Below are 70,995 nucleotides of genomic sequence, written 5' to 3'. Positions count from 1 at the left end.
TTAACTCCCTTGTGGATATGTCTTTCAAGCCCACCTACCTGATTACTTAGGAAGTGGGTAGATTAGAAAGTGCATGTCATGGATGGGCTTTGGTAGAAAGCCAAGTCAAAACACCTTTATTCTGGCCTGAGTTCTCTGTGTGACTTAGATCAAGTCCACTATTCCAGTTTTCTCACCTCTAAAATGAAGAGGTTGGGTTACATGATGTCCAGGGACCCTTCCTACATCTTATCCCACATCCTGTGGGCCTCTGGGGGGGTTCTCCCTGAGCCCTCTTGAAGCACACTCATGAGGGTTGATGGGAGAGAGAGAAAGGCTGGTTAATCAGGGATTCCCGTTCCCTTTGCAGGATTCTTTGGCACTACCCTGTCCTCCCAGCTGGAGCCCTTGGAGGATAACCTCACAAGTAGCACTGTGGGCCCAGGCTCCCCCCCAAGCAATGATTCAGTGGGGAGTGAACCTCCAGGTAAGAGCTTGCTGTCCTCTCTTCTCCTCCTCATCAAATCAAGCTGTCCAGTCAACAGGAATTTTTTAAGTACATACTATATTCCAGGCACTGTGCTAAACTGGGGGACACAAAGAAAGGTCAAAACTATCTCTGTCCTCAAGGAGCTTACATTCTAATGGAGGAGGATTTATTACTCCTTACATAGCTGCTGTGTTGGGTGCTGTAGGAAGTTACATGGACACAGTTCCTGCCTGCCAGGAGTTTATAGTTTTCAGACTGGTTGTTATTCGGTAATTTGTTACTGACTCTTTGTGACCCCAGCTTTCTTAGCAAAGACAATGGGGTGGTTTGTTATTTCCTTTTCCAACTCAATTTACAGATGAGGAAACTGACAAACAGGGTTAAGTGACTCACCCAGGGTCACACAGCTAGGAAGTGTCTGAGGCCAGATTTGAACTCAGAAACATGGGTCTTCCTGACTCCAAGCCCGGTGCTCTCTGCACTGCCACAGCCCATCTACTCTAGTTTAAGACTGATACCATGAGACACATAAATATACAAAAAGACAAGTTGGGCTGCCAACTAAGATTTCTTACATTAGTTATTTCTACAGCTGCTGCACCCCTCCCTCTTCTTGCTTTCTACTAACACAGGCTGATTCAACAAATTCAATGAACATATATTAAGAAGCTACTATTCTTAAGGCCTATGAATCAGCGAGCTGGACTTGGACACTGAAAGACCTGGGTTCAAGTCGTCTAGCTGTGAGATCCTGGGATCACAAATTTAAAACAGGAAGGAATCTGAGACTGAGATCATTACCACGGTCACATTGGTACCAAGTACCAGAGGCAAGGTTTGAAATCTGATCTTTCTGGCTCCAACTCCAATACTCTACTCACTGTGGCATCCTTGGGTATTATATTGGGCAAGTCACTTAACCTCTCTATGATTTAGACACCTTTCTTAGACTTATCTACTAAATTGTAGCAGTTTGAGGCCTGCAGTGGTTGGAAGGGGTTTCTATGCCAACAAAATCATAGCTCTTTGATGTATTGTCAGGCATCCAAGGCACAATGCTTGGTAGGTTCTAAAGCTGTGAGAGTTCCTAGAGAGCCCTCTTCCCTCAGATAAAGACCCTGAGATCCCCCTTCCCTCTTCCCTCTTCCCTCCGCACTCTGACTGGCCTGCCATCGTCTCTCCTCTCTGTCCTGCTGTCTTCTTTTGTAGGGGGATCTGACATGACACGTTGTCAGGAGCTGACAGAGCTTGGTCCCTCAGGGGAAAGGCGTGAGAATGTAGGCTTGGAGCAAAAACAAATACAAGTGTGTACCATAGCACAGGGGGAAAACTTCAGAAGATTCAGCAAGGCCAGGCTCCCTTTTCCCTTCTCACTCCGAGGGAGGTTCACAATTAAACTAGACCTAGTCGTGGGCTTCAAGGGTAGGAATGTCCCATGCCCGGGCTTAGGCCTGTGTACACTCACTGTTTGAGGATTTGTTGATGAATTGTAGCTGGGGCCTGTTCTGCACGTCCTGGTCAGTAAGTCAGTCAGTCAATTCATTAAGTGTCTCCTAAAGGCCAGGCTTTGTGCTAAGCACTGGGGATGCACAGAGAGACAAAAGACAGTCCCTGCTCTTATGAGACAACTTTCATAAGACCAAGTCAAATAGACACGTACAAGATTAATTGGAGATAACCGGGGCGTTAAGGGGAGTAGGGAAAAAGCTTCTTATATATAGAAGGTAACATTTTAGCTGGGACTTGAACCCTCCAAGTTACTGCTATGCAGAAGTATAAACTGTGAAGGGCATGTAGTGAGGTGGCCTTGGGGCCCTGATCAAAACAAGGATGAGAGATTGCTCCTTTTCTTGGATGCACTGGGCAGGAAGACAACCAGCTCCAAATAGATCAACACTTGATTCCTTTGAAGGGCTGACTATGGGTATGGAATATATATATTTTTTCCTTTTGGAAGCAATCAGGGTTAAGTGACTTACCCAGGGTCACACAGCTAGTAAGTTTCTGAGAACACATTTGAACTCAGGTCCTCCTGATTCCAGGGCCAGTGGTCTATTCACTGCATCACCTAACTGCCCCTTGAGAGTACTTCTTAAAACTGTCTTGGGTACAGTGCTGAGGAGGGTGACAATCACTCCATGGCCCCCCAAGAATGAATTGGAGTTGGAGTTTGGTGGGCTCTGAACTAATCCTGGTATTTATGTTTCCTGCTTTGGTCAGAGTCAGAACGAGGTGCCAGCCAGGACTGGTCTCCTGCTGATACCTTCCTGCTCTGTCTGTGTGTGAGGGAGGAGCCCCTCCTGAAGGTGTCCAGGAGGATCTGTGGCCCTTAGGGTGGAGATGGCTTGAGAGGATGCTGGTTGGCAGCCTGTCAGCCCAGGTGACAGCTTTGACCAAGACAGGCCTAATGACTCTGGACAGTGAGAGGCAGCTTGGTTCAGTTTAGCTGGAGAACTCCTCTCCTTCTCCTCCCTCCCCCCTCCCTTTTCCTCCTCCTCCTCCTCTCTCCTTCCCCTCCCTCTTCCTCCTCCTCTCTCTTTTCCCTCCCTCTTCCTCCTCCTCTCTCTTTCCCCTCCCTCTTCCTATTCCTCTCTCCTTCCCCTCCTCCTCCCTGTGACTTCCCTCCTTGCTTGTGGCACAGGGGAGCTAGTTTCTTCTCTTCCCATTTCCCTGGGACAGGTTCTGGATGGTTGGCATCTTTTGGAGAGGTCAGTAAGTCTTGACTAGGTCAACTGGTTTGGCTCAGTGGCCATTGTGTGTGTGTGTGTGTGTGTTTTGAGGCAATCAGTGTTAAGTGACTTGTCCAGAGTAAATTAGTAAATGTCTGAGGTCAGATTTGAACTCAGGTCTTCTTGAGGGCTGGTGCTCTAACCACTGTACTACCTAGCTGCCTTCCTTCCCTTCTCCACCCCCTCCCCTGTTTCCCTTTACCAGGAAGGATGGGGAAGAAGGCCAGAATCTTCGAGGAATCCTAGGAAGGGTAAATGAATCCTGCCAAGGAGAAGTTTTAGAGACTGACATTAAAGTTACATCTATTCTGTGAGAGCAGAAACCGAGTTTTGTCTCTCTTTTGTAACACCCCCACTGTTCAGGCACGAGAACATATACATCAATAACACCTAGCACAATGCCACGCACAGAGTGGGTGTTGAGTGATGTTGATGACTTGAATTCGGAGCCCTGGAACAGTTGTGGAGGTTGAGCTTGAAAAGGAGAATCTTTTATGCAATAATTTAGGCAATTTTATGCAATAATTTCTCCCTCCTTCCTCTCTGGTGAGCTATGTCCCTGTCCCAGTGCTTCTGAATCTGCAGGGTTCCCTGTCTATGAATGTGTATTGGGGAAGGAATGTCAAGGAGTTGGGGTGTGATGTTGGCTCCTTGTACCTGCCGCCATTTGTATGGTACTTAAGATTCATAAAGAGTGTCATGCACTTTATCTCATTTGAGGCAGTACTCTAGTGGGGATAGAGTTGTGCTGGCCTTGGACTTGGGTTCAAATGCCACTACTGTTATGGACTTACTGTGTGAGCTTGGGCAAATCACCTAACCTCTCTGAGCCTCAGTTTCCTCATCTGTAAAATAAGGATAATACTACCTGTAGCACATGCCTTACAGGATTATTGGGAGGATTAAATGAGATAACTCATTTAACATTTACACTCCATGTAAATATAAGTTATTATTTTTTTATCATTGGAACTTCCTAACAACCCTCTGAGTTGGTTCTATACCAATTTTTAATGTAATAGTATTACATAATTTAAGGTTTGTCAGGTTTGCTTTCCTTGTAATAAATAGAAAGTGCCAGTGTTTTTATCCCCATTGTACAGATTCAGATGAGTCAAATGATTTATTCAAGATCAAAAAACTGGTAAGAGGCAGAGCCAGGGCTCAGGGTTGGGTCTTCTTCCAAATATGGTGTTTTCTCCATTATAAAGAAGGCTGCTGTTGGTGGTAATGGCTGGTGGGTTGGTTTGAAAGGATGCATTTGACTATGATAATGAAAGGAGAGAAGAGGGGGGGAGTAATATTAGGGGGTACAGGGCAGGACCCAGAGCTTTTAGTTAGCTAATGGCCTGGTTTCCTACATTCTGGAGATGTTGATGATGAGAGGGAAGAATGGGTTCATTCTATTTCTTCTGGGGTCTTTCCAACCTGGGTGGGCTTTTTGGATTGCTCGATGTTCCATTCCAGGGAAAGGGTTAGTTCCTGTCTAGCTGCATGACCATGCCCTCAGGATCAGGAAAACAAGATTACCCAACAGATGGAAGCAGGGGAAAGAAAGGAAAGGAAAAAGAAGGAAAAGAGCAGGGTTTTAGGGTTTCCTTCCTGTTCCTCTCTACAGTTTCCTTATGACTTACTTTTCAGTGTTGTTGGGGTGGGGGGAAGTGCTTTGTAAATTTTAAAATCTAATAAAAATGTGAGTAATTATCAGGTGTTTGAGCTATTACTAAGGATGCTACAAGGTAGACTGGAAATGGTGTCCAAGAGAAAGCTTTATAGAAGGACTGGATTGGACAGAAAGGCGAGAAGAAACTGAAGAATGGGGAGGGGGGCTGGAAGAAAGAGAAACAGAGACAGAGAGACAGAGATATACAGAGAGACAGAGAATATTTGCTCTAGCTAATATCTAATAACCAATTAATATACCTTACTGATCAATAAACTAGGATCGTAAGATGATCGATCCCAAACTGTAAGGAATTTCAGAGGCCATTTTTATAATTCTAAGATTTCTTCTAGCCCTAAATCTATGGTCCCTTCATTTTACAGAAGAGGAAACCATAATAGGCTGTGTCTCAGTTGTCCTTCACCTTGCCCTCAGTTCTCAGGCAATCAATCAAAAAGTTTCCTACTATGTGCCATGTATTCAACCTAATGACTCATTTATTCACTAGATAGCTGAGATCTCCATTAAGGACTGTTAGCATATCCAAATTGTTGGACTCAGTAAAGTGAAGCTTTGTGTTCATGTTTATTCATTATGCTAATTAGGATAATAGCTTTAGAGCAAGATGAGACCTTGAAGGTTACCTAGTCCAATCTTTTTTTTTCAGTTTAAGAAACTAAGTTCTTTGTCTGTTGTCCTTTAGGTACTTCAGGTAATGGTTTATTCAATCACCAGGCACCTGTGCCTTCATTAGAGACTAAGTACATCCAAATGGTATTTGTTGAATTCAGTAAAGTCATGTACAGTGTTCACACTTATTCTTGATGTTAATTAGAATAATGAGATCGTAGCTTTAGAACTTGGAGGAAGCTTGGAGGCCATTTTTTTTTCTTTTTGGAGGGCAATTGGGGTTAAGTGACTTGCCCAAGGTCACACGGCTATTTTTTTGTGTTAGGTGTCTGAGGCTGGGATCCGAACCCAGGTCCTCCTGATTCCAGGGCTAGTGCTCTATTCACAGCGCCACCTAGCCACCTGAGGCCATTTTTTTATGCCTATCAATTTTATTATTGTTTTTTGCAGTGTTGCATACAATAGAAGGCAAAACACAGTTCTTTATAAGAAGAAGCAGATAAATCCTTAAAGAACTAGACAAAGATACAAAATAAATTTCAGTGTTTAAGTGACATATTTGAAATTTTGAGAACTTATGAGCAAACAACAGTATGGGGCAGAGAATTTTTGTCATGTCATTGTAACTACAATCATGTAAATTTAAAAAATTGAATATCTTGAGTTTATAGTTACTAATTTTCTGTCAAGTATTAAATTTTTTTTTTAAAGCAATCGGGGTTAAGTAACTTGCTCAAGGTTACACAGCCAGTTATTTCTGGGTGTGGTGCTGAGTATCTGAGCCCAGATTTGATCCAGGTCATCCCCACACTGGAGCCGGTGCTCTTACTCGATGAGCCACCTGGTCGCCCCTAAGCAATTGGGGTTAAGTAACTTGCGCAAGGTTACACGGCCAGGTGTTTCTGGGTGGGTGCTAAGTGTCTGAGCCCGGGATTTGATCTCCAGGTCTTCTCAACACTGGAGCTGGTGCTCTTACTCGCTGTGCTACCTGGCCGCCCCCAAGTATTAAATTAAGATGAAAAAGCTTAGTTCCATGCCTCCCTCCTTCCCTTTCCCTGAGGTTTGCTTTTTTTTTTTTTTGCAAGTAAATAAGAATTTGTACCCATACAGTAGTTCAGCAACTGAGGAAGAAAGAGGTAGACTTTGAGAATCTCTCTTCTCAAATGTGGGAGTTCCTAAATAAATACTCCAGGGGGCCCCCTCTCCCCTGATGAGGGACCAGCCCTCTCATTTTATAAATGAGGAGACTGAGGTTTAGTGACTTTCCCAAAGTCTTATAGGGAGTAAATGACAGACCCTCTTGACTCCCAGTTCAGTGTTCATTCTTCTGCCTCCTGCACCTTTCTGAGGTGCTGAAAACCTTTTTTTAAAAAGCAGCCTTCATAAAACACAAGAAGGATCAGTAAAGACACAAGCTACTGATTTTGCTGATGGGTGACGAATATTAGACATTTTATAGATTTAAGCCATGACATATACATGGCAGAGGGTGGGAGTCAGTTAGAAAGGGGGAGTGATTTAGGAAATGGGATTAAAGTGATCCCAGAGGACTCAGCTTCCATCGTGCAGCTGGGATTGAGTTATGTGTATTTGCTCTTCTGATCTTTCCAGCTCTCACCTCTCCTGACCCCTCAATTCCTCTCTCCTCCCCACCTGTTCAGCTCTCTCATTTGCCACCTACCCTAACATCTTCCTCCTGACTTTTCTAGCTCTTACCCCTTCCCACCTCTCCAATTTTTCCCCCTTCTTCATTCTCCAGGTTCTTTCTCAGATTCCTGATTTTTTCCTTTCCTTTTCCTGAGCACCCCTGAGACTGGATGTATCCCAAGAGCTCCTCCTAGAGCTGCCTTGGGTGTATTCTTGGGGCTTTTCTTGGGTTGTCCAATGGCCAGGCCCTTGGCGTCATGAGTCTGGTGGCCATGGTACCCCTCCCCTTTCCTATTCACAGTTGTTTCCTGTCTATCCCACACCATCCCCCCTCCCTTCTCAGAGTGTCCCCGTCTCATCTTTTTTGACCATGGTACTGCTGGGGTGACGGGTGGTCAAAGGTTCCAGTGCCCCCTGCTGACCCCTCACCAGTTGTTGAATTGCAAGAATCTATTTCTAGAGCTCCTCAACCACAAAGCATCTCTACTTCCTCCTGAACCTGGGATTTCATTGGTATAGGTATCTTCTCTAAGATAACTGCCCCAAGCACATAGTCACACAACCAGTGTGGGTCAGAGGCTGGCCTCCAACCTAGGTATTCCTGGTTCTATATAAATATAAATTCCATATAAATGCTCATTCCCTTCCTTATCCTCACCTCCCAAGAATTTGGGACCTGGAATTCTGGGAACACAAGCTGGGTGCTGAGGGAGAAAGTTTGTCAAGTTAGAAGAGATTAGGAACTCAGACTCTTATTCCTTCCCATTACCCCCTCCCCAGTTATCCCCCTTGGAAAACTCAGGGTCTATCCTCCTCAGTAAAGTGGTTCTGGTTCCATTAGCCTGCCCTGAAGAGGACAGCGGGGCAGACTTTCCAAGACCTTCATAGTGGTTGCCAGGAAGACCTGGTAAGACCCTTAGATGGTTGGCAGTTCAGCGGGCAATGAATGAGGATGAGGAGGTTGTGCTGTTGTTATCAGAACATCCTGGGTAAGGGGAACATCTATCAATCCCAGGCTTAAGGGGAATGGCAAGCAAGGGGGAGGGGTGGGGAGATGAGGAAGCTTCCCAGAGGAGATAAGGACATTAGAGGGAAGGGTGGGGAAGAGTTCAAATCCAGTCTTAAACACTTACTAGCTATGTGACCCTGGGTATGAGATATAAAAATTTCCTCAAAAAAAGAAAAAAAAAACCATTATGAAAGAATATTCTTCTAGGCTGGGAGAGCCTAGGAGACTTGGGTTCTAATCCCAGCTCTGCCTCTAACTAGTTGTTTAAGCTTGGACAAGTCTGGTCTGGGCCCCAGAACTCAGTTTAGTTCCTTTTTTTAAATTTATTTTTAGTTTCCAACATTCATTTCCACAAGATTTTGAGTTACAAATTTTCTCCCTGTCTTTCCCCTACCCCTACCCCAAATAGTGAGCCTACTGAATACCCCTCCCCCCAATCTGTTCTCTCTTATATCCTCCCCCACCCCCCAAACTTTCTAGTAGTCAGTTTAGTTTCTTGAGCTGTAAAATTGGGAGGAGGTGGGAAGGATTGGATTAAGAACCACTCTAAAGTTAGAGGATATGGATTCAAATCCTGCTTCTGACCATTACAATCTTGGAAACCTTGGGGGAGTGATTTACCCATGATGCTCCTGAGTTCAGGCCTAACCAGATTAAAAAATAATTAAAAATTTTAATGTAATGTAAATGTCATGTCCATGTAAATGAAATATTTAATAAAATAAATAAAAATGCAATAGAACATTGAAAATTTTAATATAAGGTATATGGTTCACAGAGATTTTTATGTATAGTTTAATGGCTCCTGTTTCTGTTTGAATTTGACACCACTAATTTAACTTCCTTGGGTATCCTCATTCCATATCTATGAAGTGAGTACCTTTCTGCTTTAGAGCTACGATCCTTCTATGATCCTCAAAAGTCTCATCTGTCTGAAACATCTTGGGTTTCATGGAGGTCACAATGGGCAGGAACAAGACTGAAAATCTGGGGTGATGAGTTTGAATGTGATCTCAGGGACAAAGGGTTGGGAACAAGGGAGAAAAGAGGTTTGAGGAGTAGACAGTGGGCCACAGGGAAAGATAGAACATGGGGAAGCAAGGCTTCATTTTTGGTTTTGTTATTTCTATGGCTTTGCAAAGTGCCTGGTACATGGTAGTTAATCAATGTTTGCTTGCTTGTTTGACTGGGGAGTAGTCCTGAGGGTCTGATTTCAAGTCAAGGAAAGGAAAGGTCCTGGATTGGCTGACAGATTCCATCTGTTGTAGTGATGGTGAAGGGCAGGGATGGGGAACCTGGGGCCTTGAGGCTGCATGTAGCCTGCTAGGTCCTCAAGTATGGCTCTTACTTGTGACCTCAAGGCCTAGGTTCCTCATCCCTGGATTAGGGTGCTTAATGGGCTGAGGCTGGTGGCATGGTGGTTTTACTAATTATACCTCTCCTGTGTCTGTAGATATCACTCCCACCCCAAATGACCCTTCTCCAATCAGCCTGAGGAGCTCATCAGCACAGCCAGAATGTGGGTCAGAAGCTTGTGGCACTGTGGACCTGCCTGAACCTGAGGGCCCTCCTCCAGTGGCTCCCCTGCCCCCGATTTTTCTGAACCTAGAGGCTGACTGGGCCTCTGCCCGAGCCAGGTGGGGGCTGGCATGGGAGGCCCATGTCTATGGGGTGGGTGCGCTCTTTGGTCTGGTGGCCTTGTTGGCCCTTCTGAGTCTGGCACTCCTGCCTTGGCGTTGCCCACCAGGAGCCCCTTGCTTAGCTCTACTCAATCTACTTCTGCTCTCCGCTGGAGCTGCTCGGGCCTTCCCGCTCTTCTACGATGCCTATGGGCACAGAGAGAGGTTGCCTGCACTGGTCCGTCTGCTCCTGCATGACTTGTCTCTACCCTGCCTGTCTGCCTGTCTGGCGCTGGCCTGCCTGCTGCTGGCCCGCCCCCACCCACCCCGCTGTCCGGGGGGCCTAGCCACCCTGCTCCTCCTGGTGCTGGGCCTCTCTGCAGGGGCCACTATGGCTGGAGCTGTCTCAAGACCACTTCTTCCCCTTCTGCTAGCGTCCCGCGGCCTTGCTGCTCTCCTGGCATCCCTTTTCTCAGGACTCTTGCTAGCTCTCTCCTGCCGGAGGAGCCGACGGAGGCCAGGGGTCCCTCTGGGGGGTGCTGGTCTCAAGGGTCCCACCCCAACCCCACTGACTCGGGGCCCCTTTGCCCTGCCCCAGTCATGGCAGAGGGCAGCTCGTACAGCCCCAGTAGCAGGGGCCTTTGGCCTGCTCAGTGGGGGACTCCAGGGCTACATGGTATTGTACACTCTGGGCTATGGAGGCCAGCTGGGCCTGGCAGGGCCCTGGCCCTGGTGGGCCTTCCAGCTAGGTGTGCGCCTAGGTGAGGTTGGTGTGGCACTGCCATTAGCCCTATTGGGTCTCTACCCGGTACTCTGCAGCCCCCGTCTTTCCCAGAGATGCTGGGCCAAGCTGTTCCGTTTTTCCCCAGGTCATGGGGCCCCACTGCTGCCATCAAGTTGGGAACCAGGGCCCCAAAACAAGGTACCCCCAGGAAATGCCATTGAACAGGGTGAGGCTGAGCTGTTGCCTCTGTGTGCCCTGACTGGGCCAGGTCCTGACCTTCTCCTCCCAGGCAGTGGCCACCTGGGCATTGAGGGGGGTGCTGCCAACACGGCTCCCTCAGCAGCTTCTTCCCCAGGCACTGGCAGTGACTGCACTGTGGACTTCTGTCCCCCGTCCCCCATTGACTTGCACCGGAGCATTGCAGAGGCCCTCTGCAGTGAGGTCCTAGTCACTCCCAGCTTTTTCCAGGGTCCTGCCTTTAGGGAGACCTTGCCAGGGCCTAGCCTCTCTGGAACTACCTCTAGTGAGGAGAGTTCTGGGACTGGGACAAATGGAGTCAATGGACAAGAAGCACGCTCCCCAGCCCCTGTGCTTCCCTCCCCTGGGGCCTGGCTGGTGGGTAGCAGCGCCTCCTCAGGCTCTCTGTACGGACTCTCCAGGGACAGCTCATCCATGTTGCTCTGCTCCAGCCCAGAGAAGCCCCCTCGATCTTCTTTGGCAGGAATCTGCAGCACCCCAAGACCTTCAGGGAGTAGCTGCAGTCCCCCTGCCCCTGGGTGCTACAGGGCTCTATCCCTGCCCTCCTGCAATTCTCCAGAAAGATCTGAGCTGGCCAGGGAAGAAGCCCTTCTCCAGGAGCAGTTTCTGGATGCTTGCCGACAGATTGATGAGCTCAGCGTCAGCAGTGAAACCATAGATCTGTGAGGGGCGGGACAGTTCCTTTGCTGTCCTCTTTCTGCTCTGTTCCTTCGGGCATCTGCACTGCCCATGACCTGTACACTGTAACCTTTCCCCAATCCTGCCTGGCTCAAACACCCCTTCCCCCCTGGTCTCTTCCCTCCCCTGGGGATGAGTGTGTTGGGGCTCAATACCATGAATGGGGCCTACCAGAGGAAGGCGCCAGAATGGGCTCTCCTCTGCAGCCCTGGGCGCTGATGCCTAATGCCTACCCTATGGACAACCGCAGCCTGGCAGAGTCTGACTCTCCTTGGATTCACCAGCAATAAAGTTCCAAGGTGCTCCATTCCTTCTGACAACCCTGGGTTCCACTCAGGTTTGTAAGTGTGGTGGTGGGCTGTTCTCTGAGAACCCTTATGTCAATTCTTACCCCCACTTCACATCCACGATAGGGATCCCATAGCTTTTGTGTGTGTGACATGGGTCCCACCTCTTTCCTGCCCTTTCTTCCTCCACGTATGGCACTACTGACCCATCCAGTGGCTGGGAAGAAAGTGGCTACTTTTAGAGTTAATTTATCAATAAAATATTTTCTGAGGAGATGCATCTGATTAATTGGGAGAGGTTTGAGAGCAGGGGTGGTGGTGGTAGCACCAAGTGCTGAGAGAAGAAATGCAGTTATTGGCTTTATCCTATATCCTGGCCCTGACCCTCTTGACTCCTGAGTTTGGAGCTTCTGGTGGCCCCAGCTGTTCCTGGAAACACCTTCCTGAGGACCTCCTGACTAAACTATATGGGGATGACAGGTTGGGGTTCATCTACTTTAATTGCCCCATAGGGTCTGAATCTGGGAGCTTAATTTCTTGTAGGAGACAAAGATCTGATCCCAGTCAGTCTGAGAGATGGGGCAGAAACTAGCAGTTCTAGAAGGCGACGCCCATCCTTCCTGGGACATGCATCATTTCTCAATATAGGGCTGCACCCAACAGGAATTCTGTAAATACCAGGAGGTTCTGACAGTCTACCCTCAAAAGCACTCTGAGAATAGGAAATAGTTAGATCCCCAGGCATCACCAGAGGCTTGATGGGTTTGGACTGGGACCCCCTGCTACCAGGAATCCTCTACTCTGTGAACTCATGGATTTGGCAGTTCCTCTTCTCCCCGCCCCCCATGAGACAGATAAAAACTTATTCACGACTCTCCTTCCTTTGTGAAGCCCCCATGAAGCTCTCCACTCGGGATCCAGGAAACCTTCTTTGATTTCTCCTGATATGTTGAAGGCACCAATTTGTCCTGCTACACCTCACCCTTGTCACGACTGTTCTCTTCTCCCTAATGCCGGCTGGCATTTCCCCGGGACTTTAAGGTCTGCAAATCATTTTGTATGTGTTTTTCTCATTTGATCTTCACAATGATCTTGTGAGGGATGGTTATTCTCATTTTACATATAAGGAAACTGAGGCCCAGCAAGGCTGAATAAATTCTCCACAGTCACACATGGGGCTTCAAACTAACCCTCCTAACTTTCTATTAGGCCACGTGGCAACCAGAGTACATATGTGTTAAAATGAAAATAAGTGACTTACATCTGTCACTCTACCCTTTACATGCCAACAGTAGCACAAGCACCAATGTGGGGACTCCCTTCCTTCCTACCTCCACATATATTAGGGGATCGTGGGGGCATTTCTCTTCCTGTCTCTCAGGGACAGCATTACTCTCTCTCAGCTTCCTTTCCCACTCACCCATGGGACAGAAGTCATAAGGCTGAGAGACGCAGAGGCATACCAATCTACAGCTGCCAGGCATACTGTAATTTCTATATTGCTAGGAGGGTCGATGTTTTGGAGCATTTTCCTGAAATACAGTAACAAGGACAGTTTGGCTTGTTTTTTTCAGAGCATTGTAAATATGGTTGGTCTGATGACATTAGAATTATGAATCAGGCATGTACGATTTCAAAGTCTAGCAAAATGATCCTGAATAAGTGCTTCATGCTCAGGTCCAGCAGAAACACATAGACACGCTGCGCACACATTTACATGTTTAGATAGGGCCAAGGAATGATTTACAGCGTACATACATAGGGGTTTGAAATTGGAAAAAAATAATTCAAATTGTTTTCCTTTCTATAGGCTTTGAGAAACGGAAGGAAAGAAGAAGGGGAGGGGAGAAAGAAGAGAGAGAAGAGAATTTCTCTAAAGTGGAGGAATGAGATTAAAGAGCCAGAACTCTGATCTTCCTTGAATGAGGGGTGTGTAGAGCTCTGGCCTGTTTCCCTCAGGGGGAGGTGTCAGCAAAGGGGTGAACTCTGAGCTGCAGGGCTTGGGGGCAGGGATGATAGGGACAGATAGGGATGCAGGAGGTGGGGGAGTGAGGACTGTGGCCGCTCCATCACTGGGGGCTCGGCTGAGACAATCTGCTGTATCTTTACTTTGGCCTAGGACCCAGAAAGCTGCCAACCTCTGAATGACAGGCATTTCTCACCCAGATAGTAGCAGAGGAAGAGCAGGGCTGCTGGCTTGTTTTCAGCTGCTTTTGATTAAGAAAATGGATTTTGAATTAAGAGAAAGCTTCTCTGACTCGCCCTCTTCTCTTCCAGCTCCTAAGTCCTCCGCTCTGGCCTCTTCCTACTTCTTATCTTGGTCAGTGTCTTTCACAGATAAGTGCATTCTCCCCCAGAGCTTAGGTATTCGGGCATTCATTCACTTCTTTTCTTTTTTTTTTTAAACAGGAAGTATTTCACTCCTGGTATTCTCTCCCTCTGGCCCTTTTCTCACTTACACTCAAATTCACTGACCAGTATTTGTCAAGAACCTATTAAGTATCAAGCATCCTCTAGAGGTGCTGGATGAGTACAAAGATGAGTAAAACATCCCTTTCCTTCAGGGAGTTTATAATTTCGCTGTAAATTTGATTACATATATCCCTGCCTTAGTCATACAAAGAGACAGGAGCTCTTAACTTGCATAAAAAAAAATACATTTTATAAACTACTTCAAGGGGCGGTTAGGTGACACAGTGAATAGAACACTGGCCCTGGAGTCAGGACGGCCTGAGTTCAAATCTGGCCTCAGACATTTAACACAAAACTAGCCATGTGACCTTGGGCAAGTCATTTAACCCCAATCACCCTACCTTCTCCCCTCCAAAAATCTAACCCTCCCCCCAAAAAACTACTTCAATATAATTCATTATTTTGTTTTGTGTATTTTATTTAAAACATTCTGAGAAGGGGTCCATGATGCAAAAAAGTTTAAGAATCCCTGGTAACAGAAGATGGATGGAGACAATGATAGATGAGAGACATCTCAATTTATGTTGGGGGCACCACACAGTATTACACTGATTTAGACAAGCTAATTAACTTCTCTGGGCCTCAATTTACTCATCTGAAAAAAATTAAGACTAAAAGACCTCTGAGCCCCCCCCCCTTTCTTTTGCTTTTTTGGTGGGGGGAGGGCAGGGCAATTGGGGTTAAGTGACTTGTCCAAGGTCACAAGGCTAGTTTTTGTGTTAAGTGTCTGAAGCCGGATTTGAACTCAGGTCCTCCTGACTCCGGGGCCAGTCTATTCACTGTGCTACCTAGCTGCCCCTGAAATCCCTTCTGAGCTCTATGAACCTCAAATCTTTCCACCCGTGTGTTTTTTTTTTCCTGTCACCTAAGCAAGAACTCTCTTCAAGGTAGTGTTCAACTTCATTGACCCCATCAAGAGGCAGAGACAGTTTGTTTTGCCTCCCAATCTCCCAACATCCCCAGCTTCCTGCCCAGAGTAGCATTTCCAGAGGAGTGTCTGATTTGTGTCCCAGGCTGGCCTCTTTTGCCCCAAACTGTCTGGGACTTAGAATGTGGGTCAAACCAGCCCAGGTTTCCAAAGGGGAATACAGAGAGGCTTATGACTTTGGAAGGTGATGATGGTTGGGAAAAGTCTCTGCCAGCCCTTTCTGCTCCTTTGTGGTGATGGATGGGAAGGTAGCTCACTGTTTATTTCCCCTGGCAGCCTGGTGAGAATTGATGTAGGGCAGGGGTATCACCGCTGCTGCTATTTAATAAAAGTACCCTGCATGTGTCCTGAGATTTATGAGTGAATATTCCCACCTGAGAGAGCCTCTCACCCTGCCAGATCTGAAGCAGCAGGGGAAGGGGGTGAGGCTAACAAGAGACTCTGAGGGTTGAGATGGAGAGTTGGGCTGTCCTCAGCTTGACTCGGGAAATACGGGAAAAATCGGTTGTGATGTGTCAGTCTCTGGGTGCCTGCAGAGCTGTACTGTGGGCGGCTACTGCCCTCTGATGGACAAAACTGCAAAGTCCTTTGAAGAAGAGGCAAGCCACTCAGGCCAATGGTGGCTTTATGCTAAGGGCTATAGGAACTTAGAATATGCCAGCTCATCACCATGTTCAGGGCCTGATTCTGACCTTTCAAGGTAGTGGAGACTAGACAAAAGTCACCATGCTGGGTTTCAGAAACCTTATGTTTTCATTTCTAGGTCTCAAACCACCACTGCCATTTCGACCATCGTCTTCCCTCAGACTATGATGGAGACAGTCTAGATCTTGGATCCAAGAGCCTTAGGTTAGCATTACCTCTTAAATCATTGGCCCTACTTCTGTCCCAGCTGCCACAGCCATTACCGATCAGTGAAATCATTGTGGAGACGTGGCCCATTTTTCCTTCATCTCCAACAACAACTGTTGACCAACCAAAAGGCAGTTATGCCTTGGAGCCCTGAGAGAAGAAGACACCCCAGAGATAATCCTGCTTCCAGCCCAGCTCTCAGAGCCATCATCTGGATAAGCAGTTCTCTGTGGAGATGCATTGAGATATTCACACACACACACACACAAACACACACACACACACACACACAGTGTGATCAAGTCAAACTAGCTAAAGCAGTAAAAAGCAGTAAGGCACCCTGAGGGAGAGAAAGGAGGCAGTTTGTGCCTGGTAAGTCAAATCACCATCCCTCCACCTTGATCAGCTTTTGTCCTCAGACCCAACGGGGACAGCCCAGGGCCTTGAAACCAAGAGTCTTGTGATTAGCTGTTTCCAGCCCAGTGGGCTCAGGCATCAGTCTGGGAAGCAACCCTATGGAGATGCAATCTGGCAACCATTCCTGCAGGGGCTACAGCCACCGCTGCTGAAGACCCAGAAAAGTTCTTACCATCAAAGTCCTTGGTGGGGAAAGAGTTAAGCTTTTATGTAGCATCTTGTATGTGCCATATTAATGCTTATTCATGAAGTGTTTTACAAATATCATCTCACTTGATCCTTACAACAGCCCTCGAGGTAGGTGCTGTTATTATCCCCACTTTGCAAGAAACTGAGGCAGAGGTTAGGAGACTTGGTCACGGCTAGAAGGTGTCAGAGGTCAGACTCAAGTTCCTAACTCCAGGCCTGGTGTTCTATCTGCTTGCCTTCATACTACCAAATGTTTCAGCACCTGCAGATTGTCTGGCTATTTGTTTATTAGGATGTCTGGGGTACTCAGGTGGACTAGCACCTCTGGCGTGAGGGTGGCTGAACCCTTTTCAAGGCTGCTGCCCAACCTGTGGCTTCAAGAAGCTGTAACATATGCAGCAGCCACACCCCAATAAAACCATCATGGCAGATGGGCTAAACCAGGTGGAGGGGGGTGAGTGAGGGGGTGTCACTGCAAGTGGGCAGATGAGAACAGTTGGTTCCAATGGCCATGGAGGCAGCTGAAGCAGGCATTGCAGAGCTTGGTCAGGCATCAAAGAAGTCAAGGTCATCCATTTCACCCCAGGCCTCTTGCCTTTTGTCCTCCTGCTGAGCTTTGATGACTCTGCAGGAGAGAGTGAGGTTAATGACTTCATGCAACTCTGCCTCACTTGAATCCAATTTATGCAGGAGTCAAAAAAATAAAAAGGCCATGAGATTCTAAACCAAAGTCTTTGCTTGTTTGTACTGACATCTTTTGTTTTTACATTTCCTATTATTTGATGTGATTTTATCAGTGGAAATGATGTTACAGAAGAGGTATTGGAGAACAGATGCTGCAGCACCCTGAAGATCATGGGACTGTTCCATCTGACTTGCATTTGTAACCTAAGGTGAGGTCTTGGAGAACAGGGACTGCATATTCTATTTGTTCCTTCATCACTAAACACTATCCTTTGGACATAGGAAGAACTTAGTAGGGGCGGCTAGGTGGCGCAGTGAATAGAACACCAGCCCTGGAGTCAGGAGGACCTGAGTTCAAATCTGGCCTCAGACATTTGATACATTTACTAGCCATGTGACTTTGGGCAAGTCACTTACCCCCAACTGCCCTCCAAAAAGAAAAAATAATAGATGCTTCATTCATTCAATGATAGAGGGTGTGTGTGTGTGTGTGTGTGTGTGTTTGTGTGTGTATGTGTGTGTGTTGAGGATTTCGAATCTCTGGCTAACCCCATCTCCTTTATCTGACTCTTTCTATATCTTCTAATTCTGATTGTGATTATGTCGATTGGTGTAAACAGCTGTTTCATAGGTCATGTACTGTTCTCTGAATGAATGGTATCTGAATAGAGGTTTGGTCATAGGATCCTACATTTAGAACTGTTAGAACCTCTGAGATCATCTAATCCTGGGATTCTTAACTTGGGGGCTAGTTTATTTGTTTAAAAAGTATTTTGATAACTATTTCAGTATATTGTTTTCCTTTGTGAGTCTGTGTATTTTATTTTGTTAATTTAAAAACATTATTTTGAAGAGTTCATAGGCTTCTATAGACTGCTAAAGGGATTCCTGACAAAAAGATTAGAATCTGGCTTTCAACACTAACTGTGTGACCCTAGACAAGTCACTTAACTCATTGCCTCAAAAAAAAAAAGGTTAAGAAAGAGCCTCTGATCTAATCCAACCCCATCACTTTACAGAGGAGGAAACTGAAGCCAAGAGAGATTTGCTTTTATAATATTTTAAATACTTTGGTTCAATGCATCTTCTTTCTTTTTTTAAACAGAAGTAGGGGACTATGAGTATGGAATACTGCATATAATGTCCAACCTAGTTGATGTACTATTTATTTTTCCTGAACTGTTTTATTTTTTTGACATAAGGAATAGGGAAGGGGGTGTAATAGTAATGAAATTTAAAGTTCCTTTGGTATTGCTAACCTGAGAGGTACTTAGCACTTAGTAATTAATCAAGCCTCTGTTAAAGAAACAGAAGGTATGAACTCCTATTGCTGATGTAACAGGAAGGGGCTGAGCAGGGAGGAACAATACTGTATATAAGGAAAAGCCCCAGAGAGGGAGAGTCAGATCTTCTTGGAGCAAACCTAGTGGAGGAAGAAGCTGCTGCTGCTGGGACAGCTGAAGAAGTAAGGTCCCCACCCTAGGCTGGAGAGAGAATGATTTTTATTTGGAGAACCTGGATGATTCTGGGAACCAGCTGAAACTTCTCCTGAGTCTGAGGGCCAGCTGGAGCTGCTGCAGATTGAGGAAGCATGACTGTGATGCTGGTACTTTGCATGAACCTGTTTGTGGCTTTGTTAAGCCTTAACTTCCTGGGAACAGAGACTTTGAGGGATTTAAGGTGGACTGGATGCTGTGAGTTTCAACGTGGAACAGGAAGTGCTTGGAGAGCTGGACAAGGACCTGGTTGCTGTCTGCCTTTGAACCCAAGTGACAGTTTGGTAAATCTAGGTAGGATCTAGGATGATGGAAGGAGATCCAGGGAATCTGAGAGACTACTCCGAGTCAAGCTGAAAGAAGAATTTACTTGGATACTGTGTACTGACTGAGAAGACTATAATTTACTAGTGACCTAGCAGTGGAGGGCTTATGTATTTTCTGATGATTGAATAGTGAATAAGTGACTATTAAGTTAACTTAGTGTGCCCCATTAGTAGAGAACTTTGACTATTGTACTTTGTGTCCCTGAAGGCAGACCTCCTTAATGATGATTGAATGATTGAGTTACTAAATGATTATTCTTTGTTCAAAACTTTGTGACCACTCTGGTGAAAACTATGTGGCCATTTTCTGCCATAAGTTGTTGAGAATGCTGTATTTTGATTTTCTGTGATAAGTTGTAATATTGTGAATGCTGTACCTTGATTTACTGTGAATGTTTTGCTCTGATTTGTTATGGAATAAACAGAGTGTTCACTATACCATGTAATCAGAATCTTAAAAGTTGTTCACAGTAGCATTCTTCTGGAAAGTTGCTCATTTGAGGGAGAGATGTATTGCAAGATGTAGGTGATATAAAAACAAAAAAAAATATCAATACACACCACCAAACAGCCAAATATATGCTTTGTTCAGTCGCATAAATAACCAGATAAGCTGCAAATATGTGTGATGAGGAGGGTGTGCATAGACTTAAACTGGAAGGGGCCTTAGGGGCCATTTAGCTCAACTCTCTTTTACTGATTAGTTTGGCTCTGGGAGGGTGACTTGCAGAGGCAGTTAAATGTAAGAGATGGGATTTCAACCCCAGTTTTCTTCAAAGTCAGGGCTCTTCCACTTTATTACATGCCTCTTCCAAATACTGTCACTAAGACTGTGTGCCCTGAGCAGCTCCACTTCCCACCCCTTGACTTTTACTAATGCTTGTTCAGTTATTCAGTCCTATCCAACTCTTTGTGACTGCATGGACCCTATTGTCCATTGTATTTTCTTGGCAAGGATACTGGAGTAGTTTGCCATTCCAAAGGACCCATGCTCTGCCACTTGTTCCCTCTGTGTCCTTGGCAAAATCACAAGACAATCTCTCTGGGCCTCAGTTTCCACTTTTGGGGAAGGGAATATTGACTTTGGGGTCCTTTCTTGTTCTTCACTTGAGCAGGACTGGGTGATCGATCAGATGCTGCATGGCATCCATGGAACATGAGGCTAGAGCTCAGGGAGTCATCAATTACTTAGGTAGTAGGGAGGAGGCAGGTCCCAAGAAGAGTTATTGAGTTGCAAAAATGCTCCGATCCAGCAGGGGGCGCAAGCACTGGAGCAAACCAGAGTGGCTGGGGCTGGAACTGTTCCCAGCTCCGGGTTAGGTCAGCGCCCCCTCGCGGTGGCCTAGGAGCCAGCCCAGGCCTTGCAGGAACTGCTTTCTCCAGGATGCCGCGCTTTCACCCGGACCCCTTTTTCCCCTGGGCACTTCCGGTTCGGCTGGCGGCCAAGATGGCGGAACCGGCACGCTGAACGCTTCCAATCCCGGCGTGCTTGCTCCCTGGACGGTGGTTCCCTGGAGGTTCTGAGCAAGTGCGGCTGCAGCCCTTGGACCCGATGGTGGGACAGACCCTGTTCGTGGGCCACCTCCCGGCCTCGGCCAGCACCCCGCAGCTGGAGCGTCTCTTCAGTCAAGTGGGGCCCGTGAAACAGTGTTTCGTGGTGACCGAGAAAGGTAGGAAGCTGGGGGGCGGGGGAGGGGGGCGTCTCGCTTCCCCCCTACCTTCCCGCCAGGGGGTCGGGACAGCTCAAATCCGAGGGGCCAGTGAGGGGCCGGGAAGAGGGATGGATGAGGAGGGAAAGCGTGGGGAGATCAACCGGAATTGGGGGGAGGTGTGGTGAGAGTGGGGCTGCAACACCACAGCGCGGAAGAAATCCTGGACGTTTGGTTTTCATGGCTTAGCATTTTCTCCTGAAACTGCAGAAAAGTGCTTTATTTTCCTGTTCCTCGTGTGTTTTTGTTTTACTCTCATGATAACTTTATTTTTGGGGGGGTAGGGAGGCAATCGGGGATGTGACTTGCCCAGGGTCTCAGTGTCAAGTGTCTGAGGCTGGATTTGCACTCAAGTCCTCCTGACTCCGGGGCGGTTCTCTATCCACTGTGCCACCTAGCTGCCCCTATTCCCTCGAAAACTTAAAATAAAGGAATTGGTGTTTGCAACAGTAGGGCCTTGACTCTCATTTTGTGGCTTTGGCTCCATTCTCTTCGTGTACTTAGTAAGGAGCGGAGCCAATGGCCTTTGGGCTTTAACCTGTTTACCTCGTATGTGTGTGTGTGTATGTATACACACATATATGTATATATCCCAGGAAATATGCTGGCCAGATGTGGTCAGTTTCCTCTCTCAGGAGTTTTTTTTTTTCTTTTCCAGAAAATCCTGTAAGACAATGACCTAGTGCTTAGTCCATTGCCTAGCACATAGTAAGTTCTTAATAAATGTTGATAAGATTGATCAGCCCTAATTTGGATCTTAACTAGTGGTTGGAAACCAATGCCCTGTGGCACCCTGCTGCTTTTTTTCCCCCATCCTCACCCCCCCCCCTCCCCTTCTTTGAACCAGGAAGAATAGCCCATTGGATGTGAAGGAGGAATAATTCTTCATACATCTTATATATGGGGACAGATTTCCCCTGTGTGTTAAATATCAGACCAAAAGCCTCAGCAGGTTCTCTTTGTTACTTTTTCCAGTGCCATGAAACTCCCTGAATCGAGATCCTGGACAGCTTCCAGTGTCCTCTTTTTGTCTGTGCTAAGTAGACCAGGCTCTGATTCTACTGATCCTGTTTCTTTAATAGTGAACAAATTAGCATTTGAAAGTCTTCACGTGGAAAGGAAACAAACTCTTATATGTTGCTGCCAGGTATAGGATTTAATTGGATTACGTACTCCATCTCCTGTTTGCAGGGTTTTTGTACGGCGAAAGTAGTGTAATGGAAAAGGAAGTCTAGTGCCTTTGAATTCTGTTTCTTTTTGTTAGGCAAGATGATTGGGTTTGTACCTTTTTGACAAGAGTTGACTTTTGGACAATATGATGGTTTAGACAGGTATTTAGAAACTTCTTCAGTCTTCTCATCCTTTTTAGAGGAAAAGGGGTGGAAGCTTATCTCAACTTATCTCAAAATGGCAACTGCAAATAGCAGCACTTCAGTCCTTTCAGTCATGTCGAACTCTTTACCCCATTTAGGGTTTTCTTGGGCAAAGATGCTGGAATGACTTACCATTTCCTTCTCCAGCTCATTTACAGATGAGGAAACTGGGGCCAGAAGATTTAAGTGACTTGTCCAGGGCCACACAGCGTAGTAAGTGACTGGGGCTGGATTTAAACTTAGGTCTTCTTGACTCCAGACTCAACATTCTATCCCATGTCTATCACTCTGCCCTTAAAATATGATTATATATCATCTTCAAAATGACGTACAATATTTAGCTTATTGATCATCAAAATTAATTTGAAAATTGTATGCAGTAATTTGCATGAAACACTAATAAGTGTTCCAAAAAAAGAGATAATGGTATTTAGTTCTAGAAGAGACCTTTATGATTATATCATCCAACTCCCTCCTAACTGACAAGGAAGCTGAGGACCAAGGAGAATAAATGAATTGCTCAGGGCTGTATAGATTATGGTTGGGATTCACACAAAAGTCTTCTTACTCCAAATTCAGTTCTCTTTCTCTTAAAGCCTTAGTTCTTCTCTATTTCATCTGCTGATGGTCTCCTTCTGAACTTGGTAACTGGGGAGGAAATGATGCCTAATAGAAAGGTCAAGATCCTGTCAGTCAAGGCACCAGACTCTGCTATGAGCTCACTGTGAAACCTCCCTTCTAAGAGTTATTTATCCTTTCTGTTTCTTATTTTGGGATAATTGGGGGGAAAAAAACCTCCCCAATTTTCCTGATCCCTTTCAGCCCCATCTTTTCCTGCTCAGTTCTTCGTCTAGCCTAGTTATACTTTTTCAGTGTACATGCCGGTGTCTAATTCAACTGGGTTCTTATCTAGTTTAATGTAATAATTTGGGCAATGTATGCTTTTAATTCATTTAATTTTTTTTCATAAGGATGGATAGATTCTTTTATGTTACTTCGATTTCATCAAAGGGGATTTATAGTATTCGAGTTTATGGAGTTAGTAGGGTGTCAGTGTAAATTGAAGAGGACATCTTTCCCTTTTCTGGACTATACTGTATGGGATCATAGATTTAGAGGACATAATTATCTAACCCCTTTATTTTGCAGATGAGGAAACTGAAGCCCAGAGCATCTAAGTGACTTTTCAGGCTTACACAGGTTATAAGTAGCAGAACTAGGATTTGAACCCAGGTCCTCTGATCCAAATCCACTGTTCTTCAACTGTAGTAAATCTTCCATAATACTGATGATCACCTCTGAACCTATATCTCTCTGTTTAACGGCTTTGATTGATATTGTTACTTAATGGATAATTAAGCAAAGCAATTTCTGTGGTTTGTGATGGATTTTTCTGTGATTTTGGTATTAGAGTTGTCATGGAAGAGAACTTTCAGTGCTGTATTTTGCATTTCTACTGTGTAGTTGTAAAAATTAGTGAAACCATAGAGTAGGATCTTATATTTTCTGTACCTCTTACTTGTGTAATTCTAAAAGGGTGATCTGCTTTTGAAGGTTGTCAGAAAATTTCCTTTCTACTCTTTTCATCAGTGTTATCCTGAACATGTGTGCAAACCATTTTAATGAAGATTTTATGACACTGAGAAATTAGTTGCATGGGTCAGAAGTTGCACTGGTGTTTTCTCATTTATTTTGTTTATTTTACTGATCTTTTCCTTTTACCATCTTTTTTCTTTCCTCTGAAATCTTCATCTCTTTGACATAGCTTCAGAATTAATCCCTGAATACTTTGGTTTTTTAAATGTTTAATTTTCTTTGATTTCTTTTAAAAAATATAGTACTTCATGTTTGAATGTTTCTCTTTTCACCCAGTGAACCAATCTTTGTAACAAAGAATTTTTTTAAAAAAAGGAAAAAAAAAGCAGTTCAGCAAAACTAGTCAGTTTATTAATTGAGACTGATAGTGAATATGAAGTGTTCCTCACCCATAGACCTCTGCCTCTGCAAAGAAGGGAGACACTAGTATTTTCTCATTTCTTTGAGACTGGCCTTGGTCATCATAATTATATGCCATTTAGTGTTATTGTTTTTTAAAAATTTTTTATATTATTGTGGTTGTGTGTTTTGTTTTCTTAGTTCTGCTTACTTCACTCTGTTATTTCTTTTTGTTTCTTTTTTCAAATGCCTTATTAACTTCTGATTTACATCATTCATTTCCGCCAGATTTTGAGTTACAAATTTTCTCCCCGTTTTTCCCCTATCCACCGCCCCATAATAGCAGTCCCACAGGATATCCCCTCCTCCAATCTGCTCCCTCCCATATTTTCTCCCATACCCCTTTTGACTTTTCCAGTGGATCTCTATGCCCCAGTGCCTGTATACCTTATTTCCCAATTACATGTAAGATAGTATTAGTAATAGTATATATATATATATATATATATTTGAATATTTGATTTTAAAACTTTGAATTCCAGATTCATTCCCTTCCTCCCTTGTCACCCACTCTTACTGTGAAGATAAGCAATTCAGTATAGGTTATACATGTATAGTTAATGCAAAACATTAACATAGTAGATATATTATAAAGGACTGACTATATTTCCCTCCCTCCTATCCCACCTCCCACTTGTTCTATTCTCTACTTTGATCTTGTCCCTTTTCAAAAGTGGATGCTTCCAGCTTCCCTCTCCCCCCAGCCTTCCCTCCCTTCCATCGTCCCCTCCCTAATCCCCTTCCCCCCCTTCCATCGTCCCCCCCCAATCCCCTTCCCCCCCATTCTCCTGGAGGGTGAGAAACCCTATTTAGTGTGTATTTCATTCCCTCCTCAAGCCAAATTCAATGGGAATAAGGTTGATGCATTCCCTTTTGCTTTCCTATTCTTCCCCTCCATTGTAACCATTTTCCCTTGCCTCTTCTATATGAGATAGTTTACCCCATTCTGTCTTTCCCCATCTCCTCTCATTATATTCCTCTCTCACCTCTTAATTTCACCTTTTAAGTATCAGCCCTTCCTGTCAAATTGGTCCTGTGCCCTCTATCTATGTATACCTGTAAACATATATACACACATTCACATATGTATTCATATGCCCATATACCCTCATATATAGACATATATATATTTCTATTCCCTTCAACTACTGAGAAAAGTTTTATAAGTTACAATTATTGTTTTTCCACGTAGGAATGTTAATAGTTCAACTTCGATAAGTTTCTTATGATTTCTTTTCCCTGTTTACCTTCTCATGCTTCTCTTGCTTCTTGTACCTGAATGTCAGATTTTCTATTCAACTCTGGTTTTTTCAGCAAGAATACTTGAAAGTCCTCTATTCCACTGAATGACCATATTTCCCCCTGAAACATGATACTCAATTTTGCTGGGTAGGTGACTCTTGGTTTTAATCCCAGCTCCTTTGCCCTCCGGAATATCATATTCCAAGCCCTTCGATCCCTCAGTGTAGAAGCTGCTAGATCCTGGGTTATCCTGATTGTGTTTCCACAATATTCAAATTGTTTCTTCCTGGCTGCTTGTAATATTCTCTCCTTAATCTGGGAATTCTGGAACCTGGCTATAATATTCCTAGGAGTTTTCTTTTTGGGATCTTTTTTAGGAGGTGTTCGGTGGATTCTTTCAACCTTTATTTTGCCCTCTGGTTCTAAAACATCAGGGCAGTTTTCTTTGAGAACTTCCTGGAGGATGATTTCTAGGTTCTTACTTTGGTCATGGCTTTCAGGTAGTCCAGTAATTTTTGAATTATCTCTTCTGGATCTATTTTCCAGGTCAGTGGTTTTTCCCATGAGATATTTCACGTTGCCTTCTATTCTTTCATTTGTTTGGATCTGTTTAACAGCATCTTGATTTCTCATAAAGTCATTAGCTTCCATTTGCTCCAATCTAATTCTGAAGCAATGATTCTCATTGAGCTTTTGAGATTCTTTTTCCATCTGGCAAGTTTGGCTTTTTAAGGCATTCTTCTCCTCATTGCCTTTTTGAGCCTCTTTTGCCATTTGAGTTAGTCTATTTTTTAAGGTAGTATTTTCTTCAGTTAGGCTGTTGACTCTCATTTCATAATTTTCTTGCATTGTTCTCATTTCTCTTCCCAATTTTTCCTCCACTTCTCTTATCTGCTTCTTAAGGTCCTCTATGGCCTATAACCAGCTCGTATTTTCCTTTGAAGCTTTTGGTGCAGGATTTCTGACTTCACTGTCTTCCTCCTGTTCCATGCCTTGCTCCTTCTTGTCTCCAAAATAGGAGTGTAATGTTGGAATCTTCTGTCTGCTTTGTTTCTTTTGCCTGGTCATGTCGCCCCTCAGTCACTCGACCCCTGGCCTTTTTGCCACAGTAGGACTCTGCCACCAGACAGGGGAGCTTTCATCCCAAACGCTGGGGTTTTCTCAGCTGCCGGAGGTATTAGAGAGGTGCCCTCTCTGAGGTCTCCACAGACTCTGGCAAGCTGGACACACACCCCAGGACCTCCACCCTAGACTGCAATCCAGATCCAAGAAAGTTAAAGCAAGAGCAATTACCCCTCAGACTGGTGCTTGGTCCCCCTACACTCTGCAGGCCAGGAGCTGAAGCTGCCATGTGGCACTGGCTGGCTGTGCTGGGCATCTCAGCGGCTTCTCACCCCAGGGGCAAAAGCCATGCCCTCCCACTTACTGGGTCCCAAAGTCCAGACTGCACTGACCTCTCACTTTGTCCTTCGCATCTATGTGTTGATAAATCTGGAAACAGCCACAGGTACTGCTGATCTGGAGTCCCTCCAGCCGACACTGGGGCTAAAGCCTCAGGCTAAGAGCACTGTGCTGGCCAATTCCTGCTGGCCTGCTGGGCTGTCCTCAGTGGGAGGTTAGCTTCTCTGTGTCATTTTGTGGGTTCTGCAACTCCAAAATTTGTTCTGAGTCCCCTTTTTACATGGATTGGGGAAGGTGGAAGCCAGAGCAGCAGGGAGGTTAAAAGTATAATCTAGAAAGAGTTGTTAATAAGTGTGCACATGATATCCCCTGTAGCAATACAGAAGTTTATTTTGAGGGGTACCTGAAAAGAAATTGAGTGTTATTCATTTAGAGGGAGCTTCTTCTTAGCTATTATTTGATTTTTATAAATAGTTTTCCAAATGCCTCTTTTTCTACTTCCTCAGGGTTTTTCCATTTTCTTCATAATTCTGGCTTGTATAAGGTTTTGCCTTTTCTTGTGGTATGATTTATAGCAAGTCTTTGGCCTTTTTATGAAGATGTTCCTGTGGCTTATTGGTCAAAATGCCTATTACTGTGCAGCATCTTAAAAAGGAAGGGGTTTGGATCAGATGGTTTCTAGGGTTTCTTCAGTTCTAATCAATGGAACCTTGGGAAGATTCTTAATGTACTCTTTATGGGAAAATAAGCACAAGAATCCTCCGTGATGAAAAAATTTTGAAAAGGGGTGAAGAAAAGGCAAAGAAAGGCAAAGCAGTAATTAACACTTCTAAAATATTGACCTTCTCCCCCATACCCTTTTGCCTTTTAGGCAGCCAGACGTGTCGTGGCTTTGGCTATGTCACTTTTTCCATGTTGGAGGATGCTCAGAGGGCCCTCAAGGAAGTTACCACCTTTGAAGGTTGCAAGATCAGCGTGACTGTTGCCAAGAGAAAACTAAAGAACAAAACAAAAGAAAAGGAGAAGAAGGGTAAGTTATAAAAGGAGTTAGTTATTGTTTAGGATGAAGGCAAGTGTTATGATATGAAAAGAGAGGTATTGGGGCTTAGGAGAGTCTTTAGAGGTTAAAGACTCCAAAACTAAGGTCTCCAAAACTACCTCTAATTCACCCAGGCCTCACTGGCGACTCATTTTATTCCTTCACTCTTGAAATTGAAAAGGCCAGTATTCCTGGGTGTAGTCAGCTTCATGGAAGGTCTATTCTAGTTTGGTGCTATCCTTACTAGGAACCTGGACTTGGATGATTTCTCTTCAATATATTGATCATGACCCAGGGTATTACTTGTAGCGCAGTGTTTTAGTGTTACGGTATTCATTCCTCTGACAGCTGTCATCTTAGTTACCATTTCTCTTCCCATGTTACCTTGTGCTTGGACTCCTCTGTATTTTTCTGAATAATCAAGGGCAAATATTTGCTTTCCTTTTATTTTCCAGAATGTTCAGTGACCCTGCAGGAAGAACCAGAACAACAACCAAAGCCCAGGCCTAAAAAAACAAAAGCAGCTGACAAAAAAGCTAGACTGATCATTCGGAACCTGAGTTTTAAGGTGGGAGTGAGAGGCCAGAGAATCTGAGAGAATGTTACCCGTAAAACATACCTGTTGTTAGTCATACCCTCTGCCCGGGATGGTGTTGATGACTTCTTTTTAAAAATGAGTGTTAACTATAGTGATATCAAAAAATGGATCTGTTTAGATGAGAATCTATAAAGAACACTGAATGCAGAGGAAGGACTACTTTGGAAGGGCTTCATAAATCTTCCATTATTTTCTATCCTTTACTGCTATAGATTCCTTAATGAAACACCCCCTTTTAAAAAATCTGATTTTCCATCCTCCAGAACTGAAAGGTGACTTAATACTAGTAGACGAAATTCTCAGGAACTAGTTTGCTTTTGCTTTGTTTGTGGTTACACTCCGTTCATCACTTTGCTTTTTCTCTTTAGTGTTCAGAAGATGATCTGAAGACCTTGTTTGCTCAGTTTGGTGCTGTCTTGGAGGTGAACATTCCTAGGAAGCCAGGTACTGATGAACTTCAGCCCATCTTATGGATCAGAATGAAGTTTTAAAAATATTTAGCTCACACATGACTTCTGTCCATAACACATGTATGAGGCTTTTACCTTTTATATATTATTAGCCTTAAGAATATGGTTCTAGAGGCAACTAGGTGGCACAGTGAATAGAGCACTGGCCCTGGAGTCAGGAGGACCTGAGTTCAAATTTGGCCTCAGACACACAACACACAACTAGCCGTGTGACCTTGGTCAAGTCACTTAACCCCAGTTGTCCTACCTTCCCCCCTCCAAAAAGCAAAAAAAAAAAAAAAAAAGAATATGGTTCTAAAAGATGTATTGTTTATCTTGAACTTGGGTCAAGGAGCCATCTCATTCTGGGGGGGAAGTGTCATTTTTTTTTTTTTTTTTGCCTTTTGGAGAGCATTTGGGGTTAAGTAACTTGCCCAAGGTTACATGGCTAGTTTTTTTGTGTGGGTATTAAGTGTCTGAGGCCGGAACCTAACTCAGGTCCTCCTGACTCCGGGGCCAGCGCTTTACTCACTGCACCACCTAGCTGCCCCTGGGAAGTCATTTTAATCTGGAGAGAAGCCAATTTAAAATTCTAGTCATTTAAAAATTCTTCTTCCATCTTTGTAGCTTGTGTTTCTGTGGCCTTACCTTCCAACACTAATTACTCAGTTACTTGACTTTCTGTGTAACTGTCTGCTTACAGATGGAAAAATGCGAGGCTTTGCTTTTGTTCAGTTCAAGAATCTCTTAGAAGCAGGAAAAGCCTTGAAAGGCACGAACATGAAAGAAATAAAAGGTTGGTCTCCTTTGCCTTCTTTGTCCCCCAAAGGCCTGGGCATAATATCTAGTGGTTAGGTAAATTGACATAATTAGTAAATTTCTTTCCAATTTCTGAAAAATGCAAGTTTTACATTAGTCAGTTTTCATTGTTGGTATCCTAACCAGTTTGGTGACATTTTCCTGATGACAGTTTCTCTTAGAGTTAAATTTGAAAGTACCTGAGGTAGCTATAAATATCTTTTCTCTTACTTGTCCTCATTTTGAATATTTTTAAAGCTGTGGCTGGGCAAAGGACCTAAAACAATTGATAATGGATGAAAATTGGCATTGAGGTAGGATGGGAGCTTTTGACTTCTCTCTTTGAGTTGATCTGATCCAACTCCCTTCATTTGTTTTGAAAATTCAGATTTACTGATACTTATTTTATCATGGTCATTTCCATATATACCCCTCTCTCTCAATGAGCCAACCCTTGTAAGAGAAATATCCCCAAATTGTTAAACAGAAGCAATTGACACAATGTGACATCTCAGTCTGAGTTCTGGCCCTAGGAGTACAGGGATCCCTGTTCCATTAAATTAACTGTACAAATACTAGAGACATTGACTGATGATGATAATAGCTCACATTTATACGATACTTTGAGGTTTAAAAAGTACCAGCAGCTCTGTGAGGTTGCTAGTTCAGATGTTATCCTTTGCCTTCCCCTTTCCTTTTCAAGTAAGAAAACTCTAGGTCAGAGAATTGAATTGACTTGGGTCAGAGACAGACTTTGAACAAATTTTGTTAGTCCAGTATTATCCCCTGCCCCCCTTTATTTTTCTTTTCTGACATTTCAGTTTCCCCTTTCCCCAGGAACCTGGAGGTGTAGAAGGTGGGAAGGGATATGTGCAGTAATAGGAGTGGAGACATTTCTGATTTCCTTTTTCCCTCCTTCCAGCCCTCATTGGGCAGCTGTTGTTAGAGGGTATGCTATATTGTTAAAACAATGGTAGGCCAATTCTAGAAGTTTTCTTCAGAGGATGGTACAATCATTCTCTGGGCTGGCACTTTTTGTGTCTGGAGGCTGGACCTTGGACCTCTCAAAGAAAGATTAGTGTTAAAGGGAGGAAATATTCATTCTAATGCCATTATTTGTCTTACAGGGCGGACAGTGGCTGTGGATTGGGCTGTGGCCAAAGATAAATATAATGCAATACAGAATTCTGCTTTAGGTAAGGGTTTAATAGTTCTCTGGAAGGGATGTTCTGAATGTCCTTTCTTACCTTCTTGAAATCCTGTTAATTTCTGTCCATCCTTTAAAACTCAGGTGGTACCTCCTTTCTCATCTCACTAACATTACCAGCACTTTGTTTAATCCACTTACCCTGTAATGTTGTGTAGTGTTGTGTTTGTTTTTTTATCATTTCTCATTCACTTAATTCACAACATAACTGGATAAGTGGATTAAGCAAAATGCTGGTAATGTAGTGAGATCTGGAGATTAACAGACCACAACCTGAAGATTACACAACAAATACCAGAGGATATTGTGGGAAAACAGGCACATTAATGCACTATTACTGTGTTCCCAAGGTATTTAAACTGTGCCTACCCTTTGACTCATCAATACTACCATGACCTCTACACTCCAAGAAAAACAAAGAAAAGGACCCTTATATACAAAAATATTTATAGCAGCTCTTTCTGTAGTGGCAAAGATTGGAAACAGAGAATGCCCATCAGTGGGCAATACATTATGGTATGTCAAAGTGATGGAATATTGTTGAACTGAGATGAAAGATATGGTTTCAGAGAAACCTGGGATGACTTTGTATAAACTGATGCACAGTGAGTAGAACCAGGAGCAGAGTTTCTACAATAACAGCAATATCATTAAAACAACTTTTAAAGACTTAAGAACTAATTAGTGCAGTGACCATTCATAATTCCAGAGATCTATTGGTGAAGCTTATTATCTTTTTCATGGTGATAGGACTCAGAGTGCAAATTGAGACCTTTTTTTGGACATGACTGGTTTGGGAATTTGTTTTAAGTATGTGTGTTTGTAATGGGTCTTGTTTTTCTTACTTTCTCAAGAAGAGTGGGGAATAAGGAGATGAAAGGGAGATAATACAGAACTAAAAAATACAATAAAATTCAGAGAAAAAGAAGAATTAAGGGGCAAACTTAAGCTGAAAATGGAACTTGGTGCTTGTCTTCAATTTGAAAATAAAAATTTTTTTGATATCTTCGGTTTCTGTATGACCTTCATTTCTGAATGTATCCTTCCTCTTTTCACTCAGCAAGCCATACTGTATAACAAAGAATTAAAAAGAAAGAGCAAAAAAAAAATTTCAGGAAAACTGACTAACCTCTCACCTGAGTATGACAACATATGCAATATTCTAGACTAGTAGTCCCCCTTCTCTGCAAAGAAGGGAGAGAAATATATTTTCTCATATCTTCTGTGAGGTTAAGCTTGGTAGTCATAATGAATCACACAGCTTTCACTTTTTTAAGTCTTTTATTGTTCTTTCCATTTACATTGCTGTTGTCATTGTGTATTGTGTTTTGCAGGTCCTGTTTCACTTTGCATCCATCTTCCCAGGCTTCTTTGAAGTTTTCATATTAATTTATTCTTATGGCACAGTCATAGTGTGTTATTTTCATGTTTCACAATTTGTTTAACCATACCTTATTGAATGAGAAAACAAGTAACTTTCAGTTCATGACCAGCTTCAGAGAGCAGATTTCATGGGGGAGTAAATTATGTTACTGTGGTTTAGGATGGTGGTCTTTGGTTTGAGCTTTATGTCATGCCAAAATAAGCTTTTTGATGCAGACCTCTTTTCCTTATTGTAAGCAAGAATAATTTTCAGTATTTTGGTAGGAAGGGGGAGATTTTTTTAAAGTTGAATGATGGGCCTCACTTTCTATTTAGTTATTCTCTTAGCAAATAAAGAAAATAAACCCTGAGAAACCTGCAAAGCCATTGGGCTGAGGGTTTTTTATTAGGGCTTTGGCATTGGTCTCTACATCTGACCTAGCAGCAACTTGGCTTTCTGTGCCAGGTCACCTCCATTGTTTTCCTCTCCTCACTTCACAGTTGAGGAACAAAAACCCATTGAACCCAGAGAGCAAGATGCAAGCCAAGAGGAGGACAGTGAGGAGGAGGAGGAGAAGGATGATGAGGATGAAGAGGATGAAGAAGAACTACAGGTGTCTGAGTCAGTGAAGACTCAGAAGAGGTAAGCAGCAAAGCCTCTTCTGAGCACAGAGAGGGGCATTCTAGTTTGAAGCTTCACCAATTATCCCCTCAGCAAGCATTGCTGAGAAGAGTCCAATCTATCAATGTTGGTCATCACACATACATTGTGTCTGTAATTGTGTACACATTTCTCCTGGTTCTGCTCTTCTCACTCCACATCAGTTTGTATAAGTCTCTCTAGATAAATATGAAGTCTGTCTGCTTCTCATTTCTTATAGCACAATAGTATTCCATTACATTCGTATACCACAACTTGTTTAGCCATTCCCCAATTGATGGGCAGCTTGCATAGGTTCTTAATTGCTGATAGTTTACTTTTCAGGAAAGGCAAAAGACCACTAACTTTGGATGCAGAGAGCAGTGAGGAAGATGAAGACAGTGACCTGGAGGAAAGAAGTAGCAGTGAAGATGAAGAGAATGGGGATCAGAATGGAGTAGATTCAGATGAAGAAGACCAAGGTTTGCATAGTAACTATTTTGCATTGAGTACAGATCTTTACTTTATTAAGATGTCAGGACAGCACTTTAGGTCTCATTTTAAATAGGCCCTTCATATTTGTTTTTTATTTTAAATTTTTTTTTTGGAGGGGGGAAGGTAGGGCATTTGGGGTTAAGTGACTTGCCCAAGGTCACACAGCTAGTTTAGTGTTGTGTCTGAGGCTGGATTTGAACTCAGGTCCTCCTGACTCCAGGGCTGGTGCTCTATTCACTGCGCCACCTAGCTGCCTCGGCCTTCATATTTGTATAAAACTTTAAGAAATCTATGTTCTGTTGTCTCATCTCCTTACTGAGATCTCATTTTTAGAGGTTGGAATAGGAAATATTTGTTGGGAATGTAAATGTTCTTCCCAGTGAATTGAAAACCTAAACTAAATAGCTGTTGGACACAATTCTACTTAAGTGAAATATTCAGGCAGACAGTGACAGTGTAAATGTTCAAAATGTTTGTCTGTACCTCCTGCTATAGGTGATATGCCTGTACCACATATACATGGTAGGTATTATGAGACCTATTGGAACACTTCTTAAAGCTATACCTGTATTTCCAGTGAGAGCTAGGATCATACAGTGAATAAACGGCTGGAAGCTGGGAGTCAGAAAGACCTGGATTGAAATCCTAATGCTGACATCTACTGGCTCTGTGACCCAGGGCAGGTTACTTAATGTCTCAGTAGACCAAGCAATTCTGTAAGATTGCTATTGGTTGCAGAGTAGTTGCTCATCTACACTGATAAAGGGAATTTCCTCACTGACTCTTTCCTACTCTAAAGAAATCCCAGTTCTGGACCACCAACAAGAGGTTATACCTACTAGAACATTTATGTCAGATGCCATGAGAAAGTCCAAATCAGTTGAATTTAACCTTGGAATCTTTTTTGAATGAGACATTATAGGCACAAAAGTTGTGGTGGAGTCAGTAACCATACCCTGCTTTTATAGGGGAAGTATTTTAATGACAACACCCATCCATCTCCCTTCCTCTGTAGTTGTGAGTTCAGGCTTAGAGGGAGATACAACTTGCTTTTCCACTAGGGACTGGGAAGGAAGAGGAGCGGTGTGCCAGTGCTAATCTGTCCAGGTTGAAGGGTAACGAGACCCTGTACCACTGACTGGTTCCAATTCCTCGTTTGTCTCTAGATGTAGAAGTTACAAAGAAGAAAAAGAAGAGGAAGTTGCCATCTGATGTGAATGAGGGGAAGACCGTGTTTATCAGGTAGGCCTTATTCCTCCAGAGTGGCATTTTGTAGCACCCTGGGGATCAGTGCTGCAGGTGACCCCAAAGGGCAGGGCCTATGAGACTCTGACCCCTACTTTGAGGCTTAGGAACATACTGAGAAATGATGGAAAACAGGTTTTGATAAACTAGAAAGGATTTGTAGGGGTACATGACATTCATAGTGATTTGTTAACATGCTTGACTTTGGTGCCTGAATTTTCCCTTCTCTCTCATTTGTTGTCAGGTTTTTTCTCATTGTTTTCTCCTTCCTCTCTTCCTACAAACATTCTCACTAAACCTAAAAAGCCTTGCTGTGGCCCCCTTCTGCCCCATTAAGCTCCCCTCCTGTTTCTCTCCTCCTTGCTGCTAAACTTCTTGAAAAAGTTTTCTGTTCCCAAAGTCTCCATTTCCTTACTCCCTATTTTTTTGTGTCACTCTGGCCCTCCCTACCCCTGGCCCCCTCATTCTCCTGAAACTCCTCTGAGGTATGTGTAACCCCCAAATCCACTCTCCTTTTCTCAAGCCTTATCTTCTGACCTCTCTAGCTGTTGTTATCATTGACCACGCCCTCCTGTTAGACACTCTGCCTTGGGTTTTAGAGATATTTGGTTTTTCTCCCATCTCTTTGAACATTTAACTCATTAGAGGTGCCACAGTGCAGAGAATCATGGGCCTGGAGTCAGGAAGACCTGAGTTCAAATGTGACTCAGACTGAATTTCACCCCTGGTGCATGAAGTCACTTCTGTTTGTCTCAGTTTCTTCAGCTGTAAAATGGGTATATACTAGCTCCTGCTCCTAGGGTTGTTGTGAGGATCAAATGAGATATTTGTAAAAGCCTTAGCACAGTGCTTGGCACAGAGTAGGTGCTTTGTGAATGCTGATTCCCTTGGGGCTCTAGCTTATAGATCCCTTCATATGGGTGTTCTGCAAGACATTGTCCTTATCTCCCTTTTCCTTTTGTATCTGCACTTTTTTCCTTTGAGACTTCACTCCCACAGCTTTAACAGCTACCTTCATACAGTGATTCCTAAATCATTGTCTTTAATCAAGGCCTTCATATTGACCACATACCAGCATCTAGTTAATATTCAGTAAACATTTATTAGCACCTTACTATAAACCAGGCACTGTGCTAAGTCCTGGGGATACAGATATAAAAAAGACGGTCCCTGTCCTTAGGGAGCTTACATTCCAGGGGGAGAAGACAAAAATATAAGCTGAAAAGTAGTGGGGAGAGGTGAACGTACTGATGAGAGGTGATAATGAGGCTGATTGGATCTTAGAAAATGTTGAGGTTTCCCAGTGATGTTTACTTTGGGGGTGTAGTGGAGAAACCAGAGAGGTCCAAAATGAGTGAGTACAGCCCATGGGGAATGAAGAAATGGCTGAGGAATTCTGGTGATGCTTATTACCTTTCTCTTTAAACCTGCCATGTCTTTTTACTTGATCATTTCTCTCTATGGTACCACTGTTTTACTGTGCCTCTCATGTTTGAAATCTTGGGTTATTTTTGACTTCTCTTTTAACCTCTCATATCCCATCAGTATCAAGTTCTTCTTATCTCAACATCTCTGACATCCTTTGCCTCTGTTTCTTTTTAAAATTAAATCTCATTTTTTGGAATGAACGAAAATCTACTTTGCTCCCCCTCCTGCTCTAATGAAAAGACACAGAGAAACAAAACTTTAATAAATATGTATAGTCAAAACAAATTTCTGAATTGGCCATGATCAAAAATATATGTATGTCTCAATCTGTACTTTGAGTCCCATCACCTGTCAGGAGGTAGGAAGCATGTTTCATTATTAGTTCTCTGGAATTATGATGGTCATTGCACTGGTAAGTTCTTGACTTTTTTTTTTAATTTTTAAAAACATTTGATTTTAAAACTTTGAATTTTCCCTCCTCAGCCACCCTTACTGGGAAGATAAGCAATTCAATATAGGTTGTACATGTATAGCTATGCAAAAATTTTCTATAGTGGATACTTTGTGAAAGACTGACTATATTTCCCTCCATCCTATCCCACCCCCCACTTGTTCTGTTCTCTACTTTGACCCTGTCCCTTTTCAAAAGTGTGTGCTTCCAACTTCCCTCCTCCCCAACCTGCCCTCCCTTCCATCATCCCCCCTGTCATCCCCTTCACCCCTACTCTCCTGTAGGGTAAATACCCTATTTAGTGTGTATGTCATTCCCTCCCTAAGCTAAACTCAACGAGATTAAGGTTGACTCTTTCCCTTTTGCCTTCCTGTTCTTCCCCTCCATTGTCACAGTTTTCCCTTGCCTCTTCTATATGAGTTAATTTACCCCATTCTGTCTCTCATCTTCTCTCATTATATTCCTCTCTCACCTCTCAATTTCACCTTTTAAGTATCATCCCTTCCTATTCAACTGGTCCTGTGCCTCTGTCTATGTATACCTGTACACACATATATACACACATTCACATATGTATTCATATGCCCTCCTATATAGACATATATATGTATGTATGCATGTGTGTGTGTGTGTATACCCACACACATTTATATTCCCTTCAACTATTCTCATACTGAGAAAAGTTTCATAAGTTACAGTTATTGTTTTTCCATGTAGGAATGTAAATAGTTCAACTTTGATAAGTTCCTTATTTCTTTTCCTTGTTTACCTTCTCATGCTTCTTGTATCTGGATGTCAGATTTTCTATTCAACTTTGGTTTTTTCATCATAAATGCCTGAAAGTCCTCTATTCCATTGAATGACTATATTTTCCCCTGAAACATGATACTCACTTTTGCTGAGTAGGTGATTCTTGGTTTTAATCCCAGCTCCTTTGACCTCTGGAATATCATATTCCAAGCCCTTCAATCCCTCAGTGTAGAAGCTGCCAGATCCTGGGTTATCCTAATTGTGTTTCCACAATATTCAAATTGTTTCTTCCTGGCTGCTTGTAATATTTTCTCCTTGATCTGGGAACTCCAGAACTTGGCTATAATATTGCTAGTTGTTTTCTTTTTGGGATCTTTTTCAGGAGGTGATTGGTGGATTCTTTTTTTTTTCTCTTTTTTTGGATGGCAATTGGGGTTAAGTATCTTGCCCAAGGTTACATGGCTAGTTTTTTTTTGTGTGGGTGTTAAGTGTCTGAGGCTAGAACCGAACTTGGGTCCTCCTGACTCCGGGGCTGGTGCTCTATTCACTGTACCACCTAGCCACCCCCCGATTGGTGGATTCTTTCAACCTCTATTTTCCCCTTTGGTTCTAAATCATCAGGGCAGTTTTCCTTGAGAATTTCTTGAAGGACAATTTCTAGGTTCCTTTTTTGATCATGGCTTTCAAGTAACCCAATAATTTTTAAATTATCTCTCCTGGACCTATTTTCTAGGTCAGCGGTTTTTCCAGTGAGATATTTCACATTGTCTTCTATTTTTTTCATTTGTTTGGATCTGTTTAATAGCATCTTGATTTCTCATAAAGTCACTAGCTTACATTTGCTCCAGTCTAATTCTGAAGGAATTATTCTTTTCAGTGAGCTTTTGAGATTCTTTTTCCATGAAGAAAATTTGACTCTTTAAGGCATTCTTCTCATTACTGGCTTTTTGAGCCTCTTGCCATTTGAGTTAGTCTATTTTTTAAGGTATTATTGTCTTCAGTCAGGTTGTTGACTCTCTTGTCATGATTTTCTTACATAATTCTCATTTCTCTTCCCAATGTTTTCTCCACTTCTCTTATTTGGTTTTCAAAATCCTTCTTAAGCTCCTGTATGGATTATAAACAGTTCATATTTTTCTTGGAAGCTTTTGGTGCAGGAGTTCTGACTTCGTTGTCTTCCTCCTGCTTCATGCTTTGATCCTTTTTGTCCCCAAAATAGGAATCCAAAGTTGGATCTCTGTGCTTGCCCCACTTCCCCTGCTTGCTCATGTTGCCACTTAACCACTTGACTCTTGAGCTTTTTGCCAAAGTAGAACTCTGCTTTCAGAGAGGAGAGCTTTGTCCCAAATTGCTTGTTTTTTCTCAGCTGCTGGAGCTATTAGTTGGGTGCCCTCTCAGAAGCCTCCACTGCCTCTGGCACACTGGTCACGCACCCCAGGACCTTCACCCAGGACAGGGATCCAGATCCAAGCAGGTTAAAGCAAGAGCGTTTACCCCTCAGACTGGTTGCTTGCCCCTATAATCTGCAGACTGGGAGCTCTGAAGCAGCCATGCGGCTGTGGCCACAGTGCCTCAGCCGCTTCTCCCTCTGGGGGGCAGAGGCCAGACTGTACTCCTGGATTCCCTGTTCCCAAAGTCTACTGACGTCTCACTTTGTCTTTGGCACTTAGGGGTTGATAATTCTGGAAACCACCACAGCTGCTCATGATCCACTCTCCTGATGTCCCTCTAGCTATGGCTGGTCAGGGTGCCCTGAGGCTAAAACCTTGGGCTCACGTAGATTGGGCTCGGCTCCCAAAGTGCTGTGATGGCCCCTTCCTTGCCAGCCTGCTGGGCTGTCCTCAGTGGGAGGTTAGCTTCTGTCCGTCACTCTGTGGGTTCTGTAGCTCTAAAGTTTGTTTAGAGTCATTTTTTACATGTATTGGAGGAGGTGGAAGGGGAGCCCTGAGGAAGTCCTATTTTTACTCCACCATCTTGGCTCTACCCCTGTTCTTAACTCTTTTAAAGCTGTTTTTATGATATTGTTATCATAGAAATTATTCTGCTCATTTCACCATGCATTAGTTCATACTTCGCTTCCCAGGTTTCTCTGAAACCATATCCATCATCATTTTTTATAACTCAATAGTATTCCATCACCTTCATATACTATAACTTTTCCTCCATTGATGGGCATCCCCTTGGTTTATAGTCTTTGCCACAGCAAAAGAACTGCTACAAATATTTTTGTACATAGGTGTCCTTTTCTTTTTTCTCCTTGAGGTGTAAGAGGTCATGGTGGTATTGCTGAGTCGAAGGGTATGCACGGCTTAAAAACTTTAGGGGCATAGCAACAATATATAAATGTACCTGCTAACCCCTCCAGCATTTGTCATTTTCCTTTTTTGTCAATTTTGCCAATCCAGTGGATGGGGGTTAGTATCTCAGAGTTGTTTTAATTTGTATTTCTCTGATTATTAGTGATTTAGAGCATTTTTCTTATTACTTTTGATGACTTGAATTTCTTCCTCTGAAAACTGTCTATTCATATCCTTTGATCATTTAACAGTTGGGGAATGACTCTCCTTATATATTTGAATCTGTTTCCTATTTATCCCAGACGTGAGGCATTTGTCAGAGAAACTTACTGCAAAGATTCCCTCCACCCCCATTTCATTTCCCTTCTAACTTTAGATGAATTGGTTTTGTTCATGAACAAATATTTTAATTTTGTGTAATTAAAATTGCCCATTTTATCTCCTATGAATCTTTCTATCTCTTATTTGATCATGAACTCTTCTCCTTATCCATAGACCTGAAATAATTTTTGTTGTGCTCCTTTTATTTGTTTATGATGTCACCTTTGATGTTTATACCATGTGCTCATTTGAAGCTTATCTTGGTACGTTGTATGAGATGTTGCTCTCTATAACATCTCTGACAAGTTTCTACCAGACTGTTTTCCAGTTTTTCCAGCAGTTTTTGTTAAATTGTGAGTTTTTACTGCTAGTATCTGGGATCTTTAGGTTTATTAAATACTAGGCCTCTGTACTTATTTCCTTTTGTATGTTGTGTACCAAATTTGTTGGACTGATTGACCTTTCTATTTCTTAACCAGTACCAGATCTTTTTGATAATTACTACCTTGCAGAAGAGTTTAAGATCTGGTACTTTTAGGCCGCTTTCCTTCTTACTTTTTTCAGTATTTCCTTTGAGAATATTGACATTTGTTTTTCCAAAGGAATTTTGTTATTATTTTTTCTAAATCTATAAAGTAATCATTTGATTCTTTGTTTTCTGCAGTTGCTTATGCTGGAACAGGCCCTTATTACATTACTTCATTATGTGAACTATTGCAATCACTTTTTTATGGGTCATCCTGCCTTTACTCACTTCTTCCAGCCTGTCTTTCATATCAGTGCCAGGTAGTCAACAGACATTTATGATGTGCCTGGCATTATGGTAGGCAACTTGCGTGTAAACCAAAAATGAAACAGTCTGTCCTATCACGAGTAAAAGGAGGGGGAGACATGTACATATAAAAGCATATCTAAAATGAATTCATATAACTTCCTATGGTATATTTTGTCCTTTTGCCATCAAAGTTACAGACTTCTGTTTTTGTTATTACTTGAGACTTCCATGAAGATAATTATATTGTCACAAAGAATAACAGAAGAAAAAAATATCAAGAGTCAGAAGTTAGTGCTCTCAGAACCAAGGAGACCATTTCTTACAAATTTCCAAATAGTAAATAATATGATAAAGTAAAGGAATCAACCAGATATACAAAGGATGGAGAAAATGGAGAGAGACAAAATAAAGTGTGTCTCAATATGGAGTGCTGTCTGAGACATACATCTGGACTATTCTGTGTGAAATAATTGTGTGCAGAGTTTATGGTAGCTACTTAGGGAGAAAAAGTCATACTCTAGATTTGTATTAAAACTCATTTTCTCTATTCCTGGAAGGGTGTGCACAGCTGGGGAAATACGGAATTTTAACATTGTGTTGAAATATTAGAAAACAAATAATGGTTTCCAACATTCCTAAATCTTATCTAGAAAAATAAAGGGTTTGTAAATATTTTCTCTTCTTTCAGTAAACTTGTAAACATCTTATGTTTAAAGTCTGGAAGTTTATTATTTTGAAGCTTTGGTTATTTTTCAGAATTTCCACCAAAATCTGAATTTCCTAGCAGCTGCCATCAAATAAAATTGATAGATTCTGTCAATTGCAATCAGATAAAATAGCCATGAGAGAAGCATTTCAATCAATGCAGGTACACAGGATCTTGCATTTGTAATGGGTTACTCTCTCATGAGATCTGATTGTCTTTCATAGAAACCTGTCGTTTGACTCAGAAGAAGAAGATCTGGGGGAGATCCTCCAGCAATTTGGGGACCTTAAGTATGTTCGTATTGTCCTCCACCGAGACACAGAGCATTCCAAAGGTAACTATTGGCAGCCATTTGGGCCCTTAAGAGGTCTGGAGCCTTCTGCTGTTGCTATTAAACACATTCAGCTTTGATTGAATATCTGCTGTGTTCAGAGTATGTAAAAGTTGCTGAGGGAACTGCAAAGAAAAAGAAGGTCAGCTCTTTGTCCTCAGTGATCTTTTAGGGTAGTGTCATTTAAGATCTTTTACTAAAATCACATTTGAAAATTTTATTTTGGTAGCATGTCTTATATAATATAACCCTAAAAAGTATAATTTTAATAGAATATGTTACATGAGAACATAAAAAGTGCTATAAATCTGGTTTACTCCATGTTCTTTCTTTACCAGAGGCACCAAGGGACTTTTTGTGGTGGTTGTTCATGAATCTCATTTGGTGTTTGTTACAGTCCCAGCTGCCTATTAATAATCCATGGAGGGAATCTCATCCAGAGTTTTGTCTCTCTGCACTGCATTTCTTAATGTAACAGGTTTAATAGATTTCCATTATTCCCATAAATTGAAAACACAGAAATATCTCCTATATTTTGATAATTAGGTTGGTAATCTCATCTCTGAATTCCCTAGTGATACAGATCAAAACCCATTCCTACCTTCTCATTCTTTGAGATGCCTGTCCAAGTCTTTTATTTTCTTGAAGGTCAAAATAGTGTTTATTTATCCAGCTGGTACATGGTAATGGGGGAAGAGCTGGGGTCTTGGTAAAACTGTGACTATTTTGACTCTGAAGCTTCACTCTTCTCCTGCCGCTTCTGTTGTGCCAGCAAACGCCATTCCCGCTCAAACTCTTTCATGCAGCCCACATAGTCCTGGTGCTTGCAGAGGTCCCAGACATGCTTCTCGTGGCCACAGGCCAGGAAGTTTGGAAAACTGTCCCACTTACACTTGAGTAGTCGAATGAGATGGTGTGCGCAGTAATCCCGCTGTTGCAGAAGCAGCTGTGCATCATTCATTTCCTGCTGTGTGGCCACCATCACTCACTCCTTGTGTCCCTGGAAGCCATAATCCAGGGGAAAGGTAGGCATGTGCAATGGGTCGGGCTCTGCCTCCGGGTCCCAAAAGTAGCGTGAGTCAGGTGCGAACCCATTGCTGCTGCAGCCTGTGAGGCCTCACCCCCGGCTCCTGGGGTCACCTCAGTCTCCCCCTCCCAGCCCGGAAGCTTGTCCAAGTCTTGTTCAACTTACATGGAGTATCTAACTAGTATAGTGGAGGCTTTCCTCTGTGTTGGGGCCCTTTGCTTGTTTTCATCCAGGAACCCTTTGGCAGTCTGGTAAAGTGAATCGATCCCCTCTCAGAATAATGTTTTTAAATGTGTAAAATGTGTTGTATTGCAAAAAAGAAACCAGAGGTTATTGAACATAAAGATGCTTTTTTTTTTCCATCCAAGTTCATGGATAGACCCAAGGTTCAGAGTTCCAACTCTAGATCTGTTAACACTTTGTATATGTTAATGCAGCCTTTAGGTTGTTTGTTACTTCCTGGATCTCACTACATGATCAGCTTTCTTCCTTTTCTGATCACGTATTTCCTTGTTGATATCTTTTCACTGCTCCTTGTTCACAGTTTCTAACATCCTGCCCACTGTGCTTCTGTGGTTCTGAAGTTCATCGCCCCTTCTAGTCACCTAAAGTTCTGGAGATTTTGATGTGATTGATCATGTATGTAGAATCATCAAGAGAATATTGGTGTTAAAATTGGTGTTTGTCAGAGAGCAGCTTAATATCATTGAAGGTACTATATGACTCCTGAAATGCAAGCTGTTTTCCTTTGGTTTGGAGCCTAGTTATTGTCCAATGACAATTCATAAAAGAATGGGAAAAAATAGCATCTCCCACATTTAAAAAAATGTTTTATTGTTGCTTTTTATTTTTTATATCACAGTCATTTCCTGACATTCCATGGCCATAAAAACCTCCCTTTTAACAAGGGAAAACAGTTAAACATTGGTCTGGTTTGCCAGTGTATACAGTATTCTATATTCCCTGCTTGGAATATAGAAGTTAAATAAGCTTGGAAAACTGGGCTGGAGCCAAAATTTGAAGAATCTTAATCCCCAACAGAAGAATTTGTATCTTATCTTAGGGGCCACAGGGAGCCATGAAGGGGATCAGGGTTGTGATGTGGTCAGACTTGTTTGGGAAGATTATTTTGGGGAGTCCATTTAGGAGATTATGGTCAGAGTCTAGGTTAGATGGTATGATGATTTTCTTAAAAAGTTGTGAATAAAGAAGAAGTATTTGCAAGATAAATCTGAAGACCAAATTGATGAGACTTGACAACTGATTGGATATAATGGGGATTAAGAAAGGAAAAGGAGAGGAGGGAGAGAATTGAGGATGACTCCTGAGTGGCTGAAAGAAAAGTGATTCTGTCTATAGAAGTTTGGAAGAGGATCAGGTTTTGGGGTTGAGTTTGGGGTGCCTATGGGATATCCAGCATGAGAGGTCTACTAGATAGTTGGTAGGATTATAGTTTTAGAGTGACATTAGGGCTGGCTGTGTAGATCCCTGGGCATCATATACTCCAGGATGATAACTAAATAGGTGGTAGTTGGTTATATTACTAACGAAAAGGTGTAGAAGGAAAAAAGAAGGCAGCCAAGGCCAGAACCACTGGCTCAGTTGGTGATTAAGGGGTTTTGGTCCTAAGCCTGCCCTAAACTTGGTCACATAGAGATCATCTAGGGAGCATCAGCTAATTTCAGATATGATTTTGAAGTGACAGGTTGTTGATTTATAAACATTTAAGGAATTATACCAAAAAAATCAGGATCACATTTCTTGGCTCAGACTATACTGTGTGGGCCCAACCTACTTATCCTGCCTTGGAAACGGAACAACTTAAAATATTTTTAATGCAAAGATTGATAAGAAGATGTGCCATGCAATAGGCGACAGGAAAGAAATGTAAGTTCCTTTTTTGTGTGTGTACATCTAAATTTCAAATGTCATGGAGAGCTCATACATCTACAGGACTGTTTGGACATGATTTGGCTACTTTCTGTAAAAAAGGAAAATGACAGGATGACTTGGTTGTAAGTGATTTTAGGGGTGCCGCATCCCAGCACTTCATTCCGTGTGCCAGAGTAAAGACAGCAACATGGTCTAGGAGCAAAGAAAGTTTTTTTTAGCCAACCTGGATAAGCCAGGAGTTTGCTGGATGGAGGATATTGGGTGTAGTCTTTAACATTTGTAAAAATGATCTGCAAGAGAAAGTGCACATAAAAATACTTATGCAGATGGCACTCATCTCTTCGAGGTAGTGTGATGTCTCATCGAAAGGCATGGATTGTAGGAAGATCTCATCAGGTTGTGTGAGTAGGCAGGCAGAAAAGTAGCAGATGAGCTTCAGTGTTGGCAAGCGAAAAAGTGCCATTTTGAGAAAAAATAATTTGAGTTATACCTATTAAGATAATTAGTTTTGAGCTGTCAGCTACACCTTAGCAGAGGGATCTTTTAGTCAATGTAGATTGTTCCCTAAAGACAATCTTCCACCCAGAATATTCCTGTAACTAAAAAGGTCAAAAAAATTAGGAAGAATGTTAGAAACAAAACAAAAAGGATTATTTCATTTGCAGAAAAATAATGAAGTTCAGAAAAGTCATAGGGAAACAGATGCCTACTGTATTAAGTTTATTTTTTTACTCTTAGTTATATGCAAACTTATCAAAAGATAAGGCTTTGAATAGCATGGTGTCTCCAAATCAGAGAGTACTAGAACAGGGAAGACACATCCCGATCCCTCATGTTCCCGACCCCCCCGCCTTTTCCCACCCCCATCAGTTGCTAATCACTTGCCATTTGTGACAGGCAAAACAAACAAAGTAGCCACAGTGGCATGGCAAAACGTGTACCAGGGGACTGCCACCACCTTGACTCTGCTTCCCCTTAGTGGTAGTGATAGTCCAGGACCCCTTGCTCAAGACCCCTGGGAATTTTAGGACCTTTCAGTTCACTGGCCTTTCTTCTAGTTTGGCACCTGCTGCCCCGTGGAGAAAAGGCCTTCTGGCTCCCTCTGTAGGTGCTGCAGCCCCTGTCTTCTCTGTAGCCATAGATATCGAAGACCCAGAGAACCTGGTTCTTAAATACTGGAAATTGATCTGGTTTTAATCATTGGAAAGAACACTAAAGTAGATACATAACTGTCTGCCATGCTACCTACCTACCTCCCTCCCCCAGCCTTCCAGCCTTTTCATCTAAGTTGAGGCTCTTTCTGTGTTGCCTTCCCCTGTTAGTATGTGTGCTTCTTAAGAGTGGGCATTGTCTTGTGCATCCCCAGAGCTTTAAAAAGTGATTTACTCATGTTAAATACTTAATAAATGTCTCTTCAGCCATTTATTCATTGAAAAAAATAGTTGGATCATAAGTGTAGGGAGCACTAATTTACATAGCAGAATCCCTATATTCAGTCACTAATGTGATCTAAAATTTTTCTGGTGTCTTCCAATTTTGAAAGGGGCCAACTGGTAAGTGGCCCATTAATCTCACTCTTTTAGAAATGATGAAACTAGCAATATCTATGAATCCTGAAAAACAACTTGGAATTATTCACAAAAAACTACTAAGCTGTTCTACTTACCTTTTGACCTATCAATCCTCTCATGGGTATATACCTCAGGAGGTCTGAGACAGAAAGAAAGTTGTGTATATATGCCAGAATATTCATGGCAGTACTTTCTATGGTGGAAAAAAACTGGAAACAAAGTGGGTAGGCCTTACTTGTGTCTCTCACACTAGGCAGTACTTAGAAGTAGATCTCTTACTGAAGAAGAGAAACTTGGACAGGCCTGTAGGAGGGAGCAAAGGAGAGATGGGTCGAAGGTCAGAGCTCTGAGGGGATATGCCATAAGAGGCATCACTAGCTCAGTTTGCTTCAGTCTCCACAATGTATTGGGCTTGGCTTGTTGATGTGCCCCAGGAAGATGCTTCGTTTCTCTTTCTCTCCAGGTTGTGCATTTGCCCAGTTTGTGACTCAGGAAGCAGCTCAGGCATGTCTTGCAGCAGCTTCTGCAGAGACTGAGGTAAGACATTTTCCTTGACCTACAATTTTTGCCATAATGATTTCCATGGCAAAATTTGATAAGGTAAACACCTTTGATTTTTGTCAACTCTTGATTATCTACAGTAAGATTTAATTCAGCACACATTTCTCAAGCATTGAGGTGTAGTGGATAGAGAGCTGGCCTGAGGGTGAGGAAGATCTGGGTTCAGATGTTGCCTCTGAAGCACAGTGGCTGTGTGACTCTGGGCACATCATTTAATCTCAGTGTACTCTTGCACCTTTCTAATAGGTGAGTTGCTGATGAGTTGCTGATCTTCATCCATGATGAGAGTTTCCACACATACATAGATGCAATCACAGGTCTAGGCCTCAGAACAAGTATAATAAGTAGGATTCAAGAGACTCATAGTCTAATGGAGGGGAGAAGGAAGGGTTAAAACAGACACAGAAATAACTGGAATACAAGGTTGTCTAGGCAAAGCGCTATGAAGAATTTGAAGAGAGAGCTCACTTTCATTTGGGGTGGAGAGGTAAAGAAAGTCTCAACACTGGAATTGAAGAGGGAAGCAAAGGATTAATTTTCAGGTTTGGAAGATGGCATGAATAAAGGCAGATGATCAGCGTTGGGAGAATGTGTCATCCCTGCCAGAATATTCAATCAGCAACATGCTTAGTCTAGCAAAGAGTCAGTGCCAGGTGTAGATGAGACCATGTTCCTGACGGCATTCCAAAGCTGGATGATTTTTTGATTATCTGTTATTTTGTATCAGCATGATTCTCTTCTCTTTAATAAAGTATATCCTCATTTCTTCTCATAGTAGCCTTCCTGTGGTACTAAGTATTTGCCAGCTTACAATATCCTTAGCAATCTAGTTCTGCCTTCTGGACCATTTAGATAGCTAGGGACCATTCAGAGTCAGTAGTAAGTTTGCTTTGTGTAAGGCTGTATTTGTCATTGGCTCTTAGTCAAGAAAACAGTACACATTAAAAGGTACACCTTGTTACCACCAGACTAGAATAACCTGAATTTGCATTTCAGACAGAAAGAATTGGATTACCTTTTTACTGAACAAGCAAATGCTTAATTATTTTTTCCTATCTGTCTGTGTCTACCTGCCTAGTTTAAGAGATAGAGGATATATTTTATTGTAGGATGGAGGGCTAAAACTGGATGGCCGAAAGCTCAAGGTGGACTTGGCTGTGTCCCGGGATGAAGCTGAGAAATTGCGAACCAAGAATGTAAAGAAGCAGACAGGAACCCGGAATCTCTATCTGGCCAGAGAAGGCTGTGAGTAAGGGGAAGACATTGTGCACAGTTCCATGGTCTGGGAGAATGCCATATGTGCAGTGGGCTGTCAGATAACCTTTTAGTCGATTCATTTTCACAGCTGCATTCTCAGAAAAGAGAATCTCAGAAAAAGATTCAGCCATAATATATTCTGGGCAAAATTTTGCATTAAAACCGAGAACTATTTATATTACATGAAGAGATTCACATGGCACTATATGACTTCTAAGATTTTTTTTTAAGTTCTAAATCCTGTGACCTTCAGGCTCTATTCTTATTATTCAATTCAAAAATTTTTATTCAGCACCTTTTATATGTTATTCTAACTTTACAGATAGTCAACTTTGATTAGTGAGGAAATAACTTTCCATGTTGTGGAAAAACCAGGTTCTTGTAACTTCTTTGCAAGTCTGCATTTAAACATTCTTTGCAGGAGCAAAGAGGGAGAAGGAAACTCAAACCAGGAATCTTATCCCTTTGTCACCGTTTCTGTTAAAAGACTTGATGTAGAACTCTACTTTTGAACCAGTTACTAACATCATAATTTTGGATTCTTGATTCTTCCATTTTTTGTTGCTTTTAGTTTGGACCTGTAATTTTATCGATTTAGGGAACTTCATTATGAAAACTCCCTCTTCTCAGGAATATCAGCAGTTCACCTATAACTTCAGGTCTTAGATTGTTTCCTGAGGACATTTAGAACTTTTGTCTTTCCTGCAGTCACACAGGTGCTGTGTGTCACTGGCAGGACTTGACCCATAGGCTTCTGACTCAGCTGGCCCTCCTTGTCTTGAACTTTGCTGCTTCTCATCATTACAAAGGCAGTGGAAAGTTGTCTCTAAAAAGCCAAAAAACAACATTTGTAACAGCAGACCACTACAAACAAAATCATGAAGTCCTCAGAAAAGGCCAGATCTATTCCCAGTATCATGTTCTCCAAAGCGATGGTTTGGACTTTACCCAAAGTTTTATCCTCCGTTCTTTAATGTTATCTGCTCTTGTTAGCTCCTTATTTGGCCATCTTCATGGATGGCTTTTGCTTATCTGCTTAGGGTGCCCATGAAAACTATCTACAGATTGGTTTATTTTTTGTACGTGTTGTAGTCTTCCTATATAATGTACTACTAAAGGGATTGCTTTCATTTTTATCTTTGAATCCCCAGAGCCTATTACAACACCTTGCACATAGAAAACCCTTAATAAGTGTTGTCGAGCTTAACTTAATTGAATGAGTCTCTGTCTCGCTCTTTAGGTAATAACTCCATATCAGGGGCTAGAGAAATTTGACCAATAGATAATCTGGGCAGGCAGATAATCTGGGTAGTACAAATCGTTGGGCACTGCTTCCAGGCATCTCCATCTAACATCCTCCATACATATTCAGCTCCCTTGTAAGACAAAATGTTCAGTGTTTTAGACTTAGGGACAATTTTGAGTTCAGAGAATTGTAACCTCTTTCTGGGCTGTACTGCTGTGTCCTGACCAGCATAGCCCTCTGGGTCTTGAATGCTGTTTGCATCATTCAGAAAACATTCCTCTGATTGCTCAGTGAAAACTCCCTTGGTGACCTCCTGGCCTTTTGCCCTCTTTTTTTCAGTGATCCGTGCTGGGACGAAAGCTGCAGAAGGTCTGAGTGCTGCTGATATCGCCAAGAGAGAACGGGTAAGTCTACCCAGAACCAGGCCAACTTTTAGGTGCTGACAATCAGAAATTGTTTGAGTGCTTACTATGTACTTAGCACTTTAGGGTATTAAAGAGGTGAGTGTAAGGCAATCCCTACCTACAAGGGACTGACAGTCTATTTTGGATAAGGCATATATGTGAACCAGTTAATAGGACAAGTATTTTATTTATATATTACATCTATCAGCATTATACAGCATCTCAAATGTTTGAGATTTCATGACTGTATCTTTTCTCACTACCAATGCAGTCACAATTGTGTGGTTTTACCTTAATCATGTGATCTCCAAAGGCTTCTGTGACTGGAAAAATTCATCACCTGATGGCTACCCTAGGACCTACCCAAGATTGTTCTTTGTATAATCTTCAAGAACCCAGGGTCATTTCTTCACCATGATGAATCATAGAGTAGGTCTTTAGTGGAGGGCCAGCTTTGTATCTTAATATAATAAAGTACTGAATTGTCTAGTACAGAGAATAGGATAATATATAATCAGATTCTAATTGTGTAATACAGTTAATAAGCACAAAAGGAATTAGAGAAGATAGACATCAGTGTGGGCTGGAATCATCAGGGCAAGCTACTTGGAAGATGTGGGTCTTTGAGCTAGGTTTAGAATCTTGGTATCACAGTCACTAAAATGGCATGAGTTGGCAGCTGTTTGGTGTGTGGGGTAGGGGAGTGTGAGCAGTTGAGGTTTAATGTTGGTGTTATGAACCTAGGAAGCTAGAACTCTCACATTGCCCTCAATAGAAATGGCCAAGTTTGGTAGACGTTTGGGAGGAGGATGAGTTCAGCACACAGAGGTAAGATCTGAACCCATGCCCTTTGAACCTCAGACCCAGTGCTCTTTTTACTACCCAGCCGTGCTTGTGTTCAGCTCACAGCTTCCCATTTTGCCTACAACGATACCCTGGGTGGTGTTTCAGTGGCATGCTGGAGCCATCTCATGCTTGTTCACTAGAGTTGATTGTTAAAATTTCAGTGGGAGCATTTACACCTCAGAAATTAGCAAATACTCCAAGTGAGGGCTCGATTTATTGTTTTGTTGATTGTCTAGACTTAAAAGAGTGATGGAGAAAATATTTATAATGGAGATTAAATTTCGAAGTGTGTTGTCACACATTTTTTCTTTCTTAGAGAGATGGTCATTAAACATTTACCAGCATATTCCCAAGTGTTATGCTGTGCTTTGCTGAAATCAAGATGTGTTGTATTCATGATATTCTCCATATGTAGTCTAGCGACTCTATCAAAAAAAAAAAAGAAATTAGTCCGGCATGACTTGTTCTCAAGGAGCTTATGCTAATTTCTGATGATCTTGTCTTCCCTTTCTAAGTGTTTTACAGACTCATTTTAATAACCCATTCTAGAGTTTTATCAGGGATTTATGTTGTAGGCCTATAGTTTGAACTATCTTTTTGAATATTAGGACACCATTTGAAGAATGAGTGGAGTATGCATGGGCAGAAGTGATGTCTCTTTCTTCATTTCCCTTTCTCTGGGTTACTCTCTTATCATTCTGTATTGGCTGTGGGGCCATAGAAATTAACTGGGTTTTTTAGTTGCTCATGAGATTATGTGATTTAGAAGGTTATTTACTTAGCTGAGTGAGGTTGATCAAGTCGCTGTATCACTCAGTAAGCATTTATCAAGTTCCTGCTCTGCCAGGAGCTTTTCTTGGTGCTGGGAAGGAGGAAAAGGGAAGTAGGCAGCATGTACTTATACAAGAATGTGCAAAAGAAATGTAGGTACTTTTGGTGGGGAGGTCACCAACAAGGGGAGGTAGCAGGAAGGGCTTCATACAGAAGGCAGCATTTTAGCTGAGTTGTGAGGGAAATGAGACTCTAAGAGGTGGAGGTGAGAAAGGAGTGTTCTAGGCATGGGGGCCAACCAGTGAAAAAGCATGGGAAAGGAAAGCTCAGTGCTGTGTATTAGACCCAACAAGAAGGCCAGTCTGCCAGGACTGCTGAGTGCAAGAAGGGCAGTGATGTATGGCAGGGTCAAAAAGGGAGGTTGGAGGGGCGGCCAGGTGGCACAGAGCACCGGCCCCAGAGTCAGGATGACCTGGGATCGAATCTGGGCTCAGATACTTAGCACCACACCCAGAAATAACTGGCCGTGTAACCTTGAGCAAGTTACTTAACCCTAGTTGCTTTAAAAAAAAAAAAAGAAAAGGGAGGTTGGGACCAGGTTGTGAAGGGCTTTAAAAATCTAAAAGAGAGTGTATATTTCATCCTAGAGGCACACTGGAAAGTGGCCAGGATCCAAAAAGAGACCTCAATATGCTAATAGTCTGAATGTTACAAGCTGAAAGCCAATCAGGAAAATGTAAAGTCTTACACCTGTGTAAAAAAATCAGCTTCACCAAGTACAAGATGAAAAGTTGTAGTCAACTACTCTCAAAAAGATCTGGGGGTTTTAGCTGAATGCATACTCCATGTGAGTCAGTGATATGGCAGCCAAAAAAGCTAATTCAGTCTTGGTCTTGGTCTAGATTCAGAAAGGCAGGCCTTGTTAGGAGTAAGGGCGTGCTAATCCCACTGTATTTTGCCCCCATCAGACCTCATCTGGAGTATTTTGGGGCACCACACTTTAAGAGAGTATTTGGAGGTCAGCAGTCAGGATGGCCAAGGGCCCTGGATTCATATCATAAAGAGAATATGGTTGAAGAACCGGGAGTATTTAGCTTTGGGGAAGATAAGTCTCTGGGGTACATGATGGCTGTTATTAACTATTTGAAGGGCTATCATTTGGGAGAGAGATAAGACATGTTCTTTTTAGCCCTAGAAAGCAAAACCAAGAGCAGTAGGCAGAAGTGGAAAAGAGGCAGATGTACGCTTGGTATCAGTAAAAACTAACTCATATTTAGAGCCTTCCAGAAGTACATTTGCTGCTTCTAGAGGCAGCGGCTTTCCTCCTCCCTGGAGGTCTTCATGCAGAACTTGGGGGACCGTTTCGTTTGTAAGTTGTGTTATGAACAATACAGCCACTAAGGTCCCTTCCAGCTTTCAAATTCTGTGATTATACAGAAGGAGCCACTGGAGTTTATTTAGTAGGGAAATGATGACATGGTCAGAACTGTGTGTCTAAGGAAAGTCACTTGAGTAGCTAGGTAGAGAATGGATTTGGGAGACGTAAAACTTGAGTCAGGGAGTCAATGTAAGAGACTTTTAGAATAGGCTAGACCAGAAAGAGATGAGGTCTTGAATTAGAGTGGAGGCCATTGAGGAGAGGATAAGGCAACTGACTGAATGTGTGGAAGAGTGAAGAATTGAGTGTAACACCAAGATTGTAGACCTGGGATGTTGGAAGACTAGTATTGCCCTTTACAGAAACTGGGAATTTAGAAGAAGGGTGGGTTTGGGAGGTAGATAATGTTATATTTTGGACTTGTTGAATTTGAGGTTCCTGTGAGACATATACCTTGGAAAGTCAAGTGGACAGCTGGAGAAACGCTCAAGAGTGAGATATAATCTTTACTTAGAAAGTTTATTTTCTAAAATTCAGTTTTATTTTATTTCCATTTTTACATTCTCTCCCTCACTCATTGAGAAATCAAGAAAAACAAACCCCATTACAATTATGTATAGTCTACAAAACAAATTCCCTCCTTAACCATATCCAGAAAAAGAGAAAGAAAATAAAATATTTTTAATCTGCTCTCTGTCCATCCCCTTTCTATCTGGAGGTGGATACTATGTTTCATCATGAGTCCTTTGGAATGATGGTTGTTCACTGTGGTGTTCCTGAGTCTTTCAAAGTTCATTATCTCTGCAATATTGTTGTTACTATATAAATTGTTCTCCTGGTTCTGTTCCCTTTGCTTTGCAACAGCTCATACAGATTTCCCCAGGTTTTTCTGAAACTATCCCCCGAGGTCAGTTGGGGTTAAGTGACTTGCCCAACATCACATGGCTAGTTAAGTGTTAAGTGTCTGAGGCTGGATTTGAACTCAGGTCCTCTTGAATCCAGGGCTGGTGCCTTCACTGCACCACCTAGCCACTCCCCCTACATAATTTCTTATAGAATAATTTTCAGCAAAATAATATTCTATCACATTCACATACCATAACTTGTTCAGTAAAATTTACTTTAAAAAAAAAGATACAACTCTGTGCAAACTTAAGTTGGTATACATGCAGTATCATAAGCCTCAGTTAATACTGCAAAAAGTGATGAGCAAATAAATGAGATTTGGCACAGCATTTAAATGAAGAGACTGTATGTTGTGTATTCAGGTAGCCATACAGTACAGTTCTGGTGACATGATTACAGGCACAGATATTTCTTTGCCTCAAGATGGCAGAGTTGAATTTCCTTAAGGTCTCATCATTTGAGAAGATATCTTGTAATTTTAGAACAAACCAGCTAGCATAGCAAAGGAAAGCACCAGGTATTTTCCCTTCTTTGCCAGGCTCTGTGAGACTGTATTATGGCCACACACACACACACACACACACACACACACACACCTATATATACTCACATATACACACACACACACATATTTATATAAAATCGTTAGCTGACAGGATTGCTTGTTTTTAGAAGGCACCTATTCTATAGTGGACAAAACACTGTGTTTGGAACCAGGGTTTGAAGCCTGGGTTTAAGTCCTGGCCCTGTCACTTATCAGCTCTGTGGCCTTAGGCTCTTTCTCATCTCATCTTACCTTGCCTCACCTCTCAGATCTTTACCTGCAATGTATTTGTTCTGCCTTCCTCACAGGTCTGTTGTGAGATTAAAATGAAATTATGTAAAGCACTGTGCAACGTGATGACTAAATGTTGGTAGCTGTCCTCATTATCATTAATATTCTTTCTTCTTGTCAAATTCTAAGTGTGCTCTTCATTTAGGTTGACTTGAGCTCCACCAGTTTGTTGTTCGTTGTTTTTGCAGTTTGAGCTGCTCAAACATCAGAAGCTGAAGAATCAGAACATCTTTGTCTCCATGACCCGGCTGTGTCTCCACAATCTTCCAAAGGCAGTGGATGACAAACAGCTCAGGAGGCTGGCGCTGACTGCGGCTGGAGGCGGAGGGGCTGTCCGCCTGAAGGAGGTAAGAAGCTGCTCTTTTTTCCCTTTTCTCTTCCTTTTCTTTTGCGTTTGTCCATATTCAGAGGTGTGTGTGAGGGAGAGGGGTCTGTGCCAACATCTGTGACTCATTTGGTTAAGCATTGTGTGCTGTAATGCAGGCCAGGTTAGGGGTTCAGTCCCAGCATTGGTGAAGTAGCTTTCCTCTCTTCTGTGGTTTCAGATTATATTCCTAACCTTAGCCTTTGTTTTTTTGTAAATAAGTGCTATTGGTCACAAGAGGGGCTTGTTGGGACTGAATCCATCACCACAGATTTATTTCATTATCTTCAGCGACTAATATATATTGACTGTCTGCCAGATATAAAGGATAGCATGTGGTTATGATTAATGCATTTTTAATTTAATAGGTATTGAGATAATAACGGATGTTTATAGAATGATTTAAGGTTTACAAAGCACTTTACAAGCATCTCTTTTGTTCCTTGTAACAACTTGGTTTTTGGTTTTACCTGTCCTTTCACTAGGTGCAGGGGATTTCTCCTATGAAAACTGCCTCCGCAGATCCAGATCAGCTTAGAACTGCAGCTTAGAATCTTAGGGAATTCACTGGAACCATTGAAAGCTTATGTGACTGGTCCATAGCCACGTAATATTGTGAAACCTAGTATTGGGACTCCAGATTCAGTACTCTTTTCTATTGGCATATTGTTATTCACTGATTTATACTGTTACTTGTTTTGTGCAAATACTGCCTCTTCTTCAAGAGTATCAGATCCTTGACGTCAGCATCATATCTTGGACTTTAAAGCCCCCACCAAGGCTTTGCACAATGTTAGGCACATCAGTCCTCAGCAGATAGTTGTTGCATATTGAATCCAGCATTTTAGTGTCCTGACGTCTTAGTCCTCACCATTATTTGGCTGTTACTTGGTATTATTTGCATGCTGTTATCCAAAAAACTAGGAGTTACTTAACAGATTTTGAACCGAAAATACAACCCTCCTGAACTCGAGCCATGTTGAGTCTTCTTTCCATTTCTCTGTCTTTATATTCATGTTCTTCCTATATCTGGAATGCCCTTCCTGTTCAAATCCAGTAGGCAACACTCCTTCCCTTCTTCAGAAAAGTCTTCAGGGGAAAGAGAGGTGTGGACATAATACAGTCTTACAGTGTTCTCCACTTTCAAACACATAAATACTGAAGTTGACCAAGCTTATATGCACTTTTAACATTTCAGTAATCTGTAATTTCATTGGTGTAGATACTCTTTCTTCTGATGCAGATTGCTATCACTCTTGTAATTTAATAGATGGTCTTTAAGAGTTGGTTGTGGCCAAAAAAAATAATCACCCTTTTTGCCAGCTTGGTGATGAGCTGGCTTCCTTTTTATCAATAGTCATGGCATCTGTTATCAGCTCTGTTCTTGAACACTTTCCTACCTAGGAGAAGTGAGAGAATTTGCACTCCATTAACATAGTATTTGAAAAACCAGATTCACCTCTGAGCCAAGATGAAGCTTTGGTGTAGGGCTCTAGTGAAAGAAATGGCTGCCTATTATTGAATTATTGTTCAGTCATGTCTTACTCTTCGTGACCTTGTGGATTATGGCAGCCAGTACTGTCCATGGAGTTTTCTTGGCAAAAATACTGGAGTGGTTTCCATTTCCTTCTCCAGTGGGTTAAGGCAAACAGAGATTAAGTGACTTGCCTAGGGTCACACAGCTAGGACATGTCTGAGGTCAGATTTGAACTCAAGTCTTCCTGATTCTAGACCCAGTGTTCTAACCACTCAACCAGTTAGCTATTGACAGCTTATTTTTTTGTACTTAATTATCTTACCTTTCCTCTGGTATATAAATTTGATTTTCATGTTGATGTATATTTTTAGGATATAAGTTCCTGGAGGTGAGGGCTCATTCTAATGCGTGCACAGATAAGTGCTCTGTTAGGTTGATATCAGCCCAGATGAGCACTGTTTTCCTGTTTTAAGTTGCCAGAGAACTTGGTATTATAAGAGCCATCCATATTAGAAATATGCTTGAGGACAGGGAAGATGTTTTTCTCTCTGTCAGATCACCATTGTTCTTTCTTTTGATTACCCTCAGTGTCGTGTGATGCGTGACTTTAAAGGTGCACATGGGAACGTGAAGGGTCAGTCCTTGGGTTACGCTTTTGTGGAGTTTGCAAAACACGAGCATGCGCTGGCAGCCCTCCGTCACATCAACAACAACCCTGAGATCTTTGGGCCTCAGAAGGTGAGAGGTGTCCTGTGGAGAGGCCTGGATTGCCCAGGCTGGGCCTCTTGATGTCCATTGTCCTCTTGTATTAGAATAGAATGATGAGAAGAATTAAGGACATGAAATCAGAGGGCCCAGCGTAAGGGGAATTGTAATTGTGACAGGTTGCTTGCAGAACCAGTAAAGTTTACCACTATGTGAAGCAAGTAAATATCAGGGCCAGACTTGTACTGCATATATACATGACCCACTGTACCCATAAGATAAAATATTTGATGAAATCTTTTCTCTCTTTCCCGTATGCAGAGACCGATAGTGGAATTCTCTTTGGAAGATCGAAGGAAACTAAAGATAAAGGAACTGAGGGCCCAGCGAAACCTGGTATAGACCTTCTTCTTTTTGTTTGTTTGGTTTGCCAAGTCCTAGAGCTCAGGCCTCTTTCATATCCTTAACTCTTAATTATTTGAGGACTGTCATTCATAGATTTTTCAGACCCTTTTTCCTTCTGCTATTTCATCTCTTGATCATTTTACTTTTACCTCTTGCTAGGGTAAAACTACACCACACTAAAGAAAGGGCAAGGGACAGGAGAGAAGAAACCCCAGATTAAACTTTTGGTCAGGACAGATGGTAAAGCTAAGATTAGAATTTTATATTAAATATTATCTCTCCATTCTTTGCATTTTTACTGCCTTTTGGTTTACTATCCATTTATAATACACTGTAGTTTTAATCATCTATTTATAAAAAAAGGTATATATGTATACAGAGTATAGATATTCATACACATGGAAATTATTGTTCTTATTTTAGCTTTTGCATTTATGGCTATTTTTTTTTCATATTAACTTGCCTATTCAGCATACTTTTGGGGTGCAGATCATTTATGTATGAAATCTAAATAGGACAGTAAGCCTGGCATGGAAAACTTGGGAGTGTAAATTTAAGTGTTGTTCAAGGACTATTTTGATGCCCTATAAAAAGTAAATGTGCAATTATTGTCTAAAAATATTATTGTGTTACTGCTTTGGAAGCAGTTCTAAAGTTTCTTGCTTTTAGATCCTGAGTATTTTCTTTCCTCCTTGTCTTTATCAGAGGTGGAGAGACTGAGTTTCCTCTCTTCTGGCCCTTTGTGGTAGCTATAGTGCATGTCAAATGCCCATTATTGTTTTCTTCTTAATCCCCATAGGTTTGGGGAAACCGAAGTATACAGCTTTTTCTTTCTTCTGATTCTATCCACTTCATATAAAACCCATATTCTGCTGAGACTTGTCAGCAGCTAGGTTTCATAGAGAAACCAGGTGGGAAACTCACTGTGAACTCTTGGTTTATGCAGCAGAAAATGAAGTCAAAGTCTGTAGCTGATGGGCCCCCAAAAGACCAGCAGCAAAAGCCTGAGAAGCTCCAGAAGCATCAGGCTGCTCACAGCCACACCCAGGGCCCAGGCAAGCTTCCCTCGAAACCAAAGGGGGCTCCGGGTTCATGGGCAGGATTCCAGACCAAGGCAGAAGTGGAGCATGTGGAGCTGCCAGATGGGAAGAAGCGGAGAAAGGTCTTGATGCTCCCCTCACATCGAGGGCCAAAGATCAGGTGGGAGGAAGCTCAGGGCAGTGTTTCGGGGGTGGGAGGGGGGGAGGATGCTTCTAAGCCAGGCCTTACTTTACAGATTTACTCCAAAGTCAGGAGTTAGCTGTTGTCCTCCTTGTGGACAGATGACTGGGACATTCATTGATATGTTATCTTGTTTGGGAGGCAGCTAGGTGGTGCAGGGAAGAGAGGGCCGGGTCTCAAGTTAGGAAGACATCTTCATGAATTCATATCTAGCCTCAGACACTTATTAGCTATATGACCCTGGGCAAGTCACTTAACCCTGTTTGCCTCATTTTCCTCATCTGTAAGATGAGCTGGAGAAGGAAATGGCAAACCACTCCAGTATCATTGCCAATGAAACCCCAAATGGGGCCACAAAGAATCAGACATGACTGGAATATGACTGAACAACAAAATCTCGTTTGGAAGGACTATCCAAAGAACCCATCTTTGCAGTAGTATACATGCCATTGTCAGACTTTGTTGGGAATGTAGGCATGTGACCTTTGATTTGGGGATCCTTTGAAGGCAGGGCTTCTTATATTTCCTGTCTGGTTCATGACTGGGCATAGAGAAGCCCCATAGAACATTTTAGACAAACATCTTACTTTCTCATTGGGGCCTTAGTATTTGCTGAGACTTGTCTAATTGGATTTTCTCTTCAAGTTAGTGAAGGACACTTTGGTGGGAGATGAGTCTAAGAATGTTTTCTGTAATACATAATACCATTGATACCACACAGTGCTGTGTCATGTCCATGTACAATAGGTGCCCAGTCAGTATTTGTGGAATGAATGAATGAATGTGAACTGATAAATGAAGGTTCTGAAGTTTGGCTGAAATGTGAAACCTTTGGGTTAATTTGTTGAACAAGTATACAAAGATTGGAAATCAAAAGCCCTGCTGTAGTGTCATTTTAAAAATGAGCTCTACCTGAGTCTAGTAATAGTGCATTGTTTAGCCTGCCATGCTGTAAGAGAGAGGCTGTCTTTTTGATTGCTGGATTCCTGACCCATGTGGCCCTTGAGAGCTGACCCAAAGTGAATGCTTGACTCTGATTTCAGAATGCGGGACAAAGGCAAGGCTAAACCTCCTCCACCCAAAAAGCCAAAGATGCAGATGAGACACCAGAAACAGGAGAAGCGGCGCTCCATGTCTTTGCAGGTGAGGATAGTGTGACAGCTCCGTCTCCAGCAGGCACATTCTTGTCACTTGTTATGTGAGCGGAAAGCAGCTCTTTCAGGGACTGGGCTGTAGCCATCTTTCCTCAGTCCTGCATCCAGTAAGGAAAGTGTTTTCTGGGTGTTCTGGGGGAAGGTGAGCAAGTGAGAGGGCCTGTGCTTGGTGATGGTTCCAAGAGTCCAGAAGTGCTTTGTCCAAGCTCATTAACAACCTCCCCTCTCTACAGATTCTTGGGAAGGGTTCAGGCTGGGAAGAGTGTTTCCTTCAGACCATGGCTAGGCTCTGGCCTGACATTGCTGGGCTGATGAGGAATGAACTGTGGCTCAGAGCCCTCCTTCTCCCTCAGGTTTCTAGGTTTGCTGCCTATGGGTGTGGGGCACTCACAAAGATCATTTTTTTCTCCATAGTGGCAGAGAGATGATAAAGTTCTTTTTGAGGTCTTTTCTTTGAGGAATACTTTCTGAGATTTCTTGAATGAAATTTAACTTAGGAAAACTTATTGGTGAACAAGTGCTTTGAATACTGCATCCTTTGGATGGCTAAATAAAGGTGAGATGCACATTAATTCCTTTTTGCCTCCTTCCCTTTCTCCTGTAGGTGCCAAAGAAAAAGGCTAAGGGAAATAAGTCAGAAATTCGATTCAACCAGCTGGTCGAACAGTACAAGCAGAAAATACTGGGACCCACAAAGGGAGCCCCTTTTGGGAAGAAGAGTAAATGGTTTGACACTTAACCATAGCAGCAAATGGCATAAGTACTGGCCTCCTTTGCTACATTGCAGAACATCCTGTCTGGTAGTCTTGTGTTTTTCATTGTAGGAAAGAGATGATGAACTGCCAAGGGGGCATCTTCTTAGCCCTGAATTGTACAACTCTGGACAACAGTTCCTCTCTCTGAGGTCTCATAGCCACAAAGAGAAATGTCACAAAGATGTTGTGATAATCATTTTATATTTATATCCAGATTGTGCTATGGAGGCGCATCTCATTGTTCTGTATTTATTCTTGTTTTTTGAGTGGAAACAATTGTACAAATTCCTTCTCATGATGACTTTTAATACGTCTTTTCATAAGCATCCTGTCTCAAGGAAAAACTTTTGATGTTTTTAAAATAACAAATCATCATGCTATTCATGAACCATCAATATATCTGCGTGTCTAATTGCACATCTTTGTACACTGAATATGTAGAACTGTCTGGATAAGAGTCAGAAGGGATGAAAAATTGAAAGCGATGCTCTCTGATCTCCTAGGATTGCCCTCAGTATGACTACCTTGATCTCTAGGTGAACACTGGTTCAGTAGGCTTGTCCTGCCCTTTGAGAGGTTCTGCCTTTCCCAACGCTGTTCAAATGCACCTTTTTGTGATGAAGTTATATGCCATATCCCACAGCTTCTCAGTGTATATTGGGACAGACACATAAGGCACAAACTGGCTACCATGGGTTGTCCCATATACATATGTATGTATCCCTTAAAATAATAGTAAATAGGCACACAAAAGGGGAAGGAAAAGAGCAAAGTTGTGAGAGTTCTGTCTTCATAATCTTGAAGTTTGGGAGAAATTCCTAATAGTCTGGGGCAGGGGAAAGGGAAAGAATGTGATAGTGAGTTTAAGAAGTGCTCCAAATATTGGAAAATGCCCTAGCAGCATTCCCCATGCCCCAAATACTTCAAACATAGCCCCCATCTTAACCTCTTATAAGCTCCAGGTTTTCACCTCAATCTGTCAGGGAACATTTTCTGGGCTAATACGTTTTTATTTTATAATGTCACTGGGAAAGTTGGGTTCGTTTTTGGGAAGTTTAATTTACAGCTACCTTTGCTGGAAATGATTATTCTTAACGTAGGAGAGAGAGCTGTATTTATGCTTTAAAAGGTGCTGAAAATGAGCCTTGACAGCCTTTACCCCGAGTGAATGAAGAAGGGAGTTTGCTTATGTAACACGAATATGTACTCACATAAATACATTGTCTGTTTTCTTTTTTTTAAATTCTTTTCTGCTGAGGAAACAGAGCTTTCTGCATTGCTTGTCTTCATTGACCCTGAACTTTTTGCATTTCTTGTCTACATCTGATTCTACTTGACTCAACAATTAAGTGACTTGAAGAAGTCAGCTGATTTCAGATGTTTCCTCTAATTAAGATTTGTATCTTTGCCAGTGCCTAGCATAGTGCTTTGCACACAGCAGTCCATTAAGTGTTTATTGAATGAACGACTTTTCTCCTTCTCCATGATGGAGCAGTATTTCTACACCTGGCTCCCAGAGCTTGTTTTATTGACCCATCTAACGGCCAGATCAGACTGGGGCGGGAGCAGTGGGGCTGCTGTTCTGCTCCTCCTATCCCAATGTCAGATCCTAGGCACACTGATGAGCAACTCTAATTTTATTTTCAGGCCAACATGGTAGATGTTTAGAAAGTAAAGAAAAAAGTTAAATGATATAATTACAATTGAATTAATTGTAATTATTATTCTATGTGGTTAACCACGTCGAAGCAATTTGCCGGGACAAACAATCTCCAAGCCAGAGCTTTCTGTGGGTGGGCTAAAAATGGAGAAATAACAAAGGGAAATGAGGCCTTAGGGTAGGCAATGGAAGCCAACTAGGAATCTGTCTGCCATATGTCCTAGAGGACAAACCAGCTTGTCCTTCCATGAGTTACTTCATAGCAACCTTTGTATTATGTTAATAAAATACATCTACTGAAGAAGTTGTCTTTATTTTGTCTCAGGCAGTTAGATGGGGTAGTAGAGAGAGCATCAGATTGCAGTTGGGAATATCGGAGTTGGAATCTTGGCCTTAGACACTAGCTGGCCTTAGGCAAATCACTGAACCCGTCTACCTCATCTCCTTCCTTTGCAAAATAGAAATGATAATAGCAGCTTCCTCCTGAGGTTATTATGAGGGTTAAGTGAGGTAATACATGGAAGTGCTTTGTAAATCTTTCATTGCTGTGTAAGTGCTATTATTATTTTTAAAAGGTTCATTCTGAGGAGAAAAGCAAGATTTCTTAGGTTTGTGGGACTGAAAGAGACTTTGATCCGATCAGTTTGTGCTTCCCATTTTTTAGCTTTTCCCCAACCTCTCTCCCTCGGCGTTCTGTGTATGTATAATCTGAAATGGTTGTAGCTATCTTTAAGGAAGTTTTCTTGGGTCCCTCCTTACCTTATTTCACTGTTTTCCAGTATTTCATTTTAACTTTGCAGAATGACCCTTAAGTCACCATTAGTTGAGGCAACATATCTCCATTTCTGGGTATGAGGAGAAGGGGAGGAACTGATAGGCAGTGGGCAATAGGACCTAAAGTGTTCTGAGAATAGAACCTTTGGAGAGTCCAACCCAGTGTTCCATATCATGCTTTCAGAACTATTTCAGACCTACCAATATGGCATCAGGAGCCAGTGAAAATGTTAAAATGACTTTGGTAATATGGAGAAAGGGTAGAAGAGATCAAACTTTAGGTAAGAGAGGCCAGACACCAAATCTCAAGGGCCACCCTGGAAATACAGGAGAGTTGGAGCGTTTCAGATCTACTCACAATATATTGGCAATTATTTCAGCTTGGGTGCCTTAGAAGGATCCACACAACTCACAGGATGTAATTTTCTTTACAGTAAGGGCTCCTCTCTGGATTGTCAGGGTCATCTTCAACCTGCTTATGGGTTCATGCTGTTTTGTTTCTTGAGTGGCAAGAAGTGGCAGCTCTGTTTCTCAGCAGACCTTCCAACAGTGAATGAAAACAATTTCTCTCCCCCCATTTTATGCAGGGACTGGATTGGCTCATAGTGAAGGACATGGTGTATGCTACTTTGAGACAATGTGTATGAAATCATACACACAGACACGCACACACACCCCTTGTTACTAATGCCTCTCCTAAGCCTCTTCTATTTCTGGACCAATGGTCCTGGGATTCTTTTTTCCTTTTACCATAACCATTTTGTCTCCATTTTTACCTTTACAACTGCCTGTTATTTGGATGTATCACTGGGCCCCACAGGTATTGCTTATTAGCCCAGGTATATTGCTTATACCTTTTGTAGCTAGGGAGCCTGCTAAATTGTCCTGCTGCTACCAAAAGGACCTCTAGCCCCTGTGCTGCACACAGCTGGGTGATGGAGTCCACTGGCATTAGAAGCCTTAGTTCCAAGAAATTCAGTGATTAAAAATCCAGCACTGAAATGCCCTTTTCTTTTATCCTGTCTTCTCTGTCCCTCACTCCTTTTCTCTTTCTCATTGCCTCTGTGTCCTCAAGCTGACACCCCATCACCAGCATGCTCCTCTTAATTAAAAAATCCTTTTAAGATCCTTTTAATGAGATTTTCCCCTTCTGATGCCATTGTGGAAAAGAAATCTTACAACTCCCGTTCCAGGGTGTGGAAAACTTTCCACGCCACACTGAACCTCAAATAGAGGCAGGAGCCCAGAACAGTTTTACAATGTCATTCTTGCTGCTGGGGAGTTATGGAGACTTGCTTTTCAATCAGAAAATAATAATAATTTAGAAACCCCAACAAACTCCCCTGCTGTTACTGCAGGAGCAATAGTGATTAGGCCCAGCAGGGTGTAAAGCCGGGGAGCACTCATGGCACTTTATCCAGCAGGGCCCCTGGGGAGGAGAGCAAGCCTGTTTCACTTCAGAGGTGAATTAAAAACCGAAGTGAGACAAGAGCTAGGGCTTAAAAATGAAGTGTTTATATGCTACAAAGCATGCTAAGTCTTTAGTCAGAGGTCCTGAGTATGAATCCTGGTTCTGCCACTTACCTCCTGGGTGACCTTGGGCAAGTCACTACCTCTTTGGATCCTAGCTTCCTTATCTGTCAAATGAAGGGGTTAGACAACTAGATCATTTTAAGGGCCCTTTCAACTCAGTCTATGATCCTGAGGGACTGACTGACTATAGTTGGTGGCAAAAAAAGAGCCCAGTAAGACAGTCAGCAAGCTTTTGGCACCGATTGGGCATTGGCAGTTCCCCTTGGTAATTTCTTCTTCCTATTCCCACAGGACAGGAATTTGTTGTCTCTGTTCTGACTATAGGTTCCTCACCATTGTCTTTCCCATAGACTTCATAACCTGTCTATCCAAGACTTCATAACCTTCCTAACCCTTTCTACTTGTCCAGCTTTCTTTATACCTTAGTCCAGTCCATAGACCTCGATCCAGAAGCATTAGTTTTCTTGTAGTTCCTCCCATGAGACCACCTTGACCTTTTTGCTGTCTTCTCACCTGTACCCCTGGCTTCCTTCCATCCTTCATCCCCATCTGCTCATGCCCCTCTTCTGAGATGACCTCCCTTCTACTCTGTATATATCTTACATGCATGTAGTTATTCACATGTGTTTCCCCCATTTAAATGTATTTTCTTTGAGTCAGGGACTGTTTTTGCCTTTCTCTGTATCTCCAGACTATACCACAATTCCTGGCACAGCAAAGCACCAATATAATGCTTATTTACTAAGTGTTGAGACTAGGATCCAATTAAAATTGACTTTCTGGCTCTGGCAAATATTTGTGAAAATTTAGAAGGTTTAGGTACAAGGGGTATTATATACAAATATGTTTTGGAATCTCTGAAAACAGTGATCCTTCTATGATGCATGAACAGAAGCAAAGAACTTGGTAGTATGCTACCTCAGCAACACCCTGGATTGTCTTGTGGTGTAAAGCTCATTGGTCACTTTATATGTAACTTGCAGGGATATTCACCCAGCCCAAAATTTGGCTCCATGCAATTGCAGGGTGCTGAATTTACAAAGCTTTCCATATATTGGGAGAGTTGCCACTGTAGAGAGTGAGAAAGCAACTGGGTTTGGCTCATCTGGCTAGCCCTGGGGGTTGTGGGGGTTTCCTACATTTTGATTAGCCTGTGAGAGACCAGGGGAAAGGCTAACACCAATGCTATCTATCACAAGAGCTTCATCTTTATTCCTTCTTCCAGTTGCCCACCCCATGCACAGGCACAGAATAGAGGGAATTCTGTGTAAGAGGTGGGATGTGGGAGGAGATTGTGTTCAGGGGATTGTGTAAGGGAATGCCAAGTTTCCATGTGATATTCCGGGTCTATCTCCCAGTTGCAAAGGAATGTAGAGAGTCTTCGAAGACAGAACAGTCTGGTCCATTCAAGGGGGTGGGAGGAGAAGAGTTCTGCAGGACTGGGGGAAAGGTTCCCTGCAGAGAACAACAGAACCACAAAAAGGGAGAGGTGAAACAGTAACTGGCCTCCCATTTGCTTCCTAGCAAGGCCTCAGGTCCCTGGAGGATTCTCATCCCTGGGGGGCCAAGGAGGGTATTCCCAGGCTTAGACTAAGTTCACCTTCTGGGAGTTTTCTTGATTAGACAGTGGTTCTGGATTGGAAAACTCTAAAGTAGTGAAAGTCTTTTCTGGACTGCTGACTCTAAAGACAACAAAAGATCATGAGAGATGAAATCCATTCAAAATAAGGATCCATTTCTTTCAGCATCATGCCCTTTCCTTTCTCCTCTTCCCCCAAATTCCCCCTACCCTACCCTCAACGATTTGACATTTGTTTTGACATTAAGAAATCTTGATCTGTTTATTCAGTGCCATACCAATCAATCTAGCAATCAAAAAATTAATAGAGCTAGAAAAAATAACAAAATTCATCTGGAAGAACAAAAGCTCAAGGATATCAAGGGAATCGATGGGAAAAAAAAGTGAAAGAAGGTTGTCTAGCCATACCAGATCTCAAACTGTATCGTAAAGCAATCTGGCACTGGTTTAGGTTTAGAAATAGAGTGATGGATCAATGGAATAGATTAGGTACAAATTACATTATAGTAAATGACCATAGTAATCTAGTATATGATAAACCCAAAGATCCAAGCTATTGGAACAGAAATTCATTATTTGACAAAAACTACTGGGAAAACTGGAAAAACAGTATGGTAGAAACTAGTATAGACCGATATCTCACATCATACACCAAGATAAGGTTAAAATGGGTACATAATTTAAACATAAAAAGGTAGTACCATAAACCGATTAAGAGAGCATGGAATAGCCTATCTGTCAGATTTATGGATAAGGGAAGAATTTAGGACCAAAGAAGATATAGAGGGTATTATGAAATGTATAGATAATTTTGATTATGTAAAATTAAAAAGTTTTTGCATAAACAAAACCAGTGCAACCAAAATTATAAGTAAAGCAGAAAATGGGGAAAAAAACAACTTTGCAACAAATATCTCATAAAGGCTTCATTTCTCAAATATATAGAGAGCTGAGTCAAATTTATAAAAATATGAGTCATTCCCCAATTGACAAATAGTCTAAGGATATGAACGCTTTTTAGACAAAGAAATCAAAGCTGTCTATAATTATGTGAAAAAATGCTCTAAATCATTATAGATCTAAATCACTATAGAAATGCAATTTAAAATAACTCTGAGGTACCACCTCATACCCATCAGAGTGATTAAGATGTCAAAAAAAGAAAATGTTGGATATTGGAGGGGATGTGGGAAAACTGGGACACTAGTGCACTGCTGTTGTAGTTGTGAACTGATCCAAACATTTTGAAGAGCAAATTTGGAACTATGCCCAAAGGGCTATAAAGCTGCATATCCTTTGATCCAGCAATACCACTGCTAGGTCTTTATCCCAAAGACATCCAAAAAAAGGGAAAAGAATCAAAAAAATAAAAGGATAAAAAAGTACAAAAATGTTTATAGCAACTCTGTGTTGGCTAAGAATTGGAAGTCATGGGGATGCCCATCAATTGGGGAATGGATAAACAAGTTTGTGGTATATGATTGTAATGGAATATTACTGTATTACAAGAAATGACAAGTAGGATAATTTCAGAAAAACCTGGAGAGACTTACATGAACTGATGTATAGTGAAATGAACAGAACCAGTAGATGTTATACTTACAATAATAGCAATATTGTTCAGTGAAGAACTGTGAATGATTTAGCTATTCTCAGCAATACAATGATCCAAGACAATCCCAAAGGACCTAAGGATGAAGCATACTTTCTGCCTTCAGAGAAAGAATTGATATTGATTGAGTACAGACCAAAGTGTGCTATTTTTCACTTTCTTTCATTTTTTTCTTTTATTTGAGTCTTCTTGTACAAAATGACTAATATAGATATGTTTTGCATAATTGCACAGGTATAACCTATTATCTTAACATCTCAGGGAAGAGAGAGGGAAGGAAGTCAGGAATAGAATTTGGAACTCAAGACTTCAAATAAAAACATTGAACAGAAAGAAATCCTGAGCAAATCTGAATGCTTACAACCCCTCCTTCTGTAGTTAGCTTGGTTGTGTCTACAACTGCACAAAGATAAGTGGGTAGTTAACTGGTTCTTTAGAATCATATGGCCAAACTCTGCATTCCAATTTCTCAACTAGATTCTTTTGGAACCAGGAGGTTTTCTTACACTGAGGGTCTCTTGAAGTGAGTTTGGCTTGTCAACATTAATGGGGGAACAGTAATGAGATTCACTAAGGAGTTACTGACTTTTTCCTGGAAAAAAGATGTAGAGAAAGAAAACACTCTTTGGAGGCTTATTTTGAAAGTAACATTTCAGTCTCCATTGTGGTGTAGACTAGGAAAGAACCAGATTTGTAAAGGATGAGGGTCAGAATCCCAGCTGCCGCTAGGTGGTGCAGTGGACACAGCGCTGAACCTCCAGGAGTCAGGAGGACCCAAGTTTGAATATGGCCTCAGACATTTACTAGCTGTGGAACTTTGGACTAGTCACTTAACCTCTGCCTACCTCAGGCTCTTCATCTGTAGAATGAAGATAATAATAGTACCTGCCTCACAGGGTTGTTGTGAGGATATCTATCTATCTATCTATCTATCTATTGATATAAAATATGTATAGACTATATATATATATGTATATATGTATGTATATATATGTATATATGTATATATACCTACATACATATATGTATGATAAGATATAATATCTGTAAAGAACTTTGAAAATCTTAAAACTCTAAATAATTGCTAGCTAATATTACTGGGTAGCTAGGTGGTGCAGTGGGTAGAGTCAGGAAGACCTGAATTCAAATTCAGCCTCAGACACTAGCTGTATGACCCTGGGAAAGTCACTGCTGGCCTCAATTTCTTCATCTATAAAATGAGCTAGAGAAGGAAATGGCAAACCACTCCAGTACCTTTGCCAAGGAAACCCCAAATGGGGTCATGAAGAGTCAGATGTGACTGAAATAACTGAACAATTATTGCTGGGTATGATGTCAGACAAGCCTTCTTTGGCCTTCAGATTCCCTGTCTTTAAAATTAAGAGGTTGTACTAGGTGACCTCTTAAGGCCCTGTCAGATCTAAATCCTATGATGATTTTCCCACTGGCCATTTTCCCTACTGCCTTGTAAATTATGGGGCTAAAAAAAATGAGTTCTGGGACCAAGAAGGGCATTCATTCAATAGATAATTTAATTGGCCTAGTTTAGATATAGCCTATTGATCCAGCAATTCTTGAGTTTGATGACTTTGGATTTTAGTCTCTGTAGAATTTAGTGTTTTCCAAGGCAGAATTCAGCAACTCCAGACATTAACTTTGAATCCCCTCCGTTGCTATTTGAGCAAACTGTCCTCCCAGCATTTCTTCTGTCTACCCTGTCATCCTAACCTCTCCCTTAGACAGCGTGCTGGGCTCATAAGCAATTTTTCAATCCCTTGGAACGTCTTTATTTTAAAATGTTCTCTTCGGGGCCCGAGAGATTCTTCCTTAGGGAGGGTTAGACATGTGCTCATTTCAGTTTTTCAGAGTTCAGCTGTTTCTGAATCATTTAGCATACCAGAAAGAGAAGGGGGAGAAAGCAAAGTTGTTTTGAAAAAAGAAAAAAATGGACTTTTTTTTCTCTGCTAGCTCTAACGCTGGAATGAACTGATTGATTTGGCACAAGCTTTCTTAACAGAGATGGCAAATATAATTCCAAAGGGATTAGTTGGGGAAGCTCTGAGCGAGAGTAAAGGAAGCTGGTTCTGACTTTAATTAATGTTTATGGATAAGTGGGCGGAATAGACAGTTTCCTATGTGACATAATCTGAAGGGAAACAGGAAAGGCTTTCACCCCAATCAATCCAAACTGATAGCTACAATTTCACTTTTAGAGATTAATTTCTTTGGATGATACTCGCCTTTAGAGGTTAGTTTCTTTGGATAACACATTGTCCCCTCTTTTTTAAGGAGCATATTATCCATTTGTCAACATTCTAGTTTGTCATGAAAACCCAGGATGATCAAAGACAATGAAGATTTAGTCCACTTCTCTACTTTTACAGATCAGGAAACAGGTTTAATCAGAAAAACTTTCTCTATGAGAAAGTCAGCAGCTCAAGTGAGAAGAGGACTTTGAAGTAGGCAAAAGAATAGACCAGGAGGAAACTTTTGTCATCAGTGTATTTTTGGTGTGTCCTTACATTTTCAGAGGTTTTTCCCTGAGACTTAGTGGGAAGGAAACACCTAGTCATTCTACAAATGAGATCATCTAGTCATTTTATAAATGAAGAAACAGGTCCAAAGAGGCAGGTGATCTGCCTGCCAAAAGTCCCTAGACTAGAACCCAGATCTCCTGATTTCTCTTCCTGCACATCACATCTCCACGATTTCCTTATCCAGCATGCCTGAGCCAAGGGATGTGAGTCAAGATCCTGTAGATTGTCACTCCTGCTAACTTCCAAGGTGGGTTTTTAGGCCTGATTTTTCTTCATCAGTTTTCAATAGGTTAAACACTTCTGAAACAACCTCATCTCCATAGCTCTATAAGGTTTCCAAGTCCTTTCTTCATAAAATCCCTGGCAGATGGAACTGCAAGTATTATTTTTCCCATTTTACAGATGAGGAAACTAGGGCTTCTAAATCTTAAGAAATGAAGAGATAAAATGACTTGCCCAAGGTCACACAGTAAATGACAAAGCCAGGATTTGAACCTAGATCTTCTCACTCCAGTTCTAGTATTTTCCCCACTGTGCATGCTCTCCTAGAGATGCTGAAACTCTAGCAGAGTGTGTATGGTGAGGAAAATACTAGAAGAGATGGTTTGGTGTTTTAAATTTGGGATAAATGAACTCAGTAACTAAGAACTAAGTTTGTGACTTGACCTTGGTTAAGGCTGTTGGTCTAGAAAATCCTCTTACTTCACAGAGATATTTGGAGGAGTGTTTACAGGCAGTGTGTCTGTCTGTCTGTCTGTGGGAATGTCCAACAGAAAGAGTTGGGTACAACTAAAATGACCGAACAGCAAAGCCGCCTCCGTAGACTGCACTGTTG

At 42.1% G+C, this 70,995-nt stretch overlaps 2 protein-coding genes across 5 annotated transcripts in view; both read left to right on the top strand.

Annotated features, from left to right (window-relative positions):
- PRRT4 (proline rich transmembrane protein 4) overlaps positions 1-11,877 on the top strand; it is a 12,771-nt gene extending 894 nt beyond the window's left edge. Inside the window, exons 2-3 of the mRNA XM_069087025.1 lie at positions 350-466; positions 9,601-11,877. Coding sequence (XP_068943126.1) covers positions 350-466; positions 9,601-11,414 — 1,931 coding nt within the window. The 3' untranslated portion in view covers positions 11,415-11,877. The remainder of the gene's footprint in view (positions 1-349; positions 467-9,600) is intronic.
- Positions 11,878-20,413: 8,536 nt separating this feature from the next.
- RBM28 (RNA binding motif protein 28) lies at positions 20,414-60,862 on the top strand. 4 transcript variants are annotated; one of them, XM_069087153.1, is made up of 19 exons: positions 20,414-20,747; positions 27,669-27,827; positions 28,292-28,404; positions 28,803-28,878; positions 29,587-29,679; positions 30,809-30,877; positions 32,752-32,893; positions 33,224-33,372; positions 34,552-34,627; positions 41,583-41,692; positions 46,644-46,717; positions 47,851-47,986; positions 49,584-49,648; positions 54,573-54,731; positions 56,814-56,963; positions 57,252-57,326; positions 58,285-58,535; positions 59,600-59,699; positions 60,315-60,862. In XM_069087153.1, the coding sequence occupies exons 1-19, from the start codon at positions 20,630-20,632 to the stop codon at positions 60,447-60,449; spliced, it is 2,250 nt and encodes a 749-aa protein (XP_068943254.1). In that variant the 5' UTR covers positions 20,414-20,629; the 3' UTR covers positions 60,450-60,862. The 4 variants fall into 4 exon arrangements, with proteins under 4 accessions (XP_068943254.1, XP_068943253.1, XP_068943256.1 ...); XM_069087152.1 differs by having other exon boundaries at positions 58,282-58,535; XM_069087155.1 differs by having other exon boundaries at positions 20,416-20,747; positions 33,236-33,372.
- Positions 60,863-70,995: the final 10,133 nt, after the last annotated feature.

The sequence above is a fragment of the Petaurus breviceps genome, unplaced genomic scaffold, assembly GCF_028583685.1.
Source record: "Petaurus breviceps papuanus isolate PSGF00001 unplaced genomic scaffold, PetGlider_PUasm1.0 181, whole genome shotgun sequence".
Lineage (NCBI taxonomy): Eukaryota > Metazoa > Chordata > Mammalia > Diprotodontia > Petauridae > Petaurus > Petaurus breviceps.
The sequence above is the reverse complement of the archived record's forward strand: the minus strand, read 5'-3'. Positions and strand labels throughout refer to the sequence as shown.

What these genes read in the sequence shown, in the direction of transcription:
- RBM28 (XM_069087152.1), top strand. Translation starts at nt 20,630, where the DNA reads ATGGTGGGACAGACCCTGTTCGTGGGCCACCTCCCGGCCTCGGCCAGC. An exon ending in AATACAGAATTCTGCTTTAG is followed by an intron (nt 30,878 to 32,751) that starts GTAAGGGTTTAA and finishes CTCACTTCACAG; the next exon opens with TTGAGGAACAAAAACCCATT. An exon ending in ATATCGCCAAGAGAGAACGG is followed by an intron (nt 49,649 to 54,572) that starts GTAAGTCTACCC and finishes TTGTTTTTGCAG; the next exon opens with TTTGAGCTGCTCAAACATCA.